Source organism: Taudactylus pleione, unplaced genomic scaffold (assembly GCF_031769625.1).
Source record: "Taudactylus pleione unplaced genomic scaffold, aTauple2 ptg000085l, whole genome shotgun sequence".
NCBI classification, from domain to species: domain Eukaryota; kingdom Metazoa; phylum Chordata; class Amphibia; order Anura; family Myobatrachidae; genus Taudactylus; species Taudactylus pleione.
This window is the reverse complement of record NW_028284487.1, coordinates 12,771,173-12,843,261: the sequence shown is the minus strand read 5'-3', so window position 1 is coordinate 12,843,261 and position 72,089 is coordinate 12,771,173. Positions and strand designations below refer to the sequence as shown.

Here is a 72,089-nt window from a genome sequence, read left to right as displayed (position 1 = left end):
CAGAGGTGCTATTTACACAAAAAAACTTTCGCCCAACCATTAAGGACTTAATTCTGGGGACATTTCCCCACTGTCAATATTGATAGAGATTTCTTGTTTATTTGTAACTAAGATAATACAGAAAAGTCCTTTATATTTATGCTCTTTCCTTGTATTTTTGTTTTGCATGTTTTTCTATGTGTTTATGTTTGTATCTTTTTAATGCATATCTAATAAAATACCTTCTTTTAATATAACCAACAATTACACAAGAGTGCCCCCAAAAAGAGGTTTTCTCTTTTTTGTTTTGTCTACTTGACAAAACCTTCCCCTTAAAACTCATTAGAGAGGTGTCAGTAGTGCAGTGTTTGGTGCTCGAATGATGGTCCACACACAGCTTTCAGGTTTAAATACATTAAATGGTGCTTTAACTGGCAGCACAAATCAAACAGAAAATAACAAACAACCTAGCCCTCATTCAGGGCAACTATCACACTTCTTGAGCCCTCACTATCTTTGGGCAGCTAATATGCATACATAAAGTTTCTCAAAGTCTCCACAAGTCCTGTCTCTCGCAGGTACTGTATATCACAGGCTCCAGCCTGGCTTGGCTTTGGCTGCCACAGCTGCTCACATGTACATCCTCACAATCTGGCCTGCTTCCTTTCAGGTAACATAGGCTCCGGCTTACTCACATTCACATAGTTTGGTCTTCCCTGTCTCCCACAGGTCACACATCCCCCTCCCCAGCTTGAAACCCCTTGGTTGAGCGACATCGGATGAGGTATTCTCATTGCAAAGTCCCTCTATATCAGTAATTTTCAAACTTTTTCAACTCCCGGCACACCGAACAATTTTTTGAAATTGCCAAGGCACACTATCAGTCCCCCATGGGAAAATAAACACAGATACATTGGCCTCCCCAGGAATAAAAACAAACATACATTGGCCTCCACATAAAAAACAATCAATTACATTGCTCCCCACTGAAAAAACAAGATTGGCTTGCCCCTGCAGAACAAGCAAAAAAAAAAAAAATCATATTGCCCCCTACAAAAAGAAAAAAAAAATTAACATAAGCTCCCACAGAAAAAATGTAAAAAATTACAGTCAATGAATCCTACCGGTGAGTAGCTGATACTGTTGTCACTGTCCTGTCCCTCATCAGCTGGGGTTGCTGCTGTCACACTCAGCTTGGCACTGTGTGAGCAGCTTGCGGGCAGGCTGGCCAGCAGGTGTGCAAATAAAGCATGTGTGACCTCCTATGATGACAAATAAAGCATGCATGACATTTGACAACTGCTCATGGCACACTAGTGTGCCATGGCACAGTGGTTGAAAAATGCTGCTCTATATTCTTCTTATCAGGGCCTTTCACCACATTCCGACACATCATCCAGACTTGTTTGTCATCTGGAGGTCTCATCATCCAGCTTCCAGAGTTTATTTTCCTTCTAACTTTGTTCTCACTTTATAGGTTTCTTTGAATTGCCAAGTATTCGCTTGATGGTGGTTTCAGATGTTGCAATAATTTTTCCCACTGTTAGGGTTCACCCTAGGATCGGCCACCTCTTACCTTCTCGCGCGGTCAGAAGTCTGGTGCAGCGACAGGGGTTGCGCTGAGAATTCTGCCCTAGGTGCTATAGGATTCCATGGGAGGCCCTGTGGTTCGGAGATGGGAGTTTCCGTCATGACAGTCCTTTTTCATGTGTAGTATCTCTACCAATGGTAGCATGGTCTCGGTCAGCTGATGCTGTCCTCCTATTAGCTACTACCTATGGGTATATATCCGGCTCCAGAACTCCAGGAAGTTGCCTGTACACTTGTCATTCCTAGTGTATACTAGTGGTGTCCTTGTTCCAAGTTCCCTTGTGACTACCTCGTGCCTGTGTGCAACTCCATGCCACATCTCAGAGCAACATTACACCTCTGCCTGTGTGCAACTTCGTGCCACCCCTCGGTGCAACAGTGCAGCAATCCACCTCTGTCTGTGTAATATTCCATGCCACTTCTCTGTGCAATAGTGCGATACAGTGTGCTCTTTAGCACAACCTGTCGGTACCTCAAGTACCATCTCTTGACACTATAGTATATCTCCAGGGACACATTCCTCGGGCCACCATCTGTGTGAGTCTTTATTCCCACGGGGGTTTGACACCTGATCAAAGGACTGTGACCTGCTTGCTGGGTGCAGCAAAACCCATATCCCGATTGGTAGGGGTCACTGGTGAACACCTCCCGGCAGGTTAGACTCCGCACCATTGATCAGGTCTCATCAACGTCCAATCTCTGTGGATGAGGAGATCATAAATTCAGGCCCCTCGCCTCCGATTCCTCCCACAACCTCGGACCTCTGCTTTCAGTACTCCAGTGCCAAGCGTGAAACCCACATAATACATTCCAGACAAAGCCTTTGGTGCTTCTTCCTCCATTTCCACACTTTTCTGTGAACCTCTTGACTGACAGTCTGTATAATTGCCTCCATATCTTTGGGGCTGTTTATAAGACTGTCACAAACTTTTCCCATCCCAGATGACAAGAGGTGATACTCTTCATTTTTATTTTTGACACATTGGGCTCAATTCAATATAACACGAATTGAATAGCGCCGGGAAGGAGCTCCTGGACCTATTCCATTCAGGGCGCTAAATATGTATTCTCGCACCCCTCCTGGGATACGAGCAGAAATCTGACAAAAGACTCCTGGTGCAAATGTTGTTTTCGGCCCTTAGCGCCGTGGAAACAGCATTGTGCTGGGCAGCTTAGTCAGAGAATGCCGGCTCTCGCGACTAAACATGTTTAGGGCACGAGAATGGACATTCTCTGACATAAGAGTGCGCTGAATTGAATAGCTCCAGGAGCACCTTCCCGGCACTATTCAATTCACGCCCATAGACCTTCTGAGCAAGACACTTCTGTTAAGGATTCCAAAAGCTTTGAATGGCTTTTCCTTGATTTTTTCTTAACAGAATAATGGTTCCTCTTGCTTAAACCTTTCACACTCACATCCTTTGGCCAGCTTCTGTTTGCAACATCTTTCATCTTCAGCCTTGAAGCCCAATATTGGCTACTGGCATGCTTCACTGGCAACTCATCTTCTTTCCAGGAGCCAACATCATCCTGAGAGCCACCAGCATCACAATTTCTGGACCTTGGCTTTATGTCACCAGACCATGTACTGGCACTGTCAATCTCAGATTCCGGACTCTCATGTCCTTGTAAGACACTTGAATGCTTACTCCATTGATTCACAAACTTTATCTCACGGCTTTGATGGTTATCTGCCACTTCAATAAGGCATATCTCTTGGATTTTCTTGTGCATCTGCTTTTTGGGCCTTGACAATATAATGAACAACTTCCACATGTTCCACCAGCACAGGTTGAGGTTCACTTTCCACAAAGGTCTTTATTTTCAAACTCTGTTTAGGTGGACTACTTGCTTCAAGCTTTGTAATGTGCATCCACTTCAATTCCCCACAGACAAATGTAACAGTGAAACATTGTAATGGGATCACATTCACATCACTCTGATCACATGGCGACAACAGAGTCTCATTAGTGGAAGCTATCAATATCTCTGTAGACTTCTGTACATCCTGTACCTTAGCCTCACGGGTCATACGATTACCGTCTGTATACGTCAGTTCTTAATCATCAACTTTAGACACAGTTTGGTTATCTCAACCTGTAACCCTTTGGGAAGACTTCACACCTTTAGCCATCACTGTAAGATGGACATCGTTGCAAGGTATCTTATCCACTTTTACAAGACAGACATCTATGGAATTTTGTAAACGTATATAAAACCAAAGCGCTGTCTGAGAGCAGCTGGCAAAAGGCTTGTCAACCCGCAAGTAACTATGGAAAAGAAGGCAGAGTGGGATACCAGCGCTAAAACATATTAAGAATGATAATAATAATAATAATAATAAAAATAATAATAATAAAAATAATAATAATAATAGTTTGAATGGACGGTTTCTTAAAAAGAATATAGGTATTTATTACAACAGAATAGACAATCATATAAAAAGGCATATATTAATAATATCAATTAAAATAAATCATTGGGTATAAAATAACCGTATAGGACATCCAAATAGGAAACTGTTAGGTCTCAATGAAAATCAGTCTTACTCCTTGGTATCAATAAGACTCATATAGGCAGCACAATATTACCGGTTCAGGGATAGCAAAGTTCATTCAGTCCTCAGCAGTATTACCGCAGAAGGTGGGCTGATGTAGGTCATCCAGATGTTCTTTATTGCTGTCAATAGCTGGTATAATTCAGTCAGTCCAGAATCACAGGTATAGATCCAAAACGGAGTTAGGAGTGGTATGACCAGATAGCAATCATGAAAAATGCGCTCAACGCGTTTCGCTGGGTGCTTGAACTCCAACTTCCTCAGGAGCATACACTCCTGTGAGGAAGCTGGATTTCAAACATACCCAGCGGAGGACCTACATCAGCCCATCTTTCTGCGGTAATACTGCTAAGGAAGGACTGAATGAACTTTGCTATCCCTGAACCGGTAATATTGTGATGATTATTGTCTATTCTGTTGTAATAAATACGTACATTCTTTTTAAGAAACTGTCCATTCAAACTACTATGATTAATTATTATTATCATTCTTGATATTTTTTAGCACTGGTATCCCACCCTTCCTTTTATTGAGCTTCCCAACTTCAATACTTCTGTCCTGTCTTGTACACTGGTATTGTTAATGAGGACATCTCTATGGTCCTACTGCCCTGAGAGACATTGTCGCTTTGGAACATCTTATTTTGACCCCGCAATTCACTGTTTGTCTGCTGTCCAATACATAAGACACTTGGCACCGGTGGCATATCACTCTTCATGCCAGCCTTTTCAGGATCAACCTGTAATAATTGCTGCTTGTGTTTATATTCCTGTCACACTGGGTTCAGGGAAGACATTGGATGCCATTTTGGGTCCAGATTTAAATTTCAGAGTGTTATTCAACTTCTTTCCCTCTTCTGATTTTCCCACTACCACATGGTACTTTTTCTGAGTTGCAGACAGCTGCTCTTCCAGCTGGGTAATTTTCACAATGGCGCCTCCAATTTGTTCTCTGACTGCAAAAGATTGCTCTCCATATCTTCAAATTCAGCAAGTCCCAACTTTTGTACAGCTATTCCAGACTTGGCCACATTTATATACATTGCAGATCCAGTTCTTTGGCATGCATTTCCATTTGGAGATTTTCTGACTTTGGGTCCTATGTATCAAGCCATGTTTTACATAAAATTATGCAGAAATTGCAGTTTCTGCATAATTTTATTATCAATCCTATGTACTAATGGCACATTGTAGGAGATATCACAGAAATCTCCTGCAAAGTGCCAATTATCAATGGGAACTACGGTCTGACCCCTATGCACTAAACTCCAAAAAGTCAAGCTTTTCGGAGTTTAGCACCGGTAGTTTACACCATCTTCAGATGGTGTAAACTATTGTTTGCCTATGGGGGCTCCCGAGGAAGGAGAGAGATCTTTCAATCTCTCCCTCGCAGCTCATGGCCGGCCCCAGAAGCTGATGCTGTGCGCAGTGTTCACTTCAGTGAAAGACTTCTCTAAAATGCCGGGGATATAACTCGTGGGGACAGCGGTTACCACAACCAATGTTCCTGTGAGTTCCCGGTTTCATTAAAAATGAAAATATTTACGGTGAGTTGGATTGTTAATAATCGCGGCACTACAGTGATTATTAATACATCGGCCCCTGATCTGGACACTTAACAGAGATCTCTCTTCTACTCTACAAAGCTTTTCTGCCAGAGAATTTCTCTCCAATTCACAATTGTCTAGCTTTTCTTGTGTGGATACAATTAAAGAGTAATTTTCTTTTACGACCAGAGTTAAAGCCGCCATTTTTCTATGTGCGCATTCTGCGTCACTCTGGTGTCCTTTTATACATTCTTATAATTCCTCTACTTCCTGCTGCAGATCCAAATGACTCTGAAGTCAACAATCTCTTGCTCTAATACTTTATTATTTGCAAACAGCACATCATTCTCATACTGTGTAATACATTTGAATGCTTTAGTCTCCTCAGGGTGTTCAGACATGACATTTTGAGGTCTGTTTCTTTAAGAGCCTCACATTCCAGCTCACTCTTTTCTTGCTCTTTTTTTTTTTAGGGACATATTTAAAGAGGACAATTCATTGTGCAACTTTTCCTCAGTTTGCTTATGTACACACATTTCTGCAGCTGACTTCCTCTCCAAGTCACTTATTTGCACATAATAAGATGTCAGTCTTTCATGCATCACTTTGTCCATATGATCAAATTCTTCCATACTGACATAGTTGTACTGTGTTACATCAAGCACCATATTACACTGAACACCCACACTATCAGCTTTATTTTGCTTTGTCACTTCTTCTTTCTCATGCTCTGCAAACAGTCATCCTATAACAGTTTATATAACTTTATATCATTTTTAGTCACCATAGTTGTTTTACTATGAAGTCTAGAAGTCTGCGTATTCCACTCCAGGATTTGTGACTCTCTAGCTTGAAAGTGAATACTTGCAGCAGCCATCCTATCTTTTCCATAAGAATATTTCTTTTTACTTCCCATAATTCTTGGCACACAACACATAGGAATAACTTGCCTTTCTCTCAAACAAATAAGGTGTCTGTAACTTTTAACTTTAAATGCACTTTTTCCTATCAGCACAGTACTTTTTATGTCTCTTGTAACACTTGGCTTTTAAATGTATTTTTTTTTATCACAACACAGTCACTGCTTTGGTTGTCACTGTGCCACACTTGGTTTTCAAAAGTGTTTTCAATACATCAAAACATTTCCCATGTGGCACTACAATGACCAGCACAACATGGTATTTTCTCTTTAACTACCTTCTGCAGAGGTATCTCTACACCACACTTGATTAGCCACACCCATAGATGGCGACATTCTGGCTAAAATGACGGGATTCGGCATAAATCGCGTCACCGGCCTCCCACTGCAGGGACTTCTCATACAATTGCGGGGGGGGAAGGGGGGGGGGCGTCCGCCAGGCGGCTTTCCTGCCTTTCCGGTGGACCGGGAGCAGCACCCAATTTTCGGGTGGCTCCCGGCCAAATCAGGAGGTTAGGCATGTATGGCCACACCTTGACTTAATGAGAAAATCATAGGCTTGAGCCTTCAGCAGAATAAAATACAAATTTTCCTTCAACCCTTCAACAATTTAAACACTTTCCTCTTTCTTGCAGGAATTTTCAACATTTGTGCATATTTCTTTTCACAGACAATTTATATTTCATAAGTGGCAATTTTCCACACATTTGCACTTTGCAAAAGTTTTTTGTATCTATGCAGACAATTTTCAATTTAAACACTTCAAAACAGGCTTTTATTGTCTCTCACCAGTCTGAAGAGCATTCAGTCCACTATGCAGGTGCAGTGAGCATCAATATTTCCATTAGCTGCTGTAATCCACTTTCTGCGTAGATCTTGGTGCCTGCATTCTCCACCTCCAGAGTGCATTCTCCATTCTCGAAGGTAAGCGGGGCGCCCTTACTGTTAGCCGTGGGGGGAGGGTTAGCATTAGGCACCACAGGGGGGTTAGGCTTTGAGGGTTGGAGGTTAGGCACCACTGGGGAGGGGGATATACACCACTGGGGGGGGGTTAGGCACTAAGGGGGCACGGTTAGGTTTAGGCACCAAGGGGGGAGGGTTAGCATTAGGCACCACAGAGGGGTTAGGCTTTGAGGGTTGGAGGTTAGGCACCACTGGGGAGGGGGATATACACCACTGGGGGGGTTAGGCACTAAGGGGGCACGGTTAGGTTTAGGCACCAAGGGGGGAGGGTTAGGCACTAACGGGGAGGGTTAGGGTGCGGGTTGGGTTAGGGTGCAAGAAGGGAGGGTTAGGAAGAGAAGGGGGAGGGTTAGTATACTTACCCGACTGCTGTCGAGATTCTGAGCATCGGGATGCCGCTGTCGGCATTTTGACAGCAGGCATACTGACTGCCGAGATATCATACCCAACCCGTATATCACAGGTTTCAGCCTGGCTTGGCTATGGCTGCCACAGCTGCTCACATGTACAGCCTCACAATCTGATAAACAATATAGTGGCGCTAAATTGAGTAGACAGTAATACATAAATATGGTTTATTATATAATTATATAAACAATTTAATAAAAAATTATTGTTTGACAAACTTTATATTGTATCATATATGAGCAAGATGCCTCACCCTAGTGATGGTCCACATGAACATAGCATGTTCCTATGTATACTTCCGGATTCAATGATTAAAAGAATACAACATCAGTCTCCTTTGGAAATAGGACTGTCCAATAGGTAAAAAATTAACAAAGCTTTCTACCGGTATGGGGATGGTCCTGTTAGCATACGGATTCCATGTGCAGAGCTTGGAGCCCTCAGATGTTCGCAGTGTGTAGATCTGGACCAGTCCAAAAGGAGTGTAAAAATGAAGTATAAATCCAAAGTGGTAGCAGCACTTTCAATATCCGGCAAGTTGATTCAGGCTTTAGATGAAGTTGTGGATCACTTAATGGGTCATAGCAAACAACATCTAACGCGTTTCCCTGTGTAGGTTGACAGCTTTTTCAAAGGTGGAAGTAATGTGTGCAAGGAGGCCTTTATATACTTCTCTTCATCTCATTGCTCATTTACACCTGGTCATAATTAAGCTTCATAATTGTTAACATATCAATAAAAACAATAAAATAATCATCTGGAGGAAGACCTATAGCTATAATTAGGTTAATTTAAAGAGCATTTTTAATAAACAATATAGTCAGTATTCTTATTACTATTACCTTCCAATTCCATTTGTTGCCTTAGGTCCCGATCATGTGATATAAACAAAACATCACATGATCTAATAGTCATATCCATCTCAGGGAATGCATCTCTAAATTGTTATAGAAATCGCTTCCCTGTTGCTGGAGTGAGAGTAGTTTTCGGATCATGTGACAGCGTTTCGCTTCACATGTCTGTGAGTTCCAGGGCGCGTCATGGCATCCCGCGTCACGTGTCCTGTGCTAACCAATTGTTTGGTGCAGTATCTATCTCTGCTACCCGATCATGTGACTCAGCCCTTTTGGATATTTCTTTGGACCAATCAGATCCCCAGATAGTTCTAAGAATCATGGGAAATTAGGATTTACAGGGAATATCATAATAAAACTTTTTTTTAAAACAATATCATAGTACTTGTATAAGTGTTAAAGAACTAGTTTGTATATGAACACTTAACATATTAGAGACATGGTATATTGAGATACTTATTATTACATATGGTATCTATTTGACAATTACATCCAAGAGAATTCACTGTATCTAGTGCAATATATCCTTAAGCGTAACCAAGCCCACACAGGAGATAAGTATGGAAAGAGTAAAAAATACATAGTACATTTTTACATAGTACATACTGTAATATATATATATATATATATATATATATATATATAAATATATATATCTCCTTTGGTATTTATATAGAAAGAGGAAAGAAGGAATAGAGACAGATCTAGTATATACTCCATATTTTCATAATCCTGCATGAAACATAAAAAAATTCGCACAATCAGGCCTGCATTCTTGCAGGTAACATAGGCTGAAATATACCCAATCATAACAGGTCCGTAGGCCACCGTTAGTATTAAAAAGTGGATGTTACAGTGGAAGTTATCACGTACCTGTTAATGGTCAAAGTTTAACACTGTGTTGAGACTAATTGATGTAAGCAGACACAACAGTCCTTATTAGTTGATTTTATTTCAAATAAATAATATTTTTAATACTAACGGTGGCCTTCGGATGATTTTTGGTGGAAGGGAATATTTCAGTAAAAAACTCCAGGAAGGAATTGTATCTACGAAGAACTACAGTACATCATTGGTTTCCGTCTACATATTGAGAGTCCTGATGGTAGTTTCAAAGGTCTACTTCTAGAATTGTTCCAGGACTGATATACTGATATTCTTCTTTTAAAAGTGTTTCATATAGCATACATCGCTTGCAAATGAATAAAAAGTGACTGTATTTTATGGTAATCGTATAACTATTAGCCTTTTGTTAATTATTTATTTTTTTAAATATTTGCTAAGTGTAATAGGTCTGGGCTTTCAGGTCACCGCACATGACAGTTCATGTATGCACATAGTGGCTTACTGCTCTAGAAAAAAATTGCTCAGATGCTGTGTTGACATTTTATTGATAAATTGTGGTACAGACATAGATATCTTACATATATTTTTTAAATTGCATTTTACATTGAAAAATAAGCCAAAATAGGAAAAAGTAAAAGGCAAGTTGCACCCCTAGCTATTTTTATTTGGTTAGGGTAACCCCACAAACATATTGCAAAATGTATTTGATGACTTGAAAGCTCTACAGGGATACCAAGTATGTGTACTGAATTACAGATAATATAATAGTGTTATGTTTAGAGATGTGCGGTTTGGTTTTCCTTAAATAAGAACACACCAGAACTTAGAGGTTCAGATTCTAAACGAGTCCTAGTGGGAATCACTTTGGGGTTTTGAAACCCAGTTCGATTTTGCAGTCAGTTCGGAAATCAGATTTAAAAATTAATTGCATGTAAACAGGTACAAATTATATCATTTTAGCTGTTTTATAGATTTTTAAGGAATCCAAAACCGAACCAAAACTGTATCTAAAGTCAAAACACTTGAGGGTGGTTTTGCTAAAACCAAAACACTATGATGAATCAGTACCAAACTCAAAACCAAAACATGGGGTCCGCGCACATCTCTAGTTATGTTCTAGATAAATAGTGCATATGTTTTTTAATTTGGCAAACAAAATACATTTAAACAAATTACCACTCAGTACCACAGTTACAATAATATTTCATTAGGATAGCGAACTAAAGTACTTTACTGAGCTCCAAAAATAATGAAAGTTATGGTAAGAACATACCTTTGTTAACTCTCTTTCTTCGAAGTCCATATGCTCCACAAGGAGACCTTGGGGTGTAGGTTGGATCTGGATCCTGGGATTCATGCAGTTAAAGTATTTGCTCCCAGGGTGCACCGGTCCATCCCTCCTATACCCCGCCCTCGAGCCAGAGGCACCTCAGTTTGTAAGTAGCCAAAGGCCGTAGGAGGATAAGAGAGAAGGAAGACTGGAACACACAAGAATCACACTCTCAGAGAAGGAGACGGGAAACTGGTGACCAGAAGTATAGCCCATATAAAGCCAGGTGCGTCAGGGCGGGTACCCTGTGGACCCTATGGACTGTGAATAAAGAAAGTTAACAAAAAGCTAAGTTCTTACCATAACTCATTTTCTTCTTCAGGGTCCATAGGCTCCACAGGGAGACCTTGGGGATGTCCCATTGCAGTCCGTTTGGGACATCCCCAAGTTCGGATTCTCCTGCACTGAGAGGAGAATCCGGCACCCAAAGGAAGCATCCTGACAGGCTAAGGTATAAAGTGCATAGAACTTTAGAAAGGTCTGAATGGAAGACCACATGGCCACCACACAAAGCTAAACACCCGAGGTGCCACGGCAAGCTGCCCACGTGGGGCCCACAGACAGAGTACAATGAGCAGTAATGGAGGCCGAAACAGGCAGGCCTGCCTGTGTGTAAGCCTCTGAGATAGTCATACGAAGCCATCTGGCCAATGTTTATTGGCTGGCCATCTCTTTTTGTGAAATCCATAGTTCACAAACAAGGAGTCTGATTTCCAAAGGGATCTGCGACGGTCCACAGAAATCCTGAGACCACATCCAAAGGGGCCTCACCAGCCGAGAGGTCTGGTGACTGAAAGGCCGGTACTATAAACGTCCTGTTTATAAGGAAATGAGAAACCACCTTAGGAAGAAACTCAGGACGAGTGCAAAGCACAGCCCTGTCCTGGTGAAATATCAGAAAAGAGGAATGACCGGAGAGTGCCCCCAATTCTGACACCCTCCTGGCAAATGCAATAGCCAGAAGAACAAGAGTCTTCGCTGTGAACCACATGAGTTCTACAAAATCCAGGGGTTCAAAGTAAGGACCCTGGAGGGCACAAAGAATTACCGCCAAATCCCAAGGAGGGATGTCTCAAGAGCCACGCTGTCAAAGACAGACGACCCAGGTCTGGATAAAGGCAAGGACCTTGAGACAACAGGTCCGGATATTGAGACAGCAGGAACGGAGTGTCGATGGAGAGACTCCAAAGATCTGAGCACCAGTGATGTCTGTACCAAGCTGGAGTCACCAGCAGGGCAGTGCCTCCATCTTGTTTGAACTTCCAAAGAACTTGAGGAAGAATGGGGGACTGGAGAGAATATGTACGCAAACTGGAAGGTCTACTTCACTGGTGCATCTACCAAGGTTGCCTCGGCATCTCATGTTCTGGACCCGTACACTAGCAGTTTGTGATTGTGTCGGGAGGCCATGAGGTCCACCTCTGAGAGGCCCTATCTGTGCACTAGGAGTTGAAACACCTCTTGGAGAAGTGACCATTCCCCGGGATGCACATCGTGACCACTGAGGAAGGCTGCTTCCCAATTGAGAACTACCGTAAGGAACACTGCAGAGATAGCTGGGAGGTGACCCTCGGCCCATGTGACACGATTGTCATTGCTGCCCGACTCCAAGTGCCTCCCTGATGGTCGATGTAAGCCACTTTTGTGGCAATGTTGGACTGAACCTGTACACGTTTTCCGTGAAGTATGTGCTGGGGCAGGTTGAGGGCCCTGCAGACAGCTCGAAGTTCCAATATGTTGATGGGCAAGATTAATTCGACCGATGTCCAACGGTCCTAAAAGGAGAACTGCTTACCCGCCTCAGAGACTGGCATCCGTTGTTAGGATTACCCAGTCCGGAATCCAAAAGGGGCGACCCTTCGTTAGATGAGATGTCTGTAGCCACCAAGATAGCGACAGACGCACCTCTGGAGAGAGCACCACTGTCTGAGCTTTGATCCGATGATGTAACAAGTTCCACCTGGAGAGGCTCAGCCTTTGCAAAGGCCTGGAATGTGTTGAAGCTGGACACAATGGATCCGAGAACCTGCATTGCTGACTGTCCGATGTCAGAAAGATCCTCTGATCCTGAGAATCCAGCAGGGCTCCCAGACGAATCATTCTCTGTGAGGGATTCAGTGAGGACTTTTTCCAGTTGATTAACCATCCTTGTGCAGTAAAGCAATGGTTACCTGCAGATGGCGGCAACTCACTTCTGGGGATCGTGCTAGGAGCAGGTTGGCTAGATATGGTAACAGTCGAACACCCTGACCACGTAGGTGGGCCGCCATGGTAGCCATAATTTTGGTAAACACCCATGGAGCTGTGGATAGGCCAAAGGGCAGAGCCTGAAATTGGAAGTGTTGCTGTAAAGCAAACTGGAGATATCACTGATGTGAGGGTGTTATAGGTGCCTGTAGATACACGTCCGGAATATCCAGAGATACCATGAAGTCCCCAGGCTCCATAGCTAGGATGATGGAGCATAGGGTTTCCATCCTGAACCTGAGTACCCTGAGGAATTTGTTCAAGAATTTGAAGTTGAGGATAGGCCGATGAGACCCATTCGGCATCTGAACTAGAAAGAGACTAGAATAATAAACAATCCCACACTGAGATAGTGGGACTGGCACAATTCCCCCTGCTTGCAGCAAGGACTGTATTGTAAGGCCTTGTTCAGGTGTAAAGGAGGGTCTCTGTAGAAAAACTGGTGGGGAGGCCCGTCTGAGAAATGAGAGGGCATACCCGTGAGAGACCACTTCTCTTACCATTGCATCCCTGGTGGTTTGACACCAGCACTCGGTGTACTGAAGAAGTCGGCCTCCCACTCTGGGAGGCCCGTCCTGTCAGGCTGAGGGTTTATCATCGGGTTTTGAAGCAGGGCGTCTGGTGTTCCAGGTCTGCTTGGTCCTGGGTTGGCGGCCCTAGTGAAAGCCGACTGCCTAGGAAAGGACTAACCTTTAGGCTTTCCCTGAGGATGAAAGGACTTAAATGATGTAGTCCGAGGCCTAATAGAAGTAGTTGTTGAAGGCAGAAATGTACTTTCTGATGCTGCCAACGTGGTTATAAATTTGTCAGGGTCTGACCCAAACAAGATCTACCCATTGTAGAATAACCCTTCTAGACCTTTGTCGGAATCCGCATCTGCCTTCCATGAGCATAGCCACAGGGTACAGCAGGCAGACACAGCTGCGGCCGAGACTCTAGAGGTTAGGAGACTGGCATCCACTGTCACTTCTGCAATATAGGAAGCTGTCAGATGAACGATTACACAATTTGAACGATTTTACCAACGATTTGAACGATTTCAGACAGTATTAAAATTAATGGAATCGTCCAAATCTGATTGCAAGCACATCAGATATGGTTATCTGACAAGTGGGAACGCGCATCGTTCATCGTTGCAGGATCACATATCAGATTTTCTTTCAGATATGAACAATTGAAAGATTTTTAAAATCGTTATAGTTCAGATCTGACACAAAATCTGACCGTGTGTATGCACCATTAGATAGTACGTCTACCCATGGTGGAGGTACAGAGGTTCCAAACGCGAAACCTCTGGCATAGTTACATGAGTCTTCTGCTATTGTCTGACAAAAAGCTTGTGTATATTCACTACACACATTCCCAAGAGTTACTGAGGAAAAAGGGATACTAGGAGATTGTACATACTACAATCTTTTTATATAGCATTATCATGATAAAAATTACTACACTATATCATCCCTTTTCCCTGGGCTTGAATGAGCTCTTTCTAAGTTGATCCTGTCCATTCCATCCAGTGGGAAGCCCTGTACCTCTGAGTTTCAGATAAGCTTTAAAGATTTAAAGATTTATTCCTCTGGTAAGCACAATTATTTTTAGCACTTACTCTCCCCAATCAATATTACTACACTATTAGGCACATGTCTTTTTAACCTCCTTTCCAGAATTACTCCAACCGTTGGCCAAACGGAACCCCAAGAAGACTGCTGCCACCTTTTAATCAAGGATCAGTGACTGTTAGTTCAAGGACTAGTGAATTTGCACTTGACTTCATCACTATATTTGCTGCAATACTTTTATTTATTTACTTATGTATTTATTTACTAATCAACTTGAGGAAAACATCATTTGTTGTCCTCTGTCCCTATACACTTTCTCACACACACACACATATATATATATATATATATACATACACACACACACACTAACGATACTGCCTTTGAACCTCTATACATCCCTGCCTATACCTTCTGATATCCTGCCTATAAACCTCTAAGGATGACGCTATTTTGAGTATGCAGTTATACAGTAAATAAAGACTCCAGACCTAGAACCTGTGGTTCCAAAACACAAAGTATTATTCAAGTAAAAGTACAGTCAGTTACACGCTATGATTTTAAATACAATTTTAGCACAAAGGAATTATACAGACCCAAGTACAGTTATACATACGCAGCGCTCTCTGGACCAGATGTAGGCATCAGCAAGAAACCCCCGTCAATCAGCATTCAGCACGAAGACTAGAAACCCAGGGTCAGAGCACACATATTTATACCCCCCCAGAGATAGACAACACAATAGAGAAGTTTGTTGCTAATACTATTGGTCCTAAAGGAGAGGGCATATGTTACAAGGCATCTAACAGGTTGGTTCAAATAGACACAGTCCAGCCTCTAACAACTGGTGGTCTCTGGTTTCCCGCCTCATGCAAATCCTAACAGTTGGTCATATAATGTACATTTTGTTGCTTGAAGTCTCTGCGGTCCATAAGTTAAGAATGCCTGTTGCGATCTCTACATCGATGTTACCGGAATACTGTTGAGAGAGTACGCATCAGTACAATACCAAACATGGCTTATTTATCACGTATAAAACCTTAGTTACAGAATAATCTTTATTTCATAGCAATTATAGTAAATGTGCATACTTGAATCCAGTGGCGTAACTAGGGCAGGGCGAGCGGGGTGCGTGCCCTTGGCACTGTTGGACCGGTGGCACGGGGGGGTGCCGCCGGCCACGGTACCGGCCCGCCCGCCCTAGTTAGCCAGTGTAGCGCCGACCGCAATGAGTGCGGTCAGCGCTACACATTTACACAGGGCCGGCGCTAGGCTTCCAGCGCCGGTCCTGTGCTGCACGCCTGAGCCCGTTCCCTCCCCCTGAGCGCTTGCCCAATAGCGCCAGGAGGCGGGCTCAGGCTGTGCATAACACAGGCATCGCCGCCAGCGCTGGCGGCGATGCGGGTGTCAAACAGCAACCAATGAGAGTCAGATAGACTCTCATTGACTGCTGTAGCACCCACTGCAAGAGCTGGCATTCCGTCCGGCTCCTGCAGTGGGTAATGGGACTGACGTCATGACGTCTGTCCCATAATGCTGAGCGCGCCAGCCTGGGCGGGAGCAGCGTCGCGAGCAGGACCAGGAGCAGAGATTCAGGTAAGTATATTTTTATATATATATATATATGTATATATATTTTTTTAACCTATCTGCACAACGGGGGAGGGGGGTGGCTACTACTGGGGGGGACCTCTACTGGGGGAGGGGTGGCTACTACTGGGGGGACCTCTACTGGGGGAGGGGTGGCTACTACTGGGGGGACCTCTACTGGGGGAGGGGTGGCTACTACTGGGGGCGCCATTAGGAGGACCTACTCTACTGGGGACTACTACTTGGGGGGGAACTACCACTGGGGGCATTATAAAAGGGGCCTACTACTAGAGGCACTGCACTCGGGGGACCACTACTGGGGGCAATAATAGGAAGGGCCACTACAGGGGGCACTGGATAGGGGAGATCACTACAGGGTGCCTGCATAAGGGGACCACTACTGGGAAAACTGCATGGGGGGGACTACTGCAGGGGGCACTATATAAAGGGCACTGCATAGGGGGGGACTACTACTGGGGGCACCATATAAAGGGCACTGCATAAGGGGATACCGCTACTGGGGGCACTGCATTGTGGGGACTGCTACTGGGGGCACTGCATAAGGGGGAACACTACATAGAGCACTGCATTTGGGGGGGCCACTACTGGGGGTACTGAGTAAGGGGAACTAATTGGGGGCTGTATAAGGGGGACCACTACTGGGGATACTGTATAAGGGGCACTACTATGGGCCTGCATAAGAGGGACCACAACTGCATACTGGGGGTACTGTATAAGGGGTACTACTGGGGTTAAGGTGCATATGGATAGGAATGTTCAGCATGAAAATAAAGGGGTGTGTCATGTTGACACGCCCCATTTTTAAGTGACCACGCCCATTCCCCCCCCCCCAACATCTCGGGATGTTGGGGGGGGGGAGCTCCCATTTCAAATTTGCCCTGGGCTCCAAATACCCTAGTTACGCCACTGCTTGAATCTTATACCTTAAAGCTTATGGAACCTTGTATGTGAATATGTAACGTGTGAGTATGTGGGGTTTGATGTAAAGACGCTAGTTAACTTGGGGCAGATGCATGTGCATGAAGCTAATATTCGGCGTTTTCAGACAAGATCTTATGCATTCGCTAATATGAGACTAGTTAACTGCGCAATTGTGCGTATTAATGTGTGTATGAGAAATGGTGTAAGATGCAATCGCATAATGCTAATAGTAATATCGCCACATGTACTAAAGTGTGAGTTTATCTAAAATGGCGCTTGGGCGGCCATTCGCAAAATGGCATCTTGCGGCCAGTCGCAAGATGGCGTCGATGCGATTCAATTTTAAACTGATCTTGTCTCAGCCAATAAACCAGCTTCGACAACATATGTATATGTATATATATATATATATATATATATATACATACACTATCGTATCCTCCTCACTTAAGCCTGCTGCCCATAACTTGCCGGGAAGACGGATGGGCATCAAAATCCCGACGCCTGTCATTTTACCTACACCGGGAGCCCGACACCCGGCTTACCAATCGAAGGTGGGCCAGGCGCGGACTGCCGCGCGAGTGGGGGGGTTAGGCTTAGGGTTCCCAGGAGGGGGGGCAACTTAGGGTTAGGCACCCCCCCAGGAGTTTAGGGTTAGGCTAGGGGAAGAGAGGGTTAGACACCCCCGGGGGAGGTTAGGTTTAGGCGACGGGGAAGGGTGGGGTTAGGTTTAGGCATTTAGATGGAGGATTTGGGATAGGCACTTGGGGGGGGGGTAGGTTAGGGTTAGGCACCCCTAAGGGAGGGTTAGGGGGTAGAATAGGGTAGGAAATACTTACCTTGGGACGATCCGGATTTTCACTGCTGCCGGGATGCCGCTGTCGGGATTTGAACCGCCGGCCATGCAGTCAATGGCATTCAATCATACTGAATCCAACTTGCCTGATAGCTGTACGGGGGCAGATGCCTGTTAATATTCCTGCCTTCGCTAGACATAGCTGCAGAGTAAATGGCATACAATATGGGTATAATGCAACCACCATGTATGTAGGATACTAGTAGGAAGCAATATACTGGTCCTGTCTTATGCCTGGGTAAGCTGCTGGAGCACACAGCCCAAATATGGCACAGTGAAACTAATGTACAGTATGTGACAAAACCTCACAAATACTTAGTTCTATAAATGTGAGGCACAGGAAAACCCTTAAATACACCTGTATGTTAAGGTAATAATCTGAGAAAAAAAAACACTGGTCCTGACTGATGCCTGGATAAGCTGCAGGAGCCCTTTGGCTAAATATGGCACAGTGCAGCACACAACAGTGTGTGTCACACCTCACAAATATTATCTTTTATATATGTGAGGTAAAAAACCCACCTTAACTACACCTGTAAGGGCAGAATTAGAGGAAAGGTATAGATATATGCTGACAGGAAACAAAGACAGGCAGCGCTAGCATAAGTCACATACAATGCAGAAAGTATACTGCAAAGTGGCACTACAATCAACTGCCCAGATTCAGTGTCTGGGAAGGCTATTAGTGCTGCATACATCAACCCAAGAGAGAGGTAAGCAGGGGGACTAGACCACACGCTGGCCTGAGAGATCTGTGCTTAATCACCAGAGAAAATGACCGCCGGAGACATCAGAGGGGGTGTGGCCACAGGAGGAAACAGCTCAGCAAAGCTAGATCGTAGTAGAAAGGTGCGCTGAGCTGAGGAGCCGCTACAACAGGGAAGGCTGACTCCCCTAGAGGAATAATAACCACTGGGACGATGGCTTCCCACGCCTATACTGTCCCTGGTGGTCTAGAGGAAGCGCAGGGTATGGGGGGCCACCTCAGCACCTCCGATCTGTCCCCTGAGACAATTACTGCTAATACGCAGGTCACCGCAAGCGATGACTCACCTTACCTGTCCCTGTACGTCCAGCCGCAGTGTGGGAAGTCCACGGGGCCCGGCTAGCAAGTACCCCGGAATCCCGCCGAGATCCTCAGATCGGTACTGGTGACGCGGCGCCGGTTTGGGTGACGGAGCGGCAGCACAGACGTCCCATGGACAGTCTGTTGCTGCGTGCTCTGAAAATAGTTTAAAAACAACTAAAATCATAAACTAAAAATAAAAAAAAATAGCTTTAGGGGCTACTAAGTAGCCCCTCTGTGTTAACAGTGACCCGACTCCGGCCGGGCACCAACTCAAACTGAGGTGCCTCTGACTCGGGAGTGGGGTATAGGAGGGATGGACTGGTGCATCCTGGGAGCAAAAGCTTTAACTGCATGATGCCCGGGATCCAGATCCAACCTACACCCCAAGGTATCCCTGTGGAGCATATGGACCCTGAAGAAGAAAGCTAAGCTTTTTGGAGCTAGGCCCCGTTAAATTAAATCCTTAGTTTTCAATTCTGATCTTCAAGTAAGCCAACAGGTCGTATTTTGAGGATTTCTGTGTGGAAACAGATGGGATAATTACTGACCCAGAATAGTAGATTAATTACCTGCTCATGATTCAAGAAAGCCAGAAAACATCATCTGCTGGTGTCACAACTCTCGGATGGTTAATAGACGCAGCCCGTATTTTGGGAATTGACAAAACCTATTTCCGAGGCGCGGAGTCTAATGTGCCAGCGGTGATTCAGCAGGGACCCTCGCAAGAGGGTATGGACTTTGCTACGTCCGACACACAGGTCACGGCCCTCAGAATAGGTTCCACTATACAGGTGCTGGTGTACTCTGGATGTAATGGAGAAGATTCTCAGAGTAGTCAACAGGCCGGGTCAGAACCAAACCGACAACAAGGTACCACGGAGCAGACGTGTGCAGGTTGCAGAGAATAGCCAAGGTCAGAACCAGATAACCAAACGCAGTACCAGGTCACAAACAAGCCAGGGTCAGGAACAGGTTTGCAGAGGCTGATAGCAGGAATCCTCCAATCAGTGCAGCTGATGATTGCACTAAGCTGGAATACAGCAGCACACAAATCAGGACACAGAAACTGTAGATATTGAGCCAGATGGCAGTGATGGTTTTCTGCACAAGGAAGCCACAGGGTAGAACTTAACACTAGGAAGTAACTCTTTGCTCTGTCACCAGTGGGAATTCTCAAAGGGAATATGAATCTACTGCCAGTCCCTGATAGGCTGCTGAGGTCAGCTGAGGCAGGAGCACTCCCACTGGTAGAATGCTAGCTGCTGACATGGGCCTTGATTCATAGCCACTCGTAAGCGGCCGCTCGTTCGTTCTGACCGATGTTCGCACATCTGCGCATGCGTACGGATTTTAATACGCATGCGCGAACCAGTCAGTGCGGCCGAAAATCGTTTGTTCGCTATATAGCGAATGCCTGCTATTTTGAGTGACAGAAGGAGGCGTATGTGGGTGGTAACAGGGGAAGGTGCTTTAAAACGGGGGTGTGGAATTCGAACGCAGGCGTGCTTAAAGGTCAAAACAGGCGTTTTAAGGGAGTGCATAATTAATACAGCAGCGTCATTGACCACGTCACTTGTTTTTTTTTTACTCAGAACTGCTCGCAAATTAGCGGTTGAAAAAACCAGCCACAAGAATAGCGAGCAGTTCATACGCTGTTCGATGTACTCGATTCATCTAATAAATAGCGGACATGACGTATGGTGCGAGCGGCAAGGGGGCGTATTTTTCAAAATTACAACCGCAAGTATTGCTCGCTCGTTCAGACTTAGAGGCGAGAACAGACCGCAATTAGCGAACGGTTCATTTGAATAGCCACCCCTTGTTTTAGAACGAACAACCGCAAATAGCGAGCGGCTCTGAATGAGGGCCATAGTGCATGATGGTGATGTCAGTGCATGGTTCTCGAACAAGGTCAGGCAGAAATCCTGACCTGCAGCAAATGGCAAGGCAAGTCACACAATTTGTGCAGAGTGTGACAGCTGGAGGTACTTGAGGATTGGTGTTGAAGACCACTACTTAAAGCTGACCACACAGCTAAAAGATTATCTTTCCAGTCAGCCACTAGCTGGCTCATTGGGTCGAAAATCTGGTAATGTATGTGAGCAAACGCCAATCGATCGTTTGCTCTCAAATGCCGGAAAACAGACAAAACAGTAGTTTGACAAGTTGGTTAATCTGTTTGTTGTAACCAACTTTTCTGAATGACCGTTTTTTGTCCTGTTTCCATCATTTGGGAGCAAATGGCAGATTGTTTTTTGCTCCAGTGAATTACTAGATTTTTGTTTCAACTAGTTGGCTGGTTGGAAAGATGATTTTCAAGTGTGTGCCCTGCTTTAGATATATATATATTTTTATATGTGGCACAATATGTTTTTAGTTCATGCAAAAAAATAAGTTGGTATATTTTACAAATATCATGTTCTGTTCTAGCTCCCACTGTCAAAAAGTACTGCACCTGACATCACAGCATACAGTTATCAATTTTGGCACCCACCCTCATTGCATGTCCTAAAACTATGGACCTGATTCAGACCTGCTCGCTACTATGCGCTTGCTCGTAGCTGGCCGATTTTTGCGCATGCGTATGCATCACATTGCGTGTGCGCGAACCACTGCGACAGACCGGGAATCACTCGCTCGCTCAGCATAGACAGCCCAGTTGAATGAGTGACAGGGGAGGCCGTTTGTGGGTGGTAACAGGGGCAGGCCACTAGATACGGGGCAGTGGAGGTGCGAATGCAGGCGTGCCTGTGTATTTCAACGCTGTTTCAAAGTCGTGCATAATTAACAGGTAGCGTCATTGTACACGTCACCTGGTTGCATTTCACACTGAAGTGATCGCAGTGCTTGCGAGCAGGTATAGTCAACCTCAAGCGCTGCAAGCACATTCGATGGTGCTCGATGTACCAATGTTTTCATGCACTTCCTGGAGGTGACGTGTGCAAGTGGGCATCTTATGAATGGCTGGTGGGCGTCTGCTTACACAAAGTGATCGCTCGCCAAGACATAGTGAGTGTGCTAATGCCTTGCCGAGCGATCACCTGCCTTGCTGAGCGTGTGCTGGATTTGGATATGATGGGAGCGAGCGATAGCATCTAGCGAATGGCTCTGAATTAGGCCCTATGTTTTATCGCTCATATTTCCACCTAACCACACAAGTATGTTTAGCTCTTATAAATGTTTTTTTTATATTATTGTCTATTGGGTATTGCCTGTATTCAATTGCTGGCGAAAAGTCCTGGAGTTTTCGCATGCCGGAGTTTTCGCAGTCATCGCCAGTTTTACCTCCGGAAAAGTATTGCGGTCGTCACCGCGATTCGTCCTATTCAATTGCAAAGGACGCGAGAACGCGTCCCGGCGAATCTGAGATCGGAGAAAACAACTGGAGAAATCAGCCTGACACCCCCCAAAAGATGCACTCACATGGGGGATCACTATGGATACCCCAGAATAGCCCTGCTGAAGGTATTTGGGGTGCTTGAATGTTCTCAATTGGTGCTATTTAGCGTTTTTGCACAAGTGGTGAAGAAGAGCATTTAGCAGTTTTTTAATGGAAAAATAAGTAGTCCCAGCAAATTTGGGGTACATGAAAATGGGTGCAAGCACGGTTAAAAACTGCTAAAGTGCGTTTTTACATAACATAAAAAACGCACCTTCAGCAAGCACCTGCAGACAAAAAAACAGCTTGGGCATACTTGGGGACCCCCTGGAGTCTATATTGCTTGTTTTTAAGTTTGTCCCCCAACTTTTTTTTTTCGCCCCCAAAACGAAAGTAGTTTCTTGGTGTGATCTAAAGTATTTTTTTTTACAGTTTACCTTTGGGGGGCTGTCCCAAGGCTGCAAGGGTGTTCCCGCAACTTTGCACCCCAAACCCCTAAAACTGCACTTTATTCCGCCTCGTTTCAGAGGCGAATCTTGCCCGCTGGTTACAAGGCGCAGACTTTTTGCACTGGCGGAAACTCTGTGGAATTGAATACGGGGAAAAGTTCTTGCCTGGCGAAATGACACCGGCGAGAACTTATTGCCGATCTCGGCTTTTCGCTGGCAATTGAATACGGCCCTATGTGTGAGTGTGCTGTGCATATACTTGTTGCTTGTGTAGTGAGAATCTTCAAAATTGGCACTTCACTGTTGATTATAAGTCACCTTAAGAGTTCCTTGACTTTGCCTTTAAACCACTATAAAGCACCTTGGTGACATCTAATATCCATATAATTTAAAGTAGTAATACATTATTTCTTATATATTACACTTTATACAAGTGTTGCTAGGACACAATGGGATAGATGTACGAAGCCCAGAAGCGGTATCAGCGCACGTTATGTGCGCTGATACCGCTTCTCCCCGATGTATGAACGGGGGTCTGGGCTATGCGCCCCTGTCATTATCGGCGCTGCTATCTACAAGATAGCAGCGCCGATAGCCTGGGCTATGTACGAACGGTCAGATCGTCTGACCGTTCGGCCGGCTGTAGCTGTTGTTATCGACAGCTACAGCCTGGCGCTAGCCTATCCCCACAGCAGGGACAGCGCTGTCCCTGCTGCGGCGGCTACCAGCTCCAGGGCTCCACGCGGGGATCTCGCGATACTTGCGAGATCCCGCGCATGCTCAGTGGAGCCGGCCGGGAGAGAGACACAGCGCATCAGCACTAGGCTGATTCGCTGCTGTCTCTAGCGGGTAGCGCCGGAGGGGGGAGTTAACGCTCCCCCTTTCCGGCCGATGAGATGTTTATACATCTCATCGGTAGTGCTTCCTGCTTTGCCTCGGTAAAGAGGCGAAGCGGTAAGCGTTATAGCGGCACGGTAAGTGCCTCTATAATACATCTACCCCATTAACTCATACATACCGACTTTCTGGCAGCCCCTTCTGCGAGGGGGCTGCAATTGGCGGTCGGACCAGCAGGGAGGGTGCGGGCGGCTGTAATGGGTGGAGCGGGGACGTGTCCGCGCGTTCGCGGCCCCGCCCCCACTTTATAATGCCGATATTACCAGCATTACAAAGCAGGGGGCGGGGTTACGATGACGCGATTCAGCGCGAATCGCGTCATCGTCACCCGAACCGCCCACTTTTACATGCGGTGTCGGGGGGGTCGCGAGGGGCGGCGGACGTTGCGGGACACTTGCCTCCTCTTACGGAGTGTCATGAGCGGCACACGATTTTCGGGAGGCTCCCGACAGTCCCGGGAGAGTAGGCAAGTATGCAATAACTCCCTACTAAACGTGATCAGATTATAATTCATTAACCTCTAAACAGATATAGGGGTGGCGAGCAGAAATAGGGAGGTGGCAACCAGAAATGTGTGATAAGCCCATGGTTTGGGCATGCTAACCAGGACTTTAGATTGGTTTAGCAATTTTACGCAGCTAAACCCGGTCTAATTGGGTGCAACATGAGTGATAAGGCATGGGCGCTCAAAAACAATTGAATATTGCACCCCGACCTCTCAACTCTTTAAGACGGGAGATCGGGCATTGAATTTCCTCCATTGAATACTACATAGTACACGTACTCGACATGGCCGGCGCGGCCATTTTTCCGACAGTTTACGCATGCACAGTGAGGAAATTGCCGGAAAAATGGTGGCCACGCGTGCACAGAGTCTCCTGATGCTGTGGTCAGTGGTCAGACGCATCAGTCTGCTGCCGGCCGCCGGGGAGAGAGGGGGCCAAGGATGGGGAATGCACATGGGCTCCCTCCTCTCTTAATACACCCCTGCCCTAAACCTAACCCTCCCTCTAGTGCCTAACCCTCCCCCAACCCCGTTACTTACCTTTGGCATCCGGGCGGTTGGGATGCCGGCGCCGGAGATCTGACGCCGGTAATGTAAGTGCCGGCATCCCGGCGTTCGGGATGCCGAACACATATCAGCTCATGATATATTATAGTGGAAGTTTATACAGACTTAATATGGGTACACACTATGCGACATATGGGACGATCAGTGACGGTTCTATAGGCGGGCTAACAGAGCCGTCGCCCGGAGCGCTGGCCCCTAGAGGGCGCCACTGAGTCGCAGAGGGAAAAAAAAACCCCAGAAAAAAAACAGCTCTGGCTCCCGCAGAGAGCACTATGGGAGGGACGTCATGACGTCTCTCTCATAGATCCGTGGAGCCGCGGTCGGACCGGATGGCAGCGGAAGCAGGAGCGGGGCTTAAGGTAAGTATTGTGTTTGCATTTTTTATTTTTTCAGAAGCACCAGCACTGGGGGCACGTCTATGGGTGGATTACTATAGGGGGCATTACTGAGGGAACGACTATAGAGGGCATTACTACTGGGGGGGCATGGCAATAGGAGGCATTTCTAACGGGGGCATTACTACTGGGGGGCATTACTACTTGGGGTACTACTAATAGGGCATTACTAATGTGGGTACTACTAATGGGAGCACTAGTAATGGGAGCATTACTATAGTGGGCATTACCACTGGGGACACTACAATTGGGGTTATTACCAATGGGGGCACTACTACTGGGGACATCACTACTATAGATGGCATTACTACTGGGAGGATTACTATAGGGCAGGGCTCGACAAATCCCAAAAGCCAGGTTGCCATGGCAACTAAGATTTTAGTCCTGGCGACCGGGATTTCCAAGCCCCCCCCACCGCCGCAGGGAAGCTCCTGGCGGGCGCCCGCTGAAATGTTACCCGCGGACGCTCGACTCCCCGCAACGGCAGCCGGAGCTCACTCCTGAGCTCCGACGTACAGCTCCCCCCAAGGGCATTATGGGAGAGACGTCCATGACGTCTCTCCCATAGTTCCGAAGAGCGGCAGACGGAAGCGGATGCAGGATCCTGGCCTAAGGTAAGTATTCTGGGTTTTTTTATTATTTTTGTGTGTGTGCGCGGCACACTTAGAGGGGGCTTACTACAGGGGGCACTAATACAGGGGGCTTACTACTGGGGGCACTAATACAGGGGGCTTACTACAGGGGGCACTATTTCAAGGGGCTTACTACTGGGGGCACTAACACAGGGGGCTTACTACAGGGGGCACTATTTCAAGGGGCTTGCTACTGGGGGCATTATTTCAAGGGGCTTACTACTAGGGGCACTATTTCAAGGGGCTTACTACTAGGGGCACTAATACAGGGGGCTTACTACTGGGGGATCTAATTCAAAGGCCTTACCACTGGGGGCACTATATCAAGGGGCTTACTACTGGGGGCACTATTGCAGGGGGCTTACTACTGGGGGCACTAATACAGGGGGCTTACTACTGGGGGCACTATTACAGGGGGCTTACTACTGGGGGCTCTATTTCAAGGGCTTTACTACTGGGGGTACTATATCAAGGGGCTTACTACTGGGGCACTATTACAGGGGGCTTACTACTGGGGGCACTATTTCAAGGGGCTTTCTACTGGGGGCACTTTTACAAGGGCCTTACTACTGGGGGCACTATTACAGGGGGCTTACTACTAGGTTGAGGGGCACTGAGGGGCATGTGTGGTGGTCTATACAAGCTTTCATATATTTTGGTAATGGACGATGGTCTGGCTCCTAAACTTTTAAGATGGCTCCTAGATTTTACAAAAATTTGTCGAGCCCTGCTATAGGGGGCATTACTACTGGGGATACTAATGGGGTTATTACCAATTGGGGCACTACTATTGGGGACATTACCAATGGGGGCATTACTACTGTGGGTACTATTATAGGGGACATTACCACTGGGGCATTACTACTGGGGGCATTATTACTGGGGGCACTACTATAGGGGGCATTACCACTGGGCACTGGAGACTACTATTGGGGGCACTACTACTAGGGGCATCACTATTATAGGGGGCATTATTACTGGGGGCACTACTATTGGGGTTATTACAAATGGGGGCATCACTACTATATATGGCATTACTACTGGGGGGATTACTATAGGGGGCATTACTACTGGGACACTAATGGGGTAATTACCAATTGGGGCACTACTATTGGGGGCATTACCAATGGGGGCATTACTACTGTGGGCATTACCACTGGGGGCACCACTACTGGGGCCATTGTGTAAGGGGCACTACTACTGTGGACATTGTATAAGGGGCACTACAACTGTGGGCATTGTATTAGGGGCACTACTACTGTGGGTTTTGTGTAGGGACACTAATTTGGGCATTGTGTAAAAGGGGCACCACTGTGTGTCATAGCATGAATAAGGGACTACTGTGTGGTGTAATTTGAATTGGGGATAATGTATTATAAAGGTAATTACTGTGTGTGGCACAATGTATTATACAGGGCTTTACTGCATGTGGCATAATGTTTTATACAGGTTATTACTGCGTATAGCATAATGGGGGAGATGTACGAATCCCAGAAGCGGTAACAGCGCACGTTATGTGAGCTGATACCGCTTCTCCCCGAGGTATGATCGGGGGTCTGCGCGGTAAATGACAGGGGCGCTATGAACCCCTGTCATTATCGGCGCTGCTATCTACAAGATAGCAGCGCCGAGCGGCAGGGCCATGTACGAACGGTCATACCGCTTGACCGTTCGGCCAGCTGTAGCCTATCCCCACAGCAGGGACAGCACTGTCCCAGCTGCCAGCTCCAGGGCCGCACGCGGGGATCTTACGATACTTGCGAGATCCCGCGCATGCTCAGTGGAGCCGGCCGGGACAGAGACACAGCGCATCAGCACTAGGCTGATGCGCTGCTGTCACTAGCGGGTAGCGCCGGAGGGGGGGAGTTATCGCTCCCGCTCTCCGGCCGATGAGGTGTTCTTACATCTCATCGGTAGTGCTTCCTGCTGCGCCTCGGTAAAGAGGCGAAGCAGGAAGTGGTATAGAGACACGGTAAGTGCCGGTATCATACATCTACCCCCATCATACTTGCCGACTATCTGGCTGCCCCTTCCGGGAAGGAGCAGCCAGATCGGCATTACTGGGGGCGGGGCCAGCAAACGGGGGCGGGGCCGGCCAGATGACAAGTTTTTGCGGGCGGGACCGATATTACAGGCAGTGTGAAGCAGGGGGCGGTGCCAAAATGACGCGGATCGCGTCACTGCCCCCCTTGACTGCCGGGGTTTTACAAGTAATTGCGGTGGGACAGGAGGGGGTCGGCGGCAGCCGGGAGACTTGCCTGCCTTCCCGGGAGGTCGGGAGCGGCAACCGATTTTCGGGAGGCTCCCGACCAAATCGGGAGGGTAGGCAACTATAACCCCCATGTGTTATACAGGTCATTACTGCCTGTGGCATAATGTATTATAAAGGCCATTACTGCGTGTGGCATAATGTGTTATAAAGGGCATTACTGTGTGCCCATAATGTGTTATAAAGGGCATTACTGCGTGTGGCATAATGTGTTATAAAGGCCATTATTGTGTGTCGCATAATGTGTTATAAAGGGCATTACTGCGTGTGGCATAATGTGTTATAAAGGATATTACTGTGCAAGACATACTGTGTAAGGTGCTTTACTGCGCATGGAAATTATTCACCATGAGGGGAGAGCTTGGGGGAAGCCCAGCACCTCCGTAAGTGCTCACGCCCCACAGTGTGATGAATTGGGGGTGTTCTGCAAGGACACGCTCCCTTTCCGGAATGGAGCGCAGAGGAACGCCATCTAAAACAAAAAAATATATTTTTTTTTGGGGGGGGGATTTTGGGCGCAACTGGGAACTTTCGCCCTGAGCTCCACAATGTCTGGAACCGGCCCTGGGGACTATATATTGTTCCAACGTGGATTGGAATGATATATATCGGCCACACTGCACAGAGTGTACGCACTATCGTGTGTTTACTTGCATCGTTAGTCTCATCTCCTGATGTGCTGTGCATGCACAGTAGATCAGAAGATCCAGTGGGCGACACCATACCTCTAGATGCTGCTTGGGAACAATATCTCAGGCTAGGGGCATTTCTAGAGAGGAGGGGGCCGTGTGCAGTCTCCGACATGGGCCCCCTCCTCTCTGTCCAGCAGCGCACTGAGCTGTGTGCGTCCAGCGCCGGAGTTACAGACTCTGGGCACTAGTGTGCGCCCAGTCTATAGAGTATGCGCAGGTCACCTGGAAAATGGCTGCAGCTGCCATGTTCCAGTCTTTTTTACAGTGCCGGACCCCGCGCCATAGTGGGACTCCAGAGAGGTAATACTATGGGTGCAGGGTGTGCAGTGCACCCATTATAGATACGCCCCTGTATCAGGCGGTCATACACCAGATCGTGCAGTATGACCGCCAATATATATATATATATATTGTGACATCGCTGTATACACACATCGTCTAGTATGTACCCAGCATTAGATGTATCAAACGCTCTAAAGAGGACAGATTGAGAAGTTGCCCCTAGCAACCAGTCAGCGTCTATCACTTTATAGCATGTACTTGATAAATTATAGCTTGTTCTCTGAAGGTTAGTACTTCTCTCCAGGGCCTTCCCAGCATGACATGGCACAATCAAAACAAAGCCATATAGCATTTGAAATACTACTATGTCAGTTCTCAACCTGGGATAGAAGAGGACTGTGTACAGGATATACGTGTTGACGCTTTAAAAGAACTGAGACAGTCAATGCTGAGTGTCACTGCGGTCCTATGTAATAACAGGCTGTGCACAATTGTAGTACATATACTGTATAGTAGTTGTATGTATTGTGTAATGTTGAGTTGTCTATCACTGTGGGTGGGAGCCTTTCGTTCTATCACGGCCGGTACTACATGACATATCCATCCGCCCTCTCCGCCTCAGACACGGCGAACCCTCTGCACTCCTAACTAGGCGGAAGTAACCAACGCCGGGCATTGGAGAAGCGTAACGGACCCGTACGGACTCAGCAGGACTGAAGGTAATCCCCACGAAATACCTCGTCCCTGCACTCTTTTGACGATCCGATCCCAACCTTTCTACGTTTGGCACGTTAGTGCATCAACGGCGGAAGGACACCGAGTGCGAAGGACTACTTCTTATGGTAACAGTGCTGCGGCCTCGGCCCCGCCGCCATCTTGAATGTTAATGTTTCCTTACGAGAAAAAAAAAAAATTATATATATAAATATCCACACTCCCGGTGCTTCACTTGTGACATTAACCCTTTCCGCCTCACACGCCTTGTGCCCTCTCATCTGCAATAACGGGACACCCCCTCTCACACATGTTCTTATGTCGACAACAAAACAGCACTATTTGTAATAAAAATCCGTTTTTCTGTCATTTTAGGGCGTCCTAACGCTTGCTGGACCGATCTGAAGGGAGGAGGTGGCTCATCCTATAGCCTCGAGCACAGGTACAATTTTCCTTTTCTATTTTTCCCGTTTTGTGGAAGATCTGTGTTTCTTTGTTTAAAGTTTTTTTTTTTTACAGAAAAACAAGGAATGTAGAGGCGTGGTGCTGGGTGATTGTCTCAGGATGATCACAATCTATGTCCTATCAGTATTGTTTGTTTCTTTTTTTTCCACCTTAATTGTATCTGATCAATACAAAGGCCCCTTATTATCTGTTTATCCTGCTCCATCAAGAGAGCAGGGAGGCCCGATCCTCTATCATATGTGGCTAATGGTGATCTGTATGGGTGACATGGCAGCCAAGGTTTAAATGTCCCTTCCTTACATACATGGTGTAAATCCCATAACCCACCTATGTTGCTGTTTGTGATTTAAATGTCCCATTTGCAATAGATGTTCTTTGCAATACCAGCTTTAAGGAACACAAGTGTCCAATGTATATTACAGTGGGCTGGCTTACCGTCAAACATCTACTGTTCATGTAGTGAAATGAATTCCCTTCTCACATTGCCATGAAACACAGCTTGGGCTGAGACTGATTTTACACACTCTATAGTGTATATATGCATTTTAAGCTGCTTGGGTCATTTCAAATCACATCTAGCTTTTTTTAATTTATTTATAGAGTTTGTCATTACTTTACCCAAGTCTTTTTTTTTTTTTATCTAAAATATCCCAAGCCTTTATACTGTACCTTTCCTATGTTTAGTGTGCCAGAGTGTTTGTTTCTGCATAGATCAGTGAGCAAATTGCATACAACAATGTCTGCACTATTTAGTGCATTTACATTAGACATCTAGAATAGTCTTTAGATGTACCATAAATACAGTCATTTTAGTACCCCCTGCTTAGTTTAAAGTATTTTCAATTTGCGTCAAATGACGACAGCCTGTTTAAGGTCTAATGTGTGTTTATGTACATCACATTTTGCCTTGTGTGATTCCTATACACAGGGGGTTAATTTTCTTTTTCTCTAATTGACTTGTTTACAAATGACATTTATATCTCTCAAGAATTGTTTGGGAAATACCTAGTTAGTACACAGAACTGTGTTATTGGAATACTAACATGCAGCAGTTAAAATATATTATATATTTGTTGTAGCCTAACGTTGTTATTTACTATGTGCTTCAGAATTTCTATCTATGCTAACGTCATCATTCATAAAACATCACATTTAAAATTTTATATTCAAGCTAGTATTCATGCATCACCACTATTATCTATTACTCCTTATATAAACTGGTTTAACTGGGGCTTAGGAGGAGTTTTCATCTCCTCATTGCTTCCGTCACTTTGATGTCACTGATCACAAAGCATTATCTCGTCTTAACTTGAAACATAGCTGGCATTGGATGACAGTAAATGGTTAATCACCCCCTCCCTCCCCTCCTATTCTCCATCCATATCCTGCTTCTCTATGTAACAAAATGTTTAACTTTGCAAAAACAATGGTGAGATACATTAAAACCTGTGAGCATCCAGCATTGTGACTGAAACATTCCTGAATGAAGGAGGCCTGAAAATCTGGGTGTGTGGTTGCAGGACATTTAAATTAACTACTGTAATGTTGTATTTCATTGGCTGCTGAATCGTGAGGTGGATTTTTTTTTTTTTCACGTTTGTTTCTTGCATACATCACATTCCGGATATGATGTGTAGTAAGCTTCCTAGTGGAAGAGGTTGAGAGAGCTTTAAATATGATCATAGAATTTTTTAGTCTGTATATTGCATGACTGTTTTAATAACAATCACATAAATCTGCATTTACTAATGGGCTAACAAAATATAATGATAGTAAGGGGATAACAATGCAGTGTTATTTGTCTTTTTGGATATATTCACAAGTTGCAGTTTATATTTATTTATATTGGTGTTAGTAAGCAGTTAGTGTATATTGTTAGTGATATTCGTGATGTTCCCAGGAAGCCACAAGATGGCAGTAGTAACAGGCTATTCACAGTATTTCTTTTAAGTGGTTACAATTAATGGTAGAGGTAAAAAAAAAACATTGAAGCTGCATTAAAATAAACAAATAAAATGGTTACATTTTAATTCTAAGCTTTCACCAGAAATGGTATGACATTTGAGGATACAAAATAATACTACATTGTTTAGATCACGGGTAACCAACCCTTGTACTCGAGAGCTACCAACAGTGCATGTTTTCCATGTGTCCTCACAGAATCACAAGTGAAATAATTAGCTCCACCTGTTGATTTTTTTCAAATGTGTTAGTGAGTAATGTATACACCTGTGCACCAGCTAGGTGGTCTGGAAAACGTGAACTTGTTAGTAGGTCTCGAGGACCGAGGTTGGTTACCCCTGGCTTAGATTATATGGGGCTTGATTCAATTCAGCACAATGCTGAATAGTCTTGGGAGGGAGCTCCCGGAGCTATTCAGTTCACCCCGCTGTTTGGTCTGACAGTTGCCAGTTAAGTGCTGGATTCAATTAGCGACGATAATATCGGACGATTTTTGCAGATTTTTTTGCCAATATTATCGTACCCGCAATAATAGGATAGACTGAAACAAGCGAAAAGTTTTTCTTCATCTCAGACCAGGAGAAAAAAAATGCAAAATCCCTATTTTTACCTAAAAATGTGGGGATTTCATTCAGAGCCCTTTGGGCACCCCCCTAATGATAAAATACCCCCATTTTTTTTTCATATGTTGCGTACTTTAACGAAAATGACCACGCAAATTTTGGGTGAAGAATAGAAAAAAAATTGTTGAAAATGATAGTAAGCTATTTTTTTTCCAGGAAATTACTGTTCCATGTAAATGGGGGTACATTCACATGGCTGCAAGTATATTTTCGTGTCGTAAAAATGCAATTTTAAAAAACGCCTGCTGCGACCATGTGCGATGTTTAAAACTCTTGATGCATCCATAGCGCCCCCGAAAAATCTGACCCAATATGTTAAAACCATTTTCAACTTTTTTCTTTTTTCACTCAAAATTTACGCAGTAAATTTTTTGGGGGGTTATTTATCATTAGGGGGGCTGTCCAAAGGGTTCTGAAAGAAATCTCCACATTTTTAGGCAAAAGTAGGGATTTGGCATTTTTTTCTCCTAGTCTGAGATGGAGAAGACTTTTTTGCGGTTTTCTTTTTTTTTGGCGAAAATCGTCCATTTTTCACGCGAATTGACTACGGCCCGGAGAATGTTGGTTCTCGCGACTTAACATGGGTGTTTTAGTTGTGAGCACCAGCATTCTCCGACTAAAGTGCCGGCTGTGAGGCTGTTAACACTGCGCTGAGAAGGAAAATAGTCATGCGGCCGGCACTTTTGTCGGATTTCTCCCCGCACCCTCTGGGCTGCACAAAGAAATCCTTCAGTCAGATCAAACAGCTCGGTGATTTGAATAGCTTTGAGAGCTCTCACACGGGGCTATTCAGCATCCCGCTGATTTCAATCAAGCCTATATAGGACCGTATTCAATTAGCCGTGATAAGCTGTTTTCGCCGGTGACGTCATTTCGCCAGGCGAGAACTTATCCCCGTATTCAATTCCAAAGACTATTCGCCGGTGCAAAAAGTCTGTGCCTTGTAACCAGCGGCAAAAGATTTTCCTCTGAATGCAGGCGAAAAAAAGTGCAGAATTGGGGGTTTGGGGTGCAAAGTTGCGGAAACACCCCTGCAGCCTTGGAACATTCCCCCAAAGGCAAACTGCATTAAAAAAAGTTAAAAATACTTTAGATTACCCCAAAAAAGTACTTTCGTTTTGGGGGCGAAAAAAACAAAGTTGGGGGCCAAACTTAAAAACTAGCGAAATAGACTCCAGGGGGTCCCTCAAGTATGCCAAGCTGTTTTTTTGATTGCAGGTGCCTGCTGAAGGTGCGTTTTTTAAAACCTTACTTTAGCGACTTTTAACCATGCTTGCACCCATTTTCATGGTCCCCAAATTTGCTGGCCCTACTTATTTTTGCAAAAAAACCCTGCTAAATGCTATTCTTCACCACTTGTGCAAAGATGCTAAATGGCAGCTATTGAGAGCATTTCAGCTCCCCAAATACCTTCAGCAGGGCTATTCGGGGGTATACATAGTGATCCCCCATGTCAGTGCATCTTTTGGGGGGTGTCGGGCTGATTTCCCCAAATCTAACAGCACTTTTTGCCTGTTGGAGTTTTGCCGGGACGCGTTTTCTCGTCCTTTGGAATTGAACAGGGCAAAAACATGCGATCTAAGCGGAAAGTCTGGCAGGCGAAAAGGGCTGGACTTTTCGCTGCTAATTGAATACTGCCCATAGTTTTTGTTTTTCTTATTTTGTTAGCATGGATTTGTATTTTGAGATCCCCATCTCCATGCTTTAATGAGACCTTTTCCTTTTAGCAGGGGCAAACTGTGCATCTAGCTAATTTTCACCACCAATTATAAGGCAAACAACTGTCAGTTTGTTAAAATTCAATGTTTCCCAAACTGGGTGCCGCGGGACACTTGCAGGGGTTCCACAGGTTTAGAACCAGGACCAAATGAAATATTTTATTGTCCATGTGATAGGCAAAAGCTGGGGGCTGCCAATCATAAAATATGTAGACAGACAGAAGTACAACCCTGTCTACCACATAACTAACCTAAGGATGACATATTAGTACAATTTATGTAATTTAATAATGATTGCAGAATTTCTCAATAAGACATTTTTGGCCTAGGGGTGCAGTGAAATCAATGCTGATATTCTAGGGTACCGTGATTCAAGAAGGCTTAGGAACCACTGCTATAATTTATTATAAAGGAATACCCTGATTGCAAATGGATTCTGAATATTTATAGTCTCCTCCTACTAAACTATTTGTTTATAAGGTTGTATTGATTGGGCTGCTGTCTAGTTCTCTTTTCTGTGTTCATCACCACTTACATTTTTAGTAGCTGTCCCCCTAATCTGAAGTAGGACAGTTTCTTAGTGTAATCCACATGCAACCTTAAGTAAGAGTCGTACAATATACTGTATGTAGTGTTTACATACTTTTCACAAATCACAACAGTCATAAAATGCCCATTTGCCCAATACTCAAAGATTTTTGGTGCTTCAGACACACCAATAAAACAAGACGTTTGGCTCTAAATGCTACTTTTTCCAAATCCCCATTTTCTTTTAAAGAATCATTTGTTGAGTGTCCCATTTGTGAAACCACCACCATTTGTTTTTTGTACTTACCTGGGTCCGTGTACTTGCATATAGCCGGGACTTCTGCCAATCACTTTCTAGTGCTTCTATAAGCAAGAGACATTTTAAAGCAGCTGTAAATGGAAGCTGGATGCTGATTGGAGGAAATCATCAGTCTCGCTTGCAACCATCCCCATCTTTATTTATATTAATTTTTAGTCTCCACTTCCCTGTAAGCCCCTTAGACACTAGAACACATCATTTTTATTTTTTTTTTACATATTTTGCTATACAAACCCCTAATTAATACTTTGCTAGGACTGTTTTTTTTTATAAACTGATGGGGATATTATGCATTTTTTTAGAAATCAGCGTATATATTACAAAATCGTGTTGACATACTGCCCCCTTTGTTATAAGCATGTCCCCAAATATGCTTTTCTGTATACCTGACTGGCTCCCATCTTGCTGCATTTGTGCTTTAAGTAGAACTTCAGAGTTCAGTGAAACCTGCTCGGCTGTTTTAGTCCATTGAGACTAAAACAGTCTCCGCTTAGCCAATGATGGCACTGGTTTAAGAAACAAAAAAAATAAAATAAAGATCTATATAAGATTCTGAGCCTGTTGGATTTATGGAGGTTACCAGTGTACACCTTTTGAGTATTGGAATGTTAAGTCCTAGAAATGGAGCCTGTCATAGAAATCTGTATTTGCATGAACTCAATCCTGCCAACATGAACTGCTTTGATGCTAATCTTAATTCTCACAGGATTTATGCATTTTATTAAAGCAACAGCATCTAGGACTAACATTTTGCATTATCTGCTGTTGGTACAATGAAATCGGGAAAGAAATTGAGCCTTAGTCTATTACCAAATGACCCTATACAGAAGTGTCATTATGCACCTAGTCTCAATACACCATGTAATGTATAGATGCCTGGCGCAAGTGAGCTGCGCCGAGTCGTGTATCATCTTTTTCTCGTCTTTCACTCGAATGCTCTTTGTAGTCGCAACAAGATGCGACACAATCACCTCACGAGACTGCTCTGATTAGTTTGATATGCGACGCTTGTATATCTGTGTGCAACTGAGTCGGAACGGAACTTGGCGTGAAAAATAGCCATGGCACTTCGTATAGAGATTCACACTCCGTCGCACACAGATATACAAGTGTTGCATATCAGATTAATCAGTGCAGTCTCGAGAAGTGGTTTTGTTGCACCACATTGCGACTAAGAAGCCCATACGAGTAAAAAAGACGATCGGCACAAGCCGAGTCACATTGTACCTGGCGTGCCGAAAAGGGCTGTTTGGCCAGTAGTGTATTGAGGACACATCTGTACCTTTATTATTTCAGGGTAAGTCCAAATTGGCTTCCGTAGACATCTGTATGACTCCCACTGTTAAACGTTCAGAATTTTTGACTGTATCATTTGTACAATCTGCATGTATGTATTTCTTACGTCTGCTTCTAACAATGTTTTATTGTTTACAGGCACACCCATTTGTCCTATTTGTCAGGGCCTATTCAGAGAGTGACTAAATGCAACTAGGCCAGGCTGAATGTTGGCATGAAGTGGTTGGGCGAATCCAAGAACATGGTAGTGAATGGCAGGAGACATGGCAGCAGGCTGTCCAGTGAACACTATCTGAATCAGAGTAAGCCGCAGAGTTCGGGAAGAGAAAACTTGAGAGCCAGCAAAAATGTTTCCGATCAAAGATCAAGCAGGTGTAAGTACTTCACTGTATTTATCTGTCATTATGCCGTACAAGACAAAAGTAAGGAGGTGGTGTTGAGATCTTTGTAGGATCGAGAAATGTCCATGAATATGATGCAGAAACCATTGGTCCCAAAGGAGGGTATTCTATGGAAGATCCATTAATTGTTTTGCGGAGACAGTCTTTTAGTAAGCCAATACAATCATATTGTTTCTTTACGTAATAGAAGTTTCTCATTATAATTATAGGTAGCAGTGGCTCTACGCATGCCTTTGAATCTCAGAGTCGCTACGTACCTTCATCTGGAATGTCCGCAAAAGAGCTATGCGAAAATGATGATCTCGCAACAAGTCTAGTGTTGGATCCCTATTTGGGGTTTCAGACACACAAAATGAATACCAGGTACCAAAAAACTTTTAACATCTTTGCTACCCTATAACTAGTATGTTTCTTTATGATCTTGACAAGTTACATTTTTATAATAATATATGCAAAGCGCACGATGCCGATCTTGGACATAAATATATGCAGTGAGTTAAGGACATAAATATATGCAGTGAGTTATTTCACCCCATTTTTGTTGTTAGATCCATCCACAATATGGTTGTTGCCACATTGTGCCGGCATTTACTTGCCTTAAAAACTTGCAGCCGAGCATTTAATTGACAAACTTCTATGACATGTCACCAACATCTACCATGGGGTGCAGCAATCACCAACTAGATATTATCTTGTGTTGACAAACAGCACTTAGGCTGCACTGAATGCCTGTAAATTCCTTTTGCCAGAAGAATCCTCTAAATGGTTCTTATTCGGTTTTCCTTCCCTACCACACTGGGTGATTCCCATCGTCTGTGCAGGAGATATGCCTCCATATTATTTGGTTCGGATCCCATTGTACTGTCTTTTCTAGAGACAAACTGAACATGGCATCTCTACTTTAGGAAAGTAAACCTCACTGTCTGAATTCCTTTATAGGTGTTAAGAAAGGAATTTATTAATAAGTTTAAGTAGGAAAACCAATATATAACTTTGGGCCTGATTCAGACCCACTCGCGAGCGGCTGTCCGCTCGCAAGTGGGTCGATGTTATGGACTGAGCATGCGCACGACGGAGGGAGCTCCGTCGTGCGCATGCGCCAGATGTTGATTGACAGCACGCCTCCTTTGGTAGGCATGCCGGGGGCGTGCCTCCCTGACGGGGGCATTCCCACGGGAACGCCTCCCGTCAGAAGCCGGCCCACTGACATCACTAGTGATGTCAGTGGGAGTGATTTTGGCTCTGATAGAGCCAAAATCACTTCGGAGCTTGCGGTTGAAAACCTCAACCGCAGGCTCCGGCTCGCAATTTCGATGGTCGCGATGGTCAAGACCATCGCGGCCATCAAAATGCACGCTCGTATAGCCTGTGGGTGGTGACCCACAGCTATACGAGCGTCCAGAAGGACGCTCCATTTTCATGGAGGCCGGCCCTCATTCAGAGCGTGCGCTCTGCTCAGAGCGTACGGCTCTGAATGAGGGCCTTTGTTTTCTCATCTATTACATTTATACTGTTAGTGGGATGTAAGCAATCTACATACAGATTGATTCTATCTTCGACTTACTACTCTTTTGATAAAACAGTTATCCAACATTTATTTTGTATTTCCTGTAAGAATAACATGTTAACTCCCTTCGTCAGGTTTCGCCCAATTAAAGGGAGGCAGGAGGAGCTGAAAGAAGTGATTGAGCATTTCAAGAAAACTGAACACCTGGAGAAAACCTTCAAAAGTCTGACATCCGGCGACTGGGCACGACATTATTTTCTTAACAAGAATAAAATGCAAGAGAAACTTTTCAAGGAACATGTAGGTCCCCTTTGTGTCACTATGAGAAAATGGCATCCTTACCTGTGACTTTGTAATGTTAGACTTATTACTATATTTAACTGATGTCAATGAGTTTACTGCATTAACAGCCATTTCTATTTTCTGAGAGACCAAGTAAGGCTTATTTTGACTATAAGTGTATATATAAAATATAAAAGTTTGTTTATTACTGAGTAGGATATGTGAAATAAGTGGATTATTCTTGCTTAACTTCATATATCCATCGGGGGCCGTCTTTCACTTCACTGTGGCCAGTTGCTGTATTTGAAAGGGTTGGGTACAGGATCCCGGCGGTCAGAATCCCGATGCTGGGATCCCTACAGGGTTAGGATATCGACACCTGTCGATAGGTATCCTACCCCTAACCCTCCCTCACCGCTGCCTAAACCTAACCCTCATCCCCCGCAGCCAATAGCATTTCAGCTAGGCTGTTTTGGCGGGGTGCCGCGCCCTGCCCAATTTCAAAAGGGCAGAATATGCACACTGCCCCTTATGACTGCTAAAACAGCTTGCGTGTGCCGTCCCCACCTGCGGGTCGCAGTGTTCCGCGGGTGGGGAAAACTGCAGTGTACCGATCACCGCCGGTGAATAGATGCCGGGCACATGCACCCGGCATCTTTTCTCGGAGAAGGGAGAGCTGGGCACGCCCCCAAGAAACGCGCGCCGGAGTGCCCTTTCTTTCTCTAGGACCAAGAGTGAACACTAAGACTAAACCTAACTTTCCCCCCCTTCCTCTTTCCCAGTGCTTAATCTGATGCCGGGATTCTGTTTGGTTGGTACTTAAACACTCTCCACTTTTATCACTTTTCAAGGCTTCGTAACTGTCCTTAAGAAGTGTAAAAAACTTCATCTAAAATGCTGGGGACAGCCTCAGTATTAGATGTAATCAGGCTATGGCGTCCCTCATCACTCTGAACAGAGCCCCAGTAGCATCACAGCACATGCGCTCTGTGGTTCTGGCGCAGTAAACAAAACATTGATCAGTGGCGACCGAATCTCCACTTGCGTCGGGGTCTGAATCAGGCCCAATGTATTTAACCTTCATTGTTCATATTTGGATTTAGCTGTCCTTTTCAAGAGCCTTCATATGTGTATTTTACCTATTCTTCTGTGTAACCAAGTAAGGAGACCCTAAAAACTTTCTGATTTATTACTTGTGTTCAAAAGCAAAGTGTATGATAACAAATCAGTTGTTAAATTTACAAAAATTGAAAAATGTCTGTAGGTAAAATTATTTCCTGTCATGTTGTCTTTTTCCCATAGGTCTTCATTTACTTGAGAATGTTTGCAACTAGCAGCGGGTTTGAAATATTGCCTTGCTGTCGATATTCCTCGGAACAAAATGGCGCCAAAATAGTCGCAACTAAAGAATGGTATATAGATATATATATATATATATATATATATATTTTTTTTTTTTTACAAATTTTATCATTCGCATATAGTCATTGTGATCTAAATATGGTTTGTCCATCAGCTAGTAGAGGGCTCTGAGAAACAATAACTTCTCCTGTTCCCCTATATAACACCCCCTCCCTCCTGTTCTCTTGTACTTGCGTTCTTACCCTTTACTTCTTATTTTACTTTTTTGTTTTCTATTCTTTTTGTTACACTTTTAAGAGAGGCCCTCAGTTGTACCCTGGAAAGTATCACTATAAATTGTACAGCATTGCCGCTCTTTGTTATAAATACCTGGGCTGAGTTTCGCCGGCAGTCGAAAGACGAAGTCTTTGGCTAAGTTAGCAGGTGACAAGTGAGGCTCTTACTTGCTTTAGATAGCTGTAGGGAAGTTTTTAGACCTGTCATATTCCAAGGAACTCATATTTGATAAAATAGGCCCCAAGTACACTTCCATCTAACTGCAGTTTCCGGCAACACCCACAAGTTGAAGTGCCTGAGCCAGTGAGGATACGGTCTCTAGCATAGTCTTTGGAATGTATATCCCACCTATCCTGGTGATGACGTACCTAAGAATCCATTATAGATCTTTATATAAGACTCTGGGGGGTTTATTCACCAAGCATCGGGTTCTAAAACCCAGCACTTCCAATTGTGTTTATGTCCGAAATTTAAAAGAACAATGAATTTAACTGCCGCGTTTTGCTAGTCAAACCATTGCCATTTTACATTTCGGTTATAAATGCGATCGGAAGCACCTGGTTTAGAATCCAGCTCTTCGTAAATAAACCCCTTGAAGGATGTTTTTAAAAAAAATAAATAATGAAGAGTCCATTCAGCGATTTGCTGAGACCTTAAATGCGACCAATTGTGCCAGAAATCCTTAGGGTTGTGCTTTCAGCCCAGAACATTCATGACTCACAAAACAAAGTTAACCATTGTGTCCCATCCTTTTCAGCTGTGTACTCTAGTTCAAATGTCTTTTAGCGAACAAATCTTCCAAAAGGCACCTGTATTGGCAGCCTTGAGAAGGCTTTCTTTTTTTTCTCTCCTTCAAATTCTGTAAGAATTCCAGAGCACAGATTAATTTGATTGTTCAAGGGCTGCTGCATTCTGTTGTTTTCTACCCTATTTTGGCTTAGTAGAGGATCCCTGGCTTTTACTCCACTCCAGATTTGTATTGCATCTGAAGCCCCTCAATAGATGTTGTTTGTTTTATTTTTTTTGTGGGTTCTGTTCATTATGGAGTCACTTCAGATGGTGATTTGGGCCAAGAGGGATCTGGGTTTCTGGTCTTCCTTAGACATCAAAAATGCCTACCATTCTATGGGCCTGATTCAGAGTTGTACTCTAATGCCACAGATGTGTCTGTGTACACATTTGCTGTGCGAAAATATGCAAATGTCGCAGCCGCTGGGATCTCTTTTGAGGCGCTCACCTGTGGCTTTGCAAATCCAAATTTCTACATAGAAAGACTCAGCATCACTCACAGGGCCTGATTCAGCAAGGATCGCACAATGATTGACAGGAAGTGCTGTTTGTGGGTGGTGACGGGGAGGTTGTCGGGCGAATTCAGGCGTGTCAGTGCATTGGGACGGAGTTGCAAGGGCATGCATAAATTATCCACTGCAATACCATACGCAGCCTGGGGCCTCATAGCGTGACCTGAAATTAGCAATTCCTGAGTGAGGTCTGACCTGCCTTAACTGTGCGTATTTTACCGTTTATTACGCTATGTTGCCCAAGTATACGGATGTGTGTAAGGGGACGTGGGCGTCCTTTTGGTAAGATGTGATCGCAATGCAATTGCAAACATTTGCATTTAACCGCTAATATTAGCAACTGCGGTGCATGCATTCTAGCAAAATAGCAATCCTTGCTAAATCAGGCGCACAGATCATTCGATTATCGCAGTTCTGAGTAATTATGTGGCTACTCAGAATGGCCGCGGGAGCTGAGCAGCTGGAGCCATTTTCACTGCGTACCAGATCGCAGACGCACGCTGTGACACAACTCAAAAACTATTGCAACATGCCTCTCCCCGTTACCTCCCACAAACGCTCCCTGACTGTCAATCACACTGCGAGTACAATGTCTCTGTGGGCGCCTACAGTAATGTACTTTGATGCATGTGTGGTGCCACTTATCGCTGCAACTGCACGCGCACGTCTCTGTATCAGACCCTATATCTGTATATTTGAGAATCACCAATGCTTCCTCTGCTTTGCTTATCAGGGACAGGGCTGGATTAAGGCTTTTGGGGGGGCCCAGGGCAACTAAATTGTGGGGGCCCCCTTCAAGCCACACGGAGCACCCCCTAAGCCTACGGCCCTCCTACCCCCAAAGCCTATTGCTCCGCCGCTGACTTACCTGAGTGACTGCGTGCAGGCGTGATCTCCCAGGAGAGTTGCTCCCTGGTCCTCACATCGGCGTCGCGGACGTCACATGGTGCTGGCGAGAGGACTCGGGAGCCGCTCTGCGCTGTATGCCGCTGCATAGAGTAACAGTGGATTGCGGCAGTGAGCCTCAATCCGGGAACAGGTGCCACTGGACACCTGTTCTCGGCAAGTCGGCAGGGTCACACTGACCCTGTGTGGGGGCCCAGGGACGACCGCCCCCTGCGCTCCCCCCCTTAATCCGCCCCTGATCAGGGAGCACTCTTTTAGGCTAGATCGTGGTCTTTATTGTTCTGTATCTGGACAATATCCTAATGATTACCCGGTTTAGAAACTCAGTATGCAGCTCCTGGCTCCCCACCACCTTTATGATGTTTCTGGGACTCTGGTTTGACTTTGTCCTTGAGAGATTTCAGGACAAAATATATTTCACTGAAACAAATATCCACTCTTCCTTCATCTTTTTTTCTGATCAACCCATACACTAACTTTCATACTGGTTCCTGGTGGGCACCATTATCTTGACCTTGGAAGCAGTGACTTATGTGCAGATCTGTAAGTGCTGCATTCATAGTTCTCTTCTCTGTTCATGGAATAGATATTTTTCTCTTTGCGGCAGGTAGTCACGACTGATTCCAGTCTCTGGGACAGGGAATGGTTTTTCGTTTGTTAATGCCCTTTAGGTATGTGGTTTCCTCATAAGTCTATCTTGCCTGTCTCAAGGATCGAACAGTCATGGACCAGACATACTACAGTTTTGATGTATTAAAAAAAAAATTAGGGGGAACTTGCAGCCCCCCAGTTAATCATATCTCTTATTTTGGGGAATTACTTTCCCTGCATCTCAGAGTTTTCAGGATATTGTGCAGTTATTTAAGGGTCTTTAAAGGTCTTTGAAAATAGAAAAACTGCAATGGCTGATTTAATCATGGCACTAATTGTCAGTTCTTCCGCAACTGCTGATTGCTTTATCCTATTGAAAGTCAAACAAGAACTGTTGTGGGCATTGCTGATCACCCCAAGGAGATCATGGTACACTGACCTGGCTGTCTGTCCCTTCCTTTGTAATTCTTTATTGTAAGCCGTTGCTAACCCTGTTATTGAGACCAAGCTGCAGGTACAGAAGCTTTTTTTTTTTTCCATACCTGTGATGAAGTTTGAAAAATCTACTTTTTATTCCCGTCTCATAGTGGTTCATCACTGCATACCTTTTCCAGATTTGACAAAGTAGACATTGCCGTCTTAGGTGGCTGTTTATTCCTATCTATCCATTCCCTGCTGTTGAAAATGGCTTTTGGGACATAGGGTTTTTTTTTTGTTTATTTTCTCTAACACTTTAGGGGTGCACAAACTACTCCAGTCATAATTCACTATCTTAGGGAGAAGCAAGGTAACAGTAGAGTCAGAGTTTTTGTTTTCCAGTCCTGTACCTCTTATGGGAAGACATAACCCACCCTCTGTGTCCTATAGTTTCCGAGAAGAGGAGTTTTTAACAGTAAATACAAATGTCTCTTGATTTTTAAGTTGAAAGCCCTTATTTTTGAGTTGAAAGCATGCTGTATAATTGTCATTACTTATTTGTATATGTTTTTGTATGTCTTCGACAGGAAGCGTAATGACAAGATAGAGCTTCTTGTGGGTTGCATTGCTGAACTGTCTGAGGCGGAAGAGAACATGCTTTTGCATCACGGACAAAATGACTTTAGTGTCATGTACTCCACAAGAAAAAACTGTGCTCAGCTATGGCTTGGGCCAGCTGCCTTCATCAACCATGGTACGTTTAGACCTACTGTACGAGTGACAGCTGGAATATTATCCACTGTAAACAATTTTTGTTAAAGTAATGCTGGGCATAGACTGGAAGTTAAAATGCCTGTCAGACCGACAGACATTTTATCTGACAGACAGAAACCCCGCAGATATCACAGGCATAGGCATACACTATGAGATGTCTCAGTGTATTGGCCCCGATGTCTGCTCTCCTCCACTGGGGAGGAGACATTTTCCCGTTCCTTCCCTGTAAATAAAAAGAGGAAATGTCTGTCCGTGGCAGTACATACACTGGCCGATGCGATCGACTTTTAACTTGCAAAATATCGGATTATTAGATATGGAAAGCTGTCTATTTGGACCGGTTTTGAGGATAGCTGCTACGGCAGCTTAAATAATGCTGGCGACATGGGATCTGTAACAGTGCTGGTCCATGGAGTTCAGTGAATTCTCTGACCAGAGAGTGTGTCTTGTACAAAGAGAGTCCTTGTCTAGGGCTTAGTTGTGTGCTATAAATATGCAAAAAAATTAAACAGTTAAGATATTGACTTTTTTATTCCCTTCTTTCTTCCCGTGTCTTCTAGATTGCAGACCTAATTGTAAGGTAAGGAATATATGTTAATGTATATGTTTTGATTGAATTTGTGTTACAGGCTAATAAATCTAACCAAATCGTGATTCTACTGTTGCAGTTTGTATCAACTGGCCGTGATACTGCATGCGTTAAAGCTCTGCGAGATATTGAGCCTGGGGAAGAGATTTCTTGTTATTATGGTGATGGCTTTTTTGGAGAAAACAACGAGTTCTGCGAATGTTACACTTGTGAAAGGTACATTTGTCATTTATTTAGGCAGTGTGCAAATTACTAGTGTGTGGTTTTTATGTTTCTTATAGGGTTATAAGGCTTTGTGCCAAATGATTAAGAAAAATCTTGCACGTGATGAGGAATTTTTATACTTGAGCTAAATCCTTTTCTCCGAGTTCTTTGGGGAAAACGAGACGTTTGAGTATAGAGTGGATCTAGGAGAATGGGCGCTTTTTATTAATTTATTTAACGTGTGTAACTTTACACTGGAGCCTCCATTTTATTTAACCAAGCCCCCACAAGACAGGATAGAGAGTAGCAAACAAAAAAAAGAACAGCCTCCTACAAGAACACGTACAGGAGAGCGAAGGGTAAATTTACTGAAGTGAGTTTTAAAAGTGATGTTGCCAATAGCAACCAATCATATTCTAGATATTATCCTCTAGAAGGTGCTAATTAAATGTTTAGAATCTGGTTGCTATGGGCAACATCACTTTTAAAACTCACTTCTAAAAGCTCTCACTTTAGTAAATTTACTACCTAGAGTGTAAGGTTGAGTGCCCAGTGCTCCACAATGTAAAATTATTTAAAATAAATATAATCCTTATTTCTCAGTCTTGAGGGACTAGGGACACCAAAGAAGTAGGGTACATGCCACAGCTGCCTCTATAGGTAGATCTGCTTAACTTAAGTGTAATGAAGTACCTTTCTTCCAAAACTGTTATCCCTGAGTTTAAACACAAGAAATCTGTAGACTTTAGTGTAGGGGTGGGACATAAGAAGCCTTCCAGCTGCTGTTGAACTACACATCCCAGCATGCCTTGCAACAGTTTTAGCATGATCAAAAAGCAAAACTGTGGCATGGCATGCTGGGATGTGTAGTTCTACATTAGCTGGGGGGCGCTTATTGCCCACACCTACTCTAGTGACTGTATGAACAGACTAGGTGGTGGCCTACACAACTGTTTAGTTGAGTCCCGGTCCTGTGGTTTTAGAACAGGAATCCTCTAAAGCCCCGACCACCTACTTGGCTGACATCATCTGCATATCCAAAAGCTCATGAATTATGAACCCAACACATTCCCTGGATATTTCCAGTATCTCAGCTATTGTTTTATCTGAGGTTCGCTGATCTATCAAAATCAAGTCATGAACACAATAAAGAATTTCGGGTGTGGTCACTGTTGAAGGTCTCCCAGTTCTTGCTGCATCTTCAGTCTTGAAATCTCCAAGCTGGAAGTTGGCACACCATTACTTCACGGTGGAACAAGAAGGGCACTTGTCACTTAATGTTTTGCATTATACACTTATAGATTCCTTTGCAGTTTTCTTCTGCTGGAACAGAAATTACATGACAGTCTGGAGTTCCACACTTTGCATTGACATGGTTCAGTTTAGGATGTCATATCATGTGGTGCTAAAGGAAGGAAACCTGGGATCTCTAGACCTAAGAGCATAAACAGGCAAGAAGGAACTCTTTCCACACCACCAGAAAAAAAAAAGTGACTCCAGAGTCATCTCAGACTTCATATCTGCCTCTCAGGATTTAAGCCAAACAGTACATTGTGGCGAGACTGTTGAAGCTGAAATTCTTACCCCTGTTAGAAGGCATTAAATGCTATCACCCAGGTGCACTTACAGCATTCCATGAATTTTTCACCAAAGTAAGTCTGCTACCATTCTCTTGTACTGTAATCCCTTAGTCACCCACGTAGGGACCATAATAGGCTTAAGCGAGGTGACAGCCATGACCGAAATTAACTTAATGTAATCAAGATCTGGAAGAGAAGGTAAAGAAACCATACACCTTTCCTTATGCTTAAACCTAGTAGTATTGGAAACCAACATTATCTCAGTTTCTGTGATGTCAAGTGCTTGACAGTCCGCACTCAAACATCCATGAAAAGTAGACTTGCAAGGAATCCTCAAGTCAAAATCAGGCCACTACGCCCTCCTCATGAAGTAACTCATTCCAAGCCTGGAGCACCATTGGCCACTTACTTTTTCACAATGTAGCTGGGGCTTTAAACGAGTTTTGCATGGTGGAGTAGACTTTAATCAGCTTCTGCAGTGATAAATCCCAACCACTGAGTGATAAATCCCAACCACTGAGTTGTAGAACCTGAACACCAACAAAGCTCAGGGTGCTAGCTACCAGCTGAGCAATGGAGTTAGCTATGGACCAAACCTAGGCTGTTTCTGCTACCTCAGATACAGTACCCTAAGGCATTTTTGACACTTGATCCCCAGGATTGGAGGCTGCTCAACAGGCAGCAGCACCTGCTTGTCCCACCAGCAGTTTAGAATTGTATTTGTGCAGGTAGCTCCCTTGATAGGGAACCAATTCAAGCCTGCCAACTTTGTATCTCTGTTTGACATGATGGACCAAAAAGTAGCAAACAGTAGAGAAAACCCAAAAAAGAAAGTGAACCTGCAAGATAGGTCGCAATGCCCAGTAAATCTGAGGGAACTAAACACATTGAGAAACCACACCCAAACCAGGTACATTACTGTAGATACCGTACAGTAGGGGAGTGCTGGATCACTAAATTGTAAATTGACTACTGCTTCTGGCATGCTTCTGAGAAGGATAAGGTGTATGAGAAGGGTGATAACACCTTCCCTAGGGTCCTTTTCTATAATGGCAGCTTCGATGCATGTGACTACAAACTACTTAAGGTTCAGTTACTTGTCACCAAAGTTACCTTATTTGTCTTTGCTGGGATTTTAATTTTGCCATGAGAAATTCTGAATATTTGTAATGCAAGTTGTATGACTTTTGGGTAGACAAGGTGAATGCACATGTAAAATATACTTTACTACCTAATTGCTTTTTTTGTGAATATATGAAAAGTTGTTTATTATATTTTTAACTTTCATTTTTGTGTTTTTGGTAAGTGGAGGGACTCTTCTATACATATAGTCATGGTTTTAGTTTATATTCTGTTGCTAATGATTTTGTTATATGGGTCCTTTCTACTTCAGGGTCCATAGGGTTGACCTTGGGGTATAGCTGGATCTGGATCCACGGGCACCACGCAGTTAAAGCTTTGCTGCTCCCAGGATGCACTTGGGTCCGTCCTCCTCTATACCCCGCCCCCGAGCCACAGGCACCTCAGTTTTAGTTGGTGCCCGGCCAGAGTCGGGTCACCCTGGCGCAGTGGGGCTGCATAAGCAACCCCTAAGCTTTATTTTTAAAAAAAGAAGATAGAAGATTTTATTATTTTACTTTTTACTCTTCAGAGCGGCAGCATCAGACTGTCCATCTGGACGTCCACGCTGCCGCTCCAACAGCCCCGCTGGCGCTGCAACGCCGGTACTGATCCGGGGATCGCAGCGGGACCCCGGAGTCAGTGCTAGCGTGGCTCCGGGACCTCCCACAGACTGCTGCCGGACACAAGGGGCCAGGTAAGCCGCGTGCAGCGCTTCGCGCTGCGCACAGGGGGAAGTAATGCAGTCTTCATGCCGCCGGTCTCTGGGGACAGACCGGCGGCGCTAGTAGTGGCGGCGGGCTTCCCCCTCTGTGGAATTCCCCGCGTGTCCGCTGGACCACCAGGGTGTAAGGCCGGCAGGGGTTCCTGGGGTTCCATTACTAGCAGGGGAGGCAGACTTCCCTGCTTGAGCGGCTCCTCCCCTCAGCCCAGCGCGCCTTCTCTCAAGCGTGCTGGCGTCGCTGGGCTGTGCTGTCTCGGCCACTCCTCAGAGCTCTCCGGCGGCCATCTTCCCAGGCAGCAACGCAGAGCTCCCAGGCAGGCTTCCAGTGGACCGGTCCCCCTGCGTACCTCTCCCCTGATCAGGACAGTGTTCGCAGCGCTATAGCCCTCCCAGACACTGAATCTGGGAGGTTGATTGTAGCTGAAGGTGCAGTGAGTATACTTCTCTGCATGGTATGTGACTATTGCTAGTGCTGCTGTCTGTGCTTTTTTCTACTTACTGTCAGCTTTTTACCTATCCCTTTCCTTCTCCTACTGCCGCAGGTGCGTGGGGGAGGGGTGTTCTTTCTGTGTACCTCACTTATATAGATCAACGTATTTGTGAGGTCCGTCACATACTACGGTGTGCTACTCAGTACCAGATTGTGGGCTGTTTGTGTTGCATACTTGGGAGTGCGTGGGTGTTATACGCCTTACCTCGTTTTGGTGATACACGTTTATTGCAAAAAGTTTGTGTCATGTCTGATGAGGAGAATGAGCGCTTCGAGGCTCCTGTGTTGTTTTCCTGCCGTCGCTGTTCGGCAGGGGTTGACGGGGCGGATTTGTCTCAGGACGGTCTGTGCGGGCGGTGCCAGCTGGTGCCTGGTCCCTCTAAACCCCCGGTGGCGCAGGATCCTCCGTGGGCGATGTTTACGTAACTGCTGGCGTCGATCGCGGACCGGCTTGCGGTCCCGACTGCGGCCCCTTCTAGGGCGTTGCCCCAGCCTACCATCCCCCATTCCCCAGGTGTGGCGCGTCTGGTGCAGTCTCCTCCCGGGTCTCAGACTGTGGGTCCTTATGCGGGTTTGCCTGTATTTGTGCAATCTCCCACGGTGCCGCAGCAGTCGATGGTGCCGTTTCAGGGGTATCCTCAAACGGTACCCCCTCCCGGGATGGATGTCCTCTCCAGCTCTGTTCAGAGCCTGGCGGCTTCATCATCGGCCTTTCAATCTCTGTTGCACAGTGATTTGCCCCCACGGGCGTCCTAGTGACCCGTTCCGGCTTCACTGGCGGCTCAGTTCACGGACACAGACGTGTATTCGGATGACGGGGAGATCCATGAAGACTCTGTCTCGGATGCCGGGGCCCAGGAGGTGGAGGTGAAGTCCTCCATTAATGTGCCGGCATTGGTTAGGGCGGTGCGGGCCATCCTTCATATTGAGGAGGATGTGCCGGCTCCCAGGTCAAAGTACCCTAACTTTAAAAAGGCCAAGGTAACTTCGACGGTTTTTCCCGTCTGACCAGTTAACGGATCATATGGCAGGGGCCTGGCAGTTGCCCAGCAAGAGATTCCAACCGCAGAAACGGTTGGCTTCAAACTACCCGTTTCCTGAGGCTCATTGCAGGAAGTGGGAAACTCCGCCTGCGGTGGATTCCCACGTTACCCGCTTAATTAAAAGCGCTACGCTGCCTTTGCCGTCTATCTCCTCCCTGAAAGATCCCACGGACAGGAAAGTGGAGACTTGTTTAAAGTCTATCTACTCTCTCTCGGGGGCGGTGGCCCGTCCGTCCATGGCCATCTCTTGGGTGGCTAAGGCCATCGAGAGCTGGGCCAACGCTTTGGAGGATACCTTTCCGGAAGATGCTCCGGAGATCCAGAGAGCGTTGATAGGACAAATGAGGGATGCGGCTTCCTACATTGGGGAAGCTTCGTTAGATGCGAGCCTGCTGACCTCTCGGGTGTCGGCTGCAGCTGTGTCGGCGCGTCGGTCCTTGTGGCTGAGGTCTTGGAGAGCTGACGCGGACTCCAAAAAGGGCCTGGAGGCCTTACCTTTTAATGGGGAGTTGCTTTTTGGTCCAGACTTGGACAAAATTGTGGATACTCTGGCTAAGTCTAAGTTAGCCTTCCTCCCTTCGGCTTCTGCACCTACCAAGGTACGGAGCTCTGCCTTTCGGGTTCAGGGCAAGGCAAAAGGTCAGTCCTTCCTGAGGCAGTCGGCGACCAAGGCCGCTTCTAAGCCCAAGAAGCAGGCCTGGAGTGCCAGGCGCCCTTCTTCCAAGCAGGAGGATAAACCCTCTGCCTGATGGGACAGGCCTCCCTCTGGGGGACCCCAGAGTGGGAGGCCGACTTCTTCTGTTTGCCCAGTGCTGGCACGATACCACCACGGATGCCTGGGTTCGCCTGAGTGGTCTCCCAGGGGTACGCCCTGTCTTTTTGGCACAGACCGCCCCGCCAGATTTTCTGCACGAGTCCTTCTCAGGATACGACCAAGACCTTACAGATTCAGGTAGCTATAGAGTCCTTGCTGAAAGCAGGGGTCATTGTTCCCGTCCCTCAATTACAACGAGGGACGGGGTACTATTCTTCTCTGTTCCTGGTGCAGAAACCCAATGGTTCTCATAGCCCTATCCTCAACTTGAAGTCTCTGAACAAATTCCTCAGAGTTCCCAAGTTCAGGATGGAAACGTTACATTCCATCATTCTGGCGATGGAACCGGGGGATTACATGGTGTCCCTGGATATCCAGGACGCCTACCTCCATGTTCCGATAGCACCTTCACACCAGAGGTATCTGAGGTTCGCTATCCTTCAACACCACTATCAGTTCCGGGTGCTACCCTTTGGTCTCTCCACGGCACCGAGGGTGTTCACGAAGATTATGGCGGTCATGGCCGCACATCTTCGAAACCAGAATGTACGGCTGCTGCCGTATCTGGACGACCTCCTGTTGCTGGCGAGCTCCCCGGAGGTACTGCTTCAACATCTCCACCTGACGATCGCTTGCCTGCAAGCGCACGGGTGGCTGATAAATTGGAAAAAGTCTTCCCTGATTCCATCTCAGCGGATGGTTCATTTGGGAGCCCTGCTGGATTCTCGTCAGCAAAGGATCTTCCTGACCCCGGAGAAGGTCTCCTCCCTGCAGCTGCGGATACACAGTTGCCTGAGCAGTTGCCGCCTGTCAGTCCATTCAGCTATGAGAGTTCTGGGCTCCATGGTGTCAACATGGTGGAATTTGCCCAGTTCCATTCACGGCCCCTGCAGGGGCTGATTCTATCGGAATGGAACGGGTTACCTCACCGGATCCGCTCTCAGTTACTGGTGTTGTCCCCGGAGGCTCGGCAGTCTTTGGCTTGGTGGCTTCAGACAGCTCATCTGGTCGAAGGGCGCCCCTTTTGGATCCCGGACTGAGTCCTGCTCACGACGGATGCCAGTCTTCGGGGTTGGGGGGCAGTGACCGGCTCGTTGTCACTTCAGGGTCGTTGGTCTGCAGAAGAAGCTCTTCTTCCCATCAACATTCTGGAACTGCAGGCAGTATACAGGGCCCTGCAGTCGTCCGGTCCCGTTCTTTATGGAAGGGCGGTTCAGGTGCAGTCCGACAACGCCACCACGGTGGCATATATCAACCACCAAGGAGGAACTCAGTCGGGCAGCGATGTTGGAGGTGTCTCACATCCTTGCTTGGGCGGAGTGTCACATTCCAGCGATCTCGGCAGTCTTCATTCCCGGAGTCCTCAATTGGGAGGCAGACTTCCTCAGCCGTCACGACGTGCATCCCGGGGAATGGTCACTTCACCCAGAGGTGTTTCAGCTACTCGTGGATAGGTGGGGGCTGCCGGAGCTGGATTTGATGGCCTCCCGTCACAATCACAAGTTGCCCGTTTACGGGTCAAGGACAAGAGACGCAGGCGCCAGTCTGGTAGACGCGCTGTCGGTGAAATGGACGTTTCACCTGGCGTATCTGTTTCCTCCAATATCCCTACTTCCTCGGGTGCTGCGGAAATTCAAGCAGGACGGCGGCACGCTCATGCTGGTAGCTCCGGCGTGGCCCAGACGTCCTTGGTACTCCGATCTGAGGTGCCTCTCCATCGACGCTCCGTACCTTCTGCCTCAGCGTCGGGACCTGTTGTCTCAAGGGCCCTGCCTTTACCCGGATCTGGGTCGGCTGTCTTTGACGGCGTGGCTCTTGAGACAGCCGTCTTGAGGTCTAGGGGTTTCTCCAGTTCGGTCATTGGTACCATGCTTAGGGCACGCAAGCCTGCTTCCGCACCGATTTACCACAGGGTGTGGCGCACTTATTTTCAGTGGTGTGAATCCATAAACTATGACCCTCAGGTGTTCCGGGTTTCCAGAATCTTGGAGTTCCTTCAATCGGGTTTGGACCTCGGCTTATGCCTGGCCTCTCTGAAGGTTCATGTGTCTGCTTTGTCCGTGTGGTTTCAGCGACGGATTGCTACACTACCGGATGTTCACACCTTTTTCCAGGGTGTTCTTAGGATCCAGCCTCCCTTCGTGCCTCCTGTGGCTCCTTGGGACTTGGCGGTGGTGCTACGGGTCTTGCAGGGTCCTCCTTTTGAGCCTCTTGAGTCGGTGGACCTCAAGTGGCTGACGTTCAAGACCGTTTTTCTCCTGGCGATTGCTTCTGCCAGGAGGGTGTCCGAGTTGGGGGCGCTTTCCCGTCGTCCCCCTTTTCTGATTATTCACCAGGACAGAGCGGTGCTCCGCACTCGTCCTGAATTTTTGCCCAAAGTGGTCTTAAAGTTCCACATTAATCAGGAGCTTGTCGTGCCAGCTTTTCAGTCACCTGATCTTTCAGCTGGTGAGGCTTCCTTAGATGTAGTCCGGGCACTTAGAATCTACGTGGACTGGACTGCTTCGGTTAGGAAGTCGGATTCCTTGTTTGTCCTCTTCGGTTTTCACAAGAGGGGTTGGCCTGCCAACAAGCAAACGTTAGCCCGTTGGCTTCGTTCAGTTATTTGTGAGGCTTATGCACAGGAGGGTTTACCTGTGCCAGCCTCTGTTAAGGCTCATTCCACTCGTTTTGTGGGTCCTTCTAGGGCTGCTAGACGTGGCGCTTCTGCTGTTCAGCTGTGTAAGGCGGCCACTTGGTCTTCAATTCAAACGTTTTTGAGGTTCTATGCGTTTGACACCTTCGCCTCTCAGGATGCATCCTTCGGGCGCCGAGTGCTCCTTTCAGCACGGGAGCGTCCCCGCCCTTAGTTGAACTGCTTTGGGACATCCCCAAGGTCAACCCTGTGGACCCCCTATGGACCCTGAAGTAGAAAACAAGAGATATGGTAAGAACTTACCTTTGTTATCTCTGTTTCTACGAAGTCCATAGGGTCCACAGGGCGCCCGCCCTGACGCACCTGGCTTCAAATGGGCTGTGTGGCTGGTCACCGGTTTTCCGTCTCCTATTTCTGTGAGTATGGTTTCTTGTGTGTTCCAGTCTTCCTTCTCTCTGTTTAGTCTCCTCCTCCGGCCTTGGCTGCTTACCAACTGAGGTGCCTGTGGCTCGGGGGCGGGGTATAGAGGAGGACGGACCCAAATGCATCCTGGGAGCAGCAAAGCTTTAACTGCGTGGTGCCCGTGGATCCAGATCCAGCTATACCCCAAGGTCAACCCTGTGGACCCTATGGACTTCGTAGAAACAGAGATAACAAAGGTAAGTTCTTACCATATCTCTTGTTTTTTACTATACAGGATTATATACATTTTTTTGCAAGTATATGGTAGGCTTAAAGTGATGTCTTAACCTAGATTATTTATCTTATCAGGCGGGCAACTGGTGCTTTTAAATCGCGAGTTGGACTTAATGAGCCACCTCCTGTGATCAACAGCAAATATGGACTGAGGGAAACAGACAAACGTTTAAACAGACTCAAAAAACTTGGTGATGGCAGCAAAAATTCAGATGACCAGTCAGTCAGCTCCAACACGGATGCTGACACATCTCAGGAAAAATCATGTAAGAAATGCTAAATATAACTTTTTTTAAGTGTCTGAAGTTCCCAGTAATTTGTAATGTTTTCTAGTTTGCGGGTAGGTAAATATGTGGCATGGATACATATTCAATACTTCACCTCAGTACTGTATTTCCTGGCATTCATTGTGTGTAGATCCCAATGATTCAGGAAAAATAAATCATTGTGGGTCATTTTGTGTAGAATTCAGCTGGTGCCTTTGTTTACTTCATCTGGTTTTGATTCTGTAGTAAACTACAGATCTGATGTTTGGATTGTAGCTTAACATATGGGGTATATTTGTTAAAAGTATAACTGATTTTTTGTGTTAAAGATGGCATCAGGCTTAAGTTAATGTTAGCATAACATTTACTCTATTTCACTGAGTAACACAATACCTACAGAAAATTAAAAGCTGTTTCATTGCTTAAAGCAGTGTTTCCCCAACTCATTCCGGAGCACTAACAGTGTATGGTTTCCATTTTCCTAGTTGGTGCACAGGTTTTTTATTTATTTTCATTACTCACTGACACATTTTAAAAGATCAGCAGGTGGAGCTAATTATTTCACTTGTGATTCTGTGAGGAGACCATGCAGTGTTATGCTGGGTACACACTGGCAGATATATTGGCTGACCAATTGACCGGCCAATATATCTTGTGTGCGTCGGCCAGTGTGTACAAACAATATGTCTGTGAACCAGCAATATGTCTGTGACGACGACGTTCAGACATATCGCATTGGCTGTGCTGCACAGCTGATTCCCAGTATATTTGCAGATATATTGGGCCATCGTGCTGTGTGTACATACACTTGCTTCAGAGGCCACGGTGTTGTGAACAACCATCATCTGCAGATATATCTGTAAGGTGTGCTCCCTGAGGAATGAGTTTGGGAAACACTGCTTAGAGCAAAGGTGTAAGCTAGCACTAGTTATCTATAAATTTTTTTTTAAATGACTGGATCCGGTTCCATGGGTATTAGGTTTTAAATAATGAAAGCCACTGTTCGATAACTATGAGTTTTAGTGTCCTAATTTATTGTGACAGTACTTTTCCAATGTCTTTGTAATAAATTATGACTAATTTCTGGAATTATCCATTGCTGAAGGGGACAAATTAGGGTGAAGTTAATAAATGTAATAACCAAACACAAACTACTTGTTCAATTTGCTCTGGCAGCAGGATAGACATGACATGTCACTCTGTTGGAGCAGCTGAGAACTATTGTCATTAATGGAAAGAGCTCTTGGATATTTCTTGGTAATGTGTGACTAATGTAACAAAAGCCATTTTATTTGAATGTTATGCCAGGTATTTTCATTAAGATAATATTGTTTGTGTCTTGCAGCAAGAAACAAAAAATCTTTAGTTGCAAAGAAGAATGGGAAAAGAACCTTGACAAGACAGTCTATGTCACGACTTTCAGTTTCATCCTCTTCTACCTCATCCAAACACACTCATATAAATAATTCCAGGGTACCAAAGAGACTGAGAAAGCCTGTAAAGCCTTTACATTCTAAAATCAGAATGAGAAATCACTGCAAACGATCAGAGCAGAGAAATGCTTCAAAAAAGCTTGAAGTTGGAAATCTAGTACTTAAAGAACCTAAAGTAGTGTTGTATAAGAACGTGGCCATTAAAAGGGATAAAGAGAGTGAGGCACCAGCAAAGCTGAAAGAAACTACTGGTTGTTTGACAAGACATGCAGCTAGAGAATATAAACTTAATTCTTTGAAAGGCACTCATAGCGAATCCTCATCGTGTACATATATAACACGAAGTTCTATGAGAACAAGAAACTCCATGGAAACAACCGATGCCATTCTTCCACCAAATACTTTTGATGGTTATAGAAGCAGCATCGGGAGTGTTACACAGTTGCACAGAACTGATCCTCATGGTCAGTTGGTTCATAATAATGAGCTCGCTCAAGAAACCTCAAAAAGACAGGACAGTGGATATAAGAGAAATGGTTTGTGTTACTCTAGAAGGAAATCTAGATGGAGCAGACACTTGAAACAAGCTACTTGCACAGAAGCTTCAAATTCTGTTTTTGAATCCTCTGACAAAGATAATACTTTGTCTGATTTAGTAAACTCTAATGGCGACTCGGGTGTTGGAGGTGCTGTTTCTGAAAGTCCTGCTGCTTATAAAGATCTGAGAAAATCCTCAGATTGCCCTGTGGTCACATCAGAAATAAGGACAAAAGAATCCATTCGAACTGTTAAAAGTAAAAAAAGCAGACGCATCACAAGATATGACGCACAATTAATTCTTGAAAATAGCACTGGAATTCCAAAACTAACCCTTCGCAGACGTCATGACAGCAACAGCAGCAAAACGGAAAAGGAGAATGAAGGAATGAGCTCATCAAAAATTAGCATTAAATTAAGTAAAGACCATGAAAAGGACAACAATTTATATGTAGCAAAACTAAACAATGGTTTTCACTCAGGATCAGGGAGCAGTTCAACAAAATTAAAGATCCAGTTAAAGAGAGAAGAGGAAACCAGAATGTCTTTCCCAGAGGAACTTCATGAAAATGGAGTGTATTGTAGTGACACATTATCGTTATTGGGTACAAGAATGGAAGTTGATGATTATGATCGTTACGAGGAAGAGAGCGTGGAGGAATCCTCAAGTGAAGAAGAGGGTGAAGAGGACGATGACGAATATGATGATGAATTTGAAGATGATTTTATTCCTCTCCCACCAGCAAAACGTTTGAGGCTTATTGTAGGGAAGGACTCTATCGACATTGATATATCTTCCCGGCGGAGAGAAGATCAGTCTTTAAGGCTCAATGCGTGAAACATCTATTTTTTATAAAGTTGAGATTTTTTTTTTTTTTTTTTTTAAGATTGACCAGTAATTTTTACTCATTACTTAAAGAAAAAACTTATTCCATTCAATTATTCCTGAACTGAAAAACTGTACGTTTTTAGAGACTGCACTTCTGTATTGTTAGTCCACTATGAATTGAAATTGTAGAAAATGTACAGCAGACTTACATTTTTGATTTTTACTGTACTTTTTAACAGTCTCATGTGCAATTTTGAGTTAAAAAGAAAAAAAAAAGAAAAAGTGTGTCCTATTGTATATTAGGGGAGGGAAATGTATATAGATAGTTAACTTTCCACACGGGACAATAAAGTCTAGTATTGTGGCTACCCAATCATACTACCCAGCTCTTAGGAAGTCTACAGTATCATAAATATTTTAACAAAAATCACAGTAGTGACATTAAGTTTTTTTTAGTATGTTTATTATCACCAGCAAATGTATTTACAGCTTTCAAATTTATTTGCTTGATGTCTTGTCCTTCATAAGTTCTCCTGTCAGAAGTCTATTTTGTAATGTAATACTATCCTAAAAGTACTGTCTGTGGCCTTTGTTAGTAGCAAACTCTTCATTAGAAGTCAAATTGATTTTCTTAAAAATGAAAAATTTGAGAAAAATTCTAAATGGTGTTTGCTTATCCTTTTAGCACATTTTATGTACAGGGGCTAGCCGTATGCAGAATAAAAGTTTGGATATGGTGTATTTATTGCTTGTTATATAAATAATAATAAAACAAAAAACAATACTTGTATTTAACACTTTTCAACAATTTTTAGATAAAATTGTTCTTTGCAAGAATAATTGGTGCTTATTTTTTCATGGAAAACAATGCTGTGAAATAAAAATTGTGACGAGGAAGAAATGTACCCATATAAATGCAGCTGTCATTTTTGTTTTCTATATATATTTTTTTCTTGTCTTCTGTTGCATTTTGGAAAAACTAGAACGGACTGAACATTTTCAAACTTTGGTCTGACAGTAAGCTAAAGGTATGTTTTTCTCTTGTATAAACCTTAACTGTGTATAATATTGTAAATATATGTTGTGAGGATTTTTATTTCTGCCATAAACGTTGATTTACTATAACAGATATAGGTTTCTAAGTTAAGTTCTCATGTCAATAAAATAGGAAATTGTAAACCGAAATTTAATTACTGATTTGACTGTTTTTTAATTAATGATTTTGCTTGTTTTTGTTTTGGGATCATGATCTCTCTTGGGCACAGCAAGCACAATTGGGTGAAAATGTACATCGTTTCAACAGGTCCTATATAATTCGAGTAATGATACGCCTCTTTTTTTTAATATTCAATATGACTGTAATAGGCACTAATCAGCTATTTTTATGTTATATTCGCTTGTGAAATGGTGAATGTGAACACTAATAAAGTAATGGTCTTAATTTAGTTGATTAATGACTGGACAGTTTTTGCCCATTTTGTGAACGGATACATTTTCTGGTCTTTTGCCGTGTATCTATTTTGCTAAATAGAATTTCAATTCTCTATATAGCCAAGCAAATGTACACTGTTACAGTAAAATATGGCATTAAGTTTTTTTGGGCTTAATGTACAGAAAAGTGGTCTATAAAGAGTTACTGTTCTGTGATGCATTTAATTTACCTTAAACGTAAACCTTATAAATCCCCTGAACACAGTGATAAATTTGGTGCCTTCAAGGTTTAAAGCTGTAATTGTGTATTCTTTACAGTGAGCACGTGGTAGCAGAGAGAAAAAAAAAAAAATACATTCGAAAGTGCTTTGCTATAAAACTTAAAATAATATCAAGTGCACAAAATCACAATTGAAAATACCAATATATAATATCCTGCTCTTAATAAGGGGAATTTGCTCAACCCCTTCAAGGTAATAATAGTATCAAATGTTAATATACAGTATAATTATCAACAAATAGAAGTGTAATGCAAAACTATAAGTGTTATGTTTACTTTAACACAACACATTGCTTAATAAACCACAATCCTATAAAAAAAAAAGTAAATAAAGAGAATTAATATAAAACTATAGATTTACTGTCATGGCTCTATTTCCATAGAATTCATTAATATGCAGTAGAAAAATATGGAATCGGTATGTAAAGCCAGCGGCTGAATAGACGCTGGATGAAATACCGACTGCGGAATACCAACGGTTCCAAATCACGATGGGGGGTGGTAAGTACCCTAACCCTCCCTTAGTGGTGCCTAACCCTAACCTCCCCCCTTAGTGCCTAAACCTAAGCTCCCCCCGTTGGTGCCTAAACATAACCCCCCCCCCTTCCCGCACCCTGAACCGAACTCTCCCGGGGAGTGCCTAACCTGAAAGTCCCCCCGGGATTCCGAAAGCTAACCCACCCCCCTTCCCCCCCCCCCCCACGGCTAGAACCCAAGAGACACGCAACTTGCCTTCGTTCGGAGTGTCAGGATTTCGTCGTGGGGCTAATGATAGGCATCGAAATCCCGACACCTATCTTTAGTCCCATGTCGGGCTTTTAGTGTCTGTATCCTGACTACATCCTGGAAAAAATACCTTTCATAGAGCCCATTGTAAGGATGCTTAAATCAAGGATGTAGAACAAATTTCACTTGAAGACACCCAGGGGGAGATGTATAACATTTTGGAGAGAGAGATAAAGTACCATCCAATCAGCTTCTAATTATCATTTTCAAACACTGCCTGTAAAATGAAAGTTAGAAGTTGATTGCTTCGTACTTTATCTCTGTCCACTTCAAAGTAACTAACGTTACATATCTACTGTCCGTTACGTAAACAATACTGCATAGCTACCAAATAGATGGAAGATGTATAAAAATATGGTATTACAAGATAAGCAGAATTTAATGTGTTTTTTTATAAGTGTTATTTACTTTCTTTAATGAAAAACTTGGGTTGACATTTAATTAACTAACGTTAACTGTAATGAGTGATTAAAAGTAATAGCCTTTGTTACAATTTAAATTTCTGCTCCTCTATATAGTTGATGTAAATTAAAAATTACTTTACTACTGCACTAAATATGATCATTTTGGTATATTTAAATGAAATACCATGAGTTTCAATGGTGTTTAATACTAACGTTGCACAGAGAGAATATAATTCAGGGAAAAACATTCGCTGTATATATAATAAAGGCCGTTATTACACACTAGACTATGTATAGTGTGTACCGACCCAGTTAGCGACAGGACCCAGCATTGGCAAGTGCATACACATGGGAGGGCGCATCGTCAGCGACATAGCGGGTGCACACTAGCCAATGTGGACGATATGTTGGCCCGATCTGTCGGCTCCCGCGACATATCGTCTAGTGTGTACCCGGCACAAGAATAATCTCAATTCTACTTGGTAAATCAGAGAAATTATTGTTTCTCACATTTTTAAAAGGTAGGACTACCACTAAATTATAAAAAAAAAAAAAACCTCGGTATTAAAAAAAAAAAAATGTTTTTGATAAATTTGTTATCTGAGGTAAATGACAACTTTTCCCATTACAATAGCAATAAGTCCTTTAGAAGTTTGTTTGGAAATTTATGGTACTTTAACTAATTATACAGTTAAAGATGTGTCCACATACATCTTACCACTGTGTGCTACAAGTCGCATGAACGACTGCAGGTGTATCTGCATGCAAAATACTATGTTACAGTGTCAGCGGGTTTAAAACTGTCACAAAGCATTTTGCAAGTCTGGTGCATAAATATTGGGACATTGACAGAATTTAATATTTTGGCCTCTATTTACCACCACAATGGCTTTGAAATGAAACAAACAAGATGTACTTTAACTGCAGACTTTCAGATTTAATTTGAGGGTAATTACATCCAAATCAGGTGAACGGTGTAGGAATTACAACAGTTTCTATATGAGTCTCCCACTTTTTAAGGGGCCAAAAGTAATGGGACAAACTAAACAATCCTAAATCTAACTTTCACTTTCAACTTTTTTGTTGCAAATCCTTTGCAGGCAATTACAGCCTGAAGTCTGAAACGCATAGACATCACCAGACGCTGGGTTTCATCCCTGGTGATGGTCTGCCAGGCCTCTACTGCAAATGTCTTCAGTTCCTGCTTGTTCTTGGGGCATTTTCCCTTCAGTTTTGTCTTCATCAAGTGAAATGCATGCTCAATCGGATTCAGGTCAGGGGACTGACTTCGCTAATTGCATAACATTCCACTTTTTAGCCTTAAAAAACTCTTTGGTTGCTTTTGCAGTATGCTTCGGGTCATTGTCCATCTGCACTATGAAGCGCCGTCCAATGAGTTCTGAAGCATTTGACTGATTAAGAGCATATAATATTGCCCAAAACACTTCAGAATTCATTCTGCTGCTTCTGTCAGCAGTCACATCATCAATAAATACAAGGGAACCAGTTCCATTGGCAGCCATACATGCCCACGCCATGACACTACCACCACCATGCTTCACTGATGAGATGGTATGTTTTGGATCATGAGCAGTTCCTTTCCTTCTGCATACTCTTCTCTTTCCCATCACTCTGGTAGAAGTTGATCTCTGTCTCATCTGTCCATAGGATGTTGTTCCAAAACTTATGGCTTTTTTAGATGATGTTTGGCAAACTCTAATCTGGTCTTCCTCTTTTTGTGGCTCACCAATGGTTTACATCTTGTGGTGAGCCCTCTATATTCACTCTTGTGAAGTCTTCTCTTGATTGTTGACTTTGATACATATACACCTACCTCCTGGAGAGTGTTCTTGATTTGGCCAACTGTTGTGAAGGGGTTTTTCTTCACCAGGGAAATAATTCTTCTGTCATCCACCACAGTTGTATTCCGTGGTCTTCCGGGTCTTTTGGTGTTGCTGAGCTCTCCGGTGCGTTCTTTCTTTTTAAGAATGTTCCAACCAGTTGATTTGGCCACACCTAATGTTTTTGCTATCTATCTGATGGGTTTGTTTTGATTTTTCAGCCTAATGTTGGCTTGCTTCACTGATGGTGACAGCTCTTTGGATCTCATATTGAGAGTCGACAGCAACTGATTCCAAATGCAAATGTCACACCTAGAATCAACTCCAGACCTTTTACCTGCTTAATTGATAATGAAATAACGAGGGACTAGCCCACACCTGTCCATGAAATAGCTTTTGAATTGATAGTGCCATTACTTTTGGCTCCCTAAAAAGTGGGAGGCGCATATAGAAACCGTTGTAATTCCTACACAGTTCACCTGATTTGGATGTAATTACCCTCAAATTAAATCTGAAAGTCTGCAGTTAAATCACATCTTGTTTGTTTCATTTCAAAGCCATTGTGGTGGTGAATAGAGGCCAAAATATGAAAATTCTGTCAATGTCCCAATATTTATGGACCTGACTGTAGATAGTGCCACAGTCACGCACAGAACATAGACATGCTACATGTCATTTTAATCAGCTAAAGCTGCTTGTACCTTCTCTTTGCATCACTTTGCGAATAATATGCATTTGAAGGTGAAGTCTACGCTACGGAGTCGTTTTGCACTTACGCGTTCTATCTAGACTAGAAGGGCTGTCTAACGCGCAAGTAAGTAAGATGTATGTGGACACTTCTGTATGTTTATGCCTAATACTTGAGCAGTAGAACAACAAACATCTAACAAAACTCAATATTACATGGCAAATCAGAGAAATAATGTTTGCAATACAATTTACGTGGCTTTGCCAAAGTACACAGCACTAAATCTGTGCTTATTATGTCAGTCATCTTCCTCAGGAAAAACAGTATTCCTGTACACCCAGACCACCTTTTCTTTTTAAGAATTTTAAGTAAGAAAGCTGTCATTACTGATACTTATGTTTCCTTCTTGGAAATATGCAACAGATATTTATTGTTACTGTTGCATAATCAGGATGAGCACAATGAGCTGCCCTGACTTCGTTTTGATACTGAGGGGGCGATTCAATTGTGCCACGTGCCCCTCGCTGGCCGTCTATAGTAATGGGCGTCTATCAGAGCAATTCAAGTGTTTCTCTGATAGACGCCCATTAGCGTTGGCAGTGACATTTTTTTATCGCAGCCTCCGGAGGTGTGAGAAAATGTGTCTAAAGTGCAGTTTTTTGGGCGCCCCAACCTCTTCAGATGAGTTTAGCTTGTGGGCGCTGTAAATGCTAATGGGCGCCCGAACTGAGAAACAATTGAATTGCTCCGTCTGTCGCCTATTCTCATAGTCGCTATTCGGGGGGCGCGTGGCACAATTGAATTGCTCCCTGAATGGCATAATTTTCAGAGAAGTCTGTCAATTACTGTACTTTCTTTAATCATTTGTTTCTGAGCTCTCAGTTCTGAAGCTTGTCTGCTTATGTTAAATAAATGAGGAAAAATTTTCTGCAATTGGCTGGTGAGCATTGCTATTGTGTAAACAAAAATATCTTAAACCACAAAACAAATGTTCAAAGGGGTTCCCGTCTCTTACCCTCAAATGATCATCATCCTACCACTGCTTCCACCTTTTGTATATTTCAAAATAAAAAAAATGTAACTAGTTTTTTAGAGCCCATTGTATTTTCACACTCCGTGTGTTGTACCCCTAGTAGGTTATAAAAGAGGACAAAGTATGAGATAACCTTGATGTACCCTATGATATTGACTTTAATATACATGTAACAATAGTGACAGAAGACAGTAACGTTAGTTACCATTTATAAGAGAAACTATTTTATTTAATGGCCTTCAATGAAAATTGAGGTATTGGATAGATGATCAGAATCCTCATATACCTTATGGTATCTAAAAAATTACACATCTTACAAAGCTGACGGAAACTTATTAATGTATTGTAACTAATGTTACAAGTTAGTTACACTGATGTTTACCTTCAATATTCAACTGCAGACACTGATTGCTTTTTCATGTGAACATATGTGGTCAACCACCATATACTAATAGTAACACCACCTAGTGATAATTTGTGGAACTCCCATTTGCAATGTGAGAAATGCAAACTTTAAATTGCATCCCTTATCAACATTTTCTTCTTTAGAATTGTTAACTTTACATAATATTCTCTCTACTTAATAATGTAGATACCAACATTATATTTATGATTAACGTTGCTCCATCTATGACCTTGTTTGTGGGACAATGAATATTGTAAAAATTAAGTTTTTTACAAAATTTGTCGTCTTTTTTTTTGTGTGTGTAATGGACCTCTCCATGGTTTAATACATATCCCCCATAGGGCCTGATTCACTACCGATCACAACTGCGATTGTAATAGCAATTATGCACGCAGTCTCACTGCGATAGTATGCCCGCTGATTGACTGGCACCTCCTGCAATTGGTTGTGGAACTACAGGTACCAGTGGGCCCATAATGCCCTGCATGCTGGTACTTGTGGTTCTCCAAGTTCCAGCATGCGGGGGAGGCTTGCTGAGATGTGTATCAGCCCAGCACCCACCACCCACGGGTGCTGGGGATAGCCCCAGGCTTTCAGCCTAGGTCTGGGGTGCCCTGGAGAGGGGGACCCCTTTATTGTGGGGGTCCCCACCTCCCCAGGGCTGACAAGTGGTCAGGGGTAATGCTTTGCCTGGGAAAACAGGTGAAATGTTTTCCCTGGCAGTGGCATTACCCCGCCCCACTAGAAAGCCCGGTGCTGGTTATGGAGATTACAGGGGACCCCTACTCATTTTGTACCATTTTTCCACAACCAGGACTGGCTCAGCATAGTCCTGTTCTGGTTCTTAATATACAGGGGCCCCCTACGCATTTTGGCCCCTGTAGTTTTAGAACCAGGATAGGCTTTATAAAGCCCCAGGCTGGTTATGCTTTTGGGGAGGGGCTGTACATAATTTTTTTTTAATAAAATAACATTTGTATAAGTATACACAGAAACATGCATGTATATTATGGATATGTGCATGTTTCTGTGTTACTGTGACCTGCTCAGGATATACTCGCTAGCCTGAAACTGGTCTATTATGTGGTGTGTTTTAGTAAACTTTTTTTTTTACGAGTTTGAAACTCGCACCCTATTACATTGGGTGAGTTGATTGTTTTAAATGGGAAAACATCTGGATGTGATTTTTAAAATGGCGAATTTTAGTAACTGAAAAAATGCGAGTTTTATTGAACTGACTCCCTATTACATTGGAGAGTTGTGAAAAGTGCGAGTTTACCACAAAGCTCGCAATTTACCAAAACAGACAACCTATTACATTTGGCCCTATGAGTACTCAAGCTGCGTATTGCATCACAGTGGATAATTTATGCATGCCTGTGCAATGGCGTTCAAATACTCTGGCACGCCTGCGTCTCGCTGACCCCCCCCCCCACCATTGCTCCCCACAAACGGCACTTCCTGTCAATCACTCTGCGATGGGTCTGCGTAGTCCCTGCGATCACAGTCAGGATTGCAGTGGCTGATTTGCACATGCACTGCGATGCATGCGCAGTATACAACAATCGGCCGATTGCATACATAATCACAGTTGCGATCGGTAATGAATCAGGCCCATAATCTTGAACCTACTAACTTTTACCAAGTTAAGTCAGTCTTTCCAATGTAGAATGTAGTGTGTGTAAAATAAATATTATAATATCATCATCATCATATACCCACATGCAGTGGCACTCGTCGGATTTTTCATAAATAATACCAGCTTCAATCCAGTTTATCAATGTTTCGGGTTTATTTCAACCCGTCATCAGGATACATCAAGAATTTACAAAAACATTTTTGCTGAAGCACCATAGCAATAATATTAGTGCAAATTGGGAGTGCCGACTTATTTGGACTGTGTATGTGTATGTATGTGTGTGTATATGTGTATATATATGTATATGTGTGTGTATATATATATATATATATACACACACACATACACACATATACAGGTTGAGTCTCCCATATCCGAAATGCTCGGGACCAGGAGCATTTCGGATTATTCCGGCTTTCGGAATACCTGGGGGGAAGGTGTCGCGCGGGTGTTGCGGTGGTCCGGCGTGTGCTACAGATGTCCTGCGGGGCTGTCGCGCGGGTGTTGCGGTGGTCCGGCGAGTGCTACAGGTGTCCGGAGGGTTTCGTGAGGGGTCCGGTGACTGAGGCGGAAGGGTCCGGCGGGTGCTGCGGCTGTCACGAGGGTCCGGCGGCTGCCGTTGGGGGTCCGGAGGGTGATGCGGGGGGTGGGCCACGCTCAGGCCGCTAGTCATTGGCCGCTGATACTAGTGATGTCATGACGTCAGGTCACGTCGTGACGTCACATATGCACCAAAATATTCAGTTTTTTGGAATATTTCGGTTTTTGGAATAACGGATATGGGAGACTCAACCTGTGTGTGTGTGTGTGTGTGTATGTATATAAATTTATATATATATATATATATTATAATATAATATCATATCCATTTTAGATAGTGTTGCTTTTTCAAGTATCAGATCTTTGCTAGTTACCTAGAGCATAAATTACATAGTTGCGGTTCTAATTGTGAGCCGCTGAGTGCTTGCATGCAACCGACAGAGATTTGTTATATCTTTGATGTTCTTATTTACTGTGCTATTTGTTGATAACTGTATATTAACATTGCTGTAGAAGCCTGTAGAGTATTTGTTGCTAGAGAGAGGGGCTGCTGTGATGCAGAAGGTGATGGTAGTGCCTCTGTATATTTGAAAGAGGCAGTAAGCTGGTTTCCTCCCCTGTACTTTTACTGTTTAATACAGATGAATCAGTCTTTGAGTCACACCATTTGCACTTTTTCACAACACTGTATATACTGTAGAAAATAATTTGTAGTTTTTGTCATACTGAATGTGTTTAAATATTTAGACAAAATCTATTAGGATATTTTTATTATTTCATTTATATGATCAAAACTAGCTAGAGGTACTGTGTGAAAGTAATTACACTTAATAATAACTTGCTGTGCCACCTTTTGGAAGCAACCAAATGCTTCCTATAATGCAGGGATGGGGATCCTCAGGCTGGGGGCCGTATAAGGCCCCCAGGTTCATTTGGTCTGGCCCTCTGAGCTTTTTTCTGCTAGTTTCATCTGGCTAGCAGGGTGCCTAGAATGATACCCTGCAGCCAGAATCTGTGCACCAGTTCTGCCTGGAGCATCCTTAGGACGCTTCAGACAGTCACACCGCTACCTTTGCAACTCCCCAAAGCATCTGCAGGATACTCCGGGCATTGCTGTAATCACTGGGGATTGTGGACCCACCCCTGTGACATAACATGGAGGGGGCGTGACCTGCTCCAGTCCCGCAAATAATATATCAAAATGGTCCTCGGCAGAAAAAAGGTTCCTCACGTCTGCTATAATGCAACTGCAGTCTTTTATACCACTGTGTAGCAATTGTTATTTCAGGCTTCATCCCTGACTTTATTTAATTCCGATAACAACATTGGTACAAGTTTAAATGCCTTCTTTCAGTTTTTTCTACATCATCTCTATTGGGTTTAGCTTTGGATTTAAACCAGACTTTTTTTTTTTTAATTACTTTTCAGTAATTTTGATTTGGGCTTGATGCTGAGTTTTGGATCCTTGCCTTACTGCATGACCCAAATAAATCTGCATCAGCTACCGACGGACCAGACAGTCTAAAATTTTGCAATACAGTGCAGAATTCGTGGTTCCCTCAATGGTAACAAGAAGCCCACGTCATGAGGTAGCATTCACACACCATGCTAGCATGCTGTTGGTGTGTGATGGTTGTACGGTTTAAGGCTGGTTAACTCCAGACATAATGCGATCCATATCAAAATCCATGAAGCCCATTTTTGCTTAGTTTTTTGGATTGTGGAAAGTGCACTTTTCTATCACCACTGGCACATTTCCATCCTCCTATAAAGACATCATCTCAGCAATCCAAACAAAATCATCTCGACACAGCCTCTCCTCGTGTTCTCCATTTTTCTTCCAAACTACTTGAGCCTCTTGTGTAGAGCCAGCTATCTCACTATTACTTCTCCATTCTTCACTTTCTACAGTCTGCTTACGTCACCAACATTACACTAATAAACCACTCACAGTGGTCAATGGTCCACTTACAGCATAGTTTTAGGGTTATTTCTCCATCCTGGAACTTTTGCTACTTTTGACACTAATGATCACCCTCTTCTACTGCACATCTGCACTTGATTGGCTTTTTAAAAACCATTTTTTTTACCTGGTTCACTTTCTGTCTAGGAAATGAGTCCTTTAATGTCAACCTGGGACTAAATGGATGGAGAACCCACCTTCTCTTCTCACATCCAACCCCAGGACCCTAGTCCGGTTGTTACCAAAAGCCTCGAAAAGCTCTCATACTTAAAACACATAGGTAAGAAACCTAGGGGAATTATACTGTACCTGCCTTCAACCACTATTCCAGTGATCTTGTCACACATCCCCCCACCTGTTTCGACCTAGGGGCGGAACACTTGTAGCCCCTAAGCAAAAGATGCATGACAATGCATCCGCATTGCCTAGTTGTGCCCTGGTTCTATGTTTCACTGTAAAAGTAAAGTCTTGCAAGGATAAAAACCACCACATTACTCTGGCATTCTGCCCTTTATTTACAGACATCCATTTTAACTGAGCATGATTTGTCACTAATTTAAACCATCTGCCCAAGAGTAATATCTCAAGGTGTCTAATGCCCACTTAATTGCTTAGGCCTCTTTTTCAATAATAGCGTACCTCTTTTCATGTTCATTGAGTTTTCTACTCATAATGGGATGTTCCTTCCCATCTCTGTTTTGGGACAACACAGCACCTACCCCTACCTCTGAGGCATCAGTCTGAACTACAAATTTGGACTGATTCGGGTGCTATTAACAGTTGTGAACACAATGCCACTTTTAGTTCCTGAAAGGCTTTTTCAGCCTCAGGATTCAATTTCACCATATTTGATTGTATACCTTTGGTGAAGTCTGATAAAGGAACTGCAGTGGTGGCAAAATTAGAAATAAACCATTGTAATACCCGGTGATCCCTAAAAAGGCTTTCACCTGTTTTTTTATTTACTGGACGGGGACAGTTTTGAATAGCCTCAATTTTGTTCAGTTGGGGCTTAATCAGACGTCTACCTATGGTAAACCCCAAGTATTTAACCTCTTCCATCGCTAAGCAGCATTTCTTTGGGTTGGCCATTAGCCCTGCCATCTAAGTGAGACTCCCAGTCAGGACTGTGGATTACCATATCATCCAAATAGGCAGCTGCATATTGCCTGTGCGGCTTCAAAATTTTGTCCATTGCATGTTAGAATGTTGTTGGGGCCCCATGCAACCCAAAAGACAACATCCTGTTCTGAAACAGCCCTTCTGGAACAGAAAATGCTGTTATTTCGCCCTGTCGGTTAACAGGCTTTGCCAATACCCTTTTGTCAGGTCCAGTGTGGTGAGATATCTGACTGTCCCAAGTCTTTCTCAACTCACCCACACGAGGCATGGGGTACGCATCAAATTTGAAAACTGCATTTAACTTACAAAAATCATTGCAGAAGCAGAGGTTGCCATCTGGTTTTGGAATTAGAATTATGGGGCTGGACCACTCACTGTTAGACTCCTCAATGACACCAAGTTCTAGCATATTCCTAATCTTTTTAGAGACAGCCTCACACTGTGCTTCAGGAATTCTGTATGACTTTAGGTTGACTTTGACCCCTGCTTCTGTAATTATATCATGCTTTTCATTTTGGCTGTTCGGCCAGAGAGTGCTGAAAACGCATCCCTGTTTCTAGTGAGGAATTCCTTTAGCTTTGTTCTTTTGAGAGGCTGACAGTGTCTGACACTTTCACTTCTGGAACCAGAGGGATTGAAGCTACTGGCTGGCAAGGTTCAGCTAACAGGGCTAATCTATCCTTTCCAGGGTTTAATTAGTTTAACATGGTAAATTGTTCAGGCTTCCTCGTGCCTGGTTGGTACACTTTATAGTTAACCTCATTCACCTTCTCCCTGATTTCATATGGATCTTGCCAACTTAGCTAAAAACTTGCTTTCCACTGTGGGTATCAAAATGAGCACGCTGTCCTCAGGGACAAATGTACGTACTCGGGCATTCCATTTATACACTCTCTGTTGGGCTTTTTGGGCCTGCTTCATATGCTCTTTGACAATGGGCACCACGGCCGCAATCCTATCCTGCATCTGCGATACATGTTCAGTTACACTTTTATAGGGTTTGAGCTGTCCTCACCATGTCTCCTTAGCAACATCTAGCAACCCTCTGGGATATCTCCCATACAACAAATCAAAAGGAGGGGAAGACTGGGGTACTTCTCTAATAGACAACATTATGGCAATAAGTAATCCCAGTTTTTTCCATCCTTATCAACAACCTTTTTTAGCATACTTTTAAGGTTTTGTTGAATCTTTCTACTAACCCATCCGTTTGGGGATGATAAACTGAGGTTCTCAGATGAGTAACTTAAAACAATTTGCATAACTCCTTCATAATTCTAGACATAAAGGGGGTACCTTGGTCAGTTAAAATTTATTTTGGTATTCCCACCCTGCTAAAAACATGCACCAGCTCTCTAGCTATTGCCTTTGTTTACATATTTTGCAAAGGGATTAACTCAGGATATCGAGTAGCATAATCCACTATTATGAGAATATACTGATGTCCTCGAGCAGAACAAGGGCCCAACAAGATCCATGGCTATTTGGTCAAAGGGGACCTCTATAACAAGCATGGGCACTAGGGGACTCTTGAAATGTAGTCTGGGAGTATGATACTGGCACTTAGGACATGAAGAACAAAATTCAGACACTTCTTTGTATACCATGACCAAAAAATAAATGCTGCAAAACCCTCTCAATGGTTTTTTCAGCCCCTACATGCCCTGCGGTGACGTGGCTATGAGCTAGGTCCAACACAGTTCTTCTATATGTCTGGGGAACCATGAGCTGTTCTACCACATCCTCATCCCTTTTTGTCACTTAGTACATGAGCTCATTGTTAAGGGTCATGTTTGGGTACGTAAACCTGTTATCCGGGTCTAATGGTTTCCAATCAATAACTTTCACATTTTCTCTGGCTCTTATCAAGGTGGGTCCCGTAACTGTTCAGATGCAAACAGATCCTTTCTCACTTCAAAGGCAAGCATGGTTCCAGTTCTGTCTACTGCTTCTCATTTCTCTGCAGTATATACCTCATTTTGTTCTTTATTCCTTCCCCAGCTATACTAGCAAGAGGGCAAGGGTCTGAGGGTTTCAGGGTCACATCTGTGACCAGCATATCACCAGGATGATCTACTGCCTCTATACCATTCACCTCTGTGACCATACGGGATTTCCAAATATATGGAAAGTATCCCTATTATAGCATTATGTTCTAAGGAAGGGACCATTTCCACATTAACCATAGCTGAACCACAAGGGGTCTCAATATTCACTTCAGCAGTATTCTAAT

At 44.2% G+C, this 72,089-nt stretch overlaps 1 protein-coding gene across 2 annotated transcripts; it reads left to right on the top strand.

The window, feature by feature from the left end:
• Positions 1 to 29,941: 29,941 nt before the first annotated feature.
• KMT5B (lysine methyltransferase 5B) lies at positions 29,942 to 59,168 on the top strand. 2 transcript variants are annotated; one of them, XM_088468370.1, is made up of 11 exons: positions 29,942 to 30,041; positions 30,412 to 30,478; positions 37,086 to 37,321; positions 37,558 to 37,711; positions 38,990 to 39,155; positions 40,440 to 40,549; positions 44,578 to 44,744; positions 45,325 to 45,344; positions 45,433 to 45,569; positions 54,734 to 54,924; positions 56,270 to 59,168. In XM_088468370.1, the coding sequence occupies exons 3-11, from the start codon at positions 37,162 to 37,164 to the stop codon at positions 57,730 to 57,732; spliced, it is 2,568 nt and encodes an 855-aa protein (XP_088324496.1). In that variant the 5' UTR covers positions 29,942 to 30,041; positions 30,412 to 30,478; positions 37,086 to 37,161; the 3' UTR covers positions 57,733 to 59,168. The 2 variants fall into 2 exon arrangements, with proteins under 2 accessions (XP_088324496.1, XP_088324497.1); XM_088468371.1 differs by lacking the exon at positions 29,942 to 30,041 and adding an exon at positions 30,062 to 30,164.
• Positions 59,169 to 72,089: the final 12,921 nt, after the last annotated feature.

What these genes read in the sequence shown, in the direction of transcription:
- KMT5B (XM_088468370.1), top strand. Translation starts at nt 37,162, where the DNA reads ATGAAGTGGTTGGGCGAATCCAAGAACATGGTAGTGAATGGCAGGAGA. An exon ending in ATAGTCGCAACTAAAGAATG is followed by an intron (nt 40,550 to 44,577) that starts GTATATAGATAT and finishes TGTCTTCGACAG; the next exon opens with GAAGCGTAATGACAAGATAG. An exon ending in GAATGTTACACTTGTGAAAG is followed by an intron (nt 45,570 to 54,733) that starts GTACATTTGTCA and finishes TTATCTTATCAG; the next exon opens with GCGGGCAACTGGTGCTTTTA.